This window comes from Mixophyes fleayi, chromosome 2, assembly GCF_038048845.1.
Source record: "Mixophyes fleayi isolate aMixFle1 chromosome 2, aMixFle1.hap1, whole genome shotgun sequence".
NCBI classification, from domain to species: Eukaryota; Metazoa; Chordata; class Amphibia; order Anura; family Limnodynastidae; genus Mixophyes; species Mixophyes fleayi.
In genome coordinates this window covers 366,373,836-366,434,783 of record NC_134403.1, presented here as the reverse complement: position 1 = coordinate 366,434,783, position 60,948 = coordinate 366,373,836, and the positions used below count along the sequence as shown (strand labels likewise).

Genomic DNA, 60,948 nt, shown 5'->3' with positions numbered 1-60,948 from the left:
TCTACAGAACAATAAGCCCTATATCATAACTGGCCTAGGCTTCTATCATATTGAAATGAAAACAGAATCCACCTCATACTTCCTTACATGGACCTACCTAGATCCAAACCCAGATCACTGAATTACTGTAGGACAAACTTACTGGCTCACTCAGCAACTTTAAGCAGGATTACGTTGCCATTGAACCAACACTGGTTGGACAGGTGGATTAACCACCAGTTACACTTAATGTGCTGCCAACAACTGATATTTATTCATCCTCTTGGCATTAATAACTTGGCTTACCCATGACCTGTTCATCAGATTCCATGATTCTGACTTTGCTTACCTGCAGTGGCTATTAGGAACATTTTAAAGGATAAAGAATGCCGCCTTTACCGGTTCTGATCCCGTGCTGCCTGCCCTGATCCTTTATTATTTGACATAGTCTCTGTCTCAATCCTACTTCTGCGACCATCTTTTATTCTTACATTAGCACCCAACACTCGGCCTCTCTCTTCCGGGGGTGCTGCTGTTACTGTGCAGTAGAACCTCCCTTTAGTGTGCAAAACACAGTTAGATGAACCCATTTCCATCTGGTAACTTGGGTAATGTGAGTGAAAGATTCCTAGTGGATCCCATGTGATCCTAAGAAAACAGGATCACATGGGATCCCTGGCCTGAGCTGCTGTCAGCAAGTGACAAATTACATTTATTTCCACATCAACATCATTAGTATCCAGATTGACGTTTACCCATCAGAGAGTCCTAAAGACAAATCAAAGGTAAGATCATTATTGTTTATTTATAAGGCTCCACAAAACCCCTTTTGGTGCCGTCAGTCAGTATAACAAATCATACAAAAATAAAGCATACATAGAAACAAGACAAAGGCATACGAGGTTGACAGAGATGGTGCAGACATGAGACGGAGACTACAGAGGGCATTTCTCATGAGAGCTTACAATCTAGAGGGAAACGGCGAGAGAATGGATTTGTTAACAGTGTGGGAGACCAGAGGGGGGTGGCGAAGGGTAATGACACTGGGGAAAGGGAAGATAATGAGCACAGTTTTGGACATGACAGAGAGGTAGACTGACAATAGAGAGAATAAGAAAAAAAAAAAAGGGTCAGGGGAAGAAGATTTGGGTACCATCTGCACAGGGGGGGGTAGGGTTTTTTTGGAAGCCGATGGACCTTCAGTAGACACAGATGTTATCTTGAAAGTTACTGAATTATAATGATAAGCAAAGCCTGGATGTATTACATTAGGATCCAGCAATTTTGTAGCATGCAACATTACATGCAAGTCTGTGCAACCACAAAACAATTAAATACCATTATATGTCCCCCCAGAATTGATTAAACCCACCTGTACCTCCAGGAAAATGACAGCACACCTACCTGTAATATGGTGCCCCCACAAATGGCATCACACCAATCTGTGCCTTCAGAAACATGAAGAGAACTAGCCTGTGCATTATATTAAATCTATGTGCCCCCAATAAAATGTATTACAGAATTACACAAAATGTACATATAGAACTTTGTTTTAATTACATATAAATAAAACAATCCTGTTACCAAATGGAGTATTAGATTGTATCATCTTTGAAAATCAGACCTTTTAAAATGTGGGCACATTTAACACATGAGACTCGCTCTCCACGAAATATCATTTCAGTCACAGTAACTGGAGAGCGCTGTGATACTGTGTTTAAACTGACATTCCGTCCTACCTCTATTTAATGAGCAGCTTTAAAATTAATTCCATCCAAGTGTTCCACTTAATTTGGATCACGAAAAATAAAGCTCTTTATGCCACTTAACAACTGAACAAAACATAAAAGAATTCTCTTTTTTTTTTTATGACAGCAATTATGGCAAGTCACTTCTACTGAAGCCACTTCCATAATACTAATAGCACCTTGTCTGGAGATAGTGACATTTTAGTGCAGTTTGTAAGTGAACTGGTCTAACTGGTTTCAAAGGCAAAGCCTGACTTTACTGTTCTGGATGTCACAGACGACTGAAATTCAGTATTTTTCAAATAGTATTGGCATTACCTTAAAAAGAAGAGATTAGAATATGTTTAAAAATATTAAATTAATTGTCTTGCATACTAACAGCTTGCTATAGTGACATGTTTAAAACGAGAGGTTACATGCACGTCTTTAGATGCACCTTATGTTTATAAATGTAAGGCATACCCCCAATAAAAGCACCCCCTCTCCACAGCTGTAACTCATTAAAATACTCTCATCCCACAAAACAAAATGTTTTTGCATTTAGATGTCCTAATCCATCTTGACCCACAAGTTCATGCGCTTACCCGTAAACCTGGAGGAACTGCGCAAACAGCGGGCACTTAACGTCAGCAGTAAATCCAGATTTAGGCCTATTCCTGATTCAAAAACATTATGTTATCTACGCAATATACATATCTGTCAATGGGAGAGGATAGTAAACTAATCTGCAAATTACGAATACAAGTAAAAGAAACAACTGTGCAATTGTGCAGAACAATAGAATAATCAGCAATTAAATAAACTACAAAGAAGTAGGGGGAATGCTCTGCAGAGGAGAAACTGTAACTAGTATGTGCTGTACTTTTTCTGAAAAATAAATCAATGCAGCGTGTGCTCAGTTAATAAAGTGTGGTTTAGTCACACAGAACAGGATAGCACTTGCTGAATTACTATTCAATAGCAGATCAGTGCTTTGTCTTGCTGGAGGATAGAAAAGAAACTAGGAAGGGGGATGGTGAAGAAACTGTGCATTGTTTAGGGACAGAAGCCATGGTGTCTGCAGGGAGAAGAGGGGAAGCAGATGTCCTGTAGAAATAGTAGTTGTTACCTGGAGAGGGAGCCAAGCAGCATTGTCAGTGAATTGCAATGTTATGAATAAGGCTGCAATCCTACAACTATGTCAATAGTGTAAGAAGAACAGGTTGGAGGAGTAGAGAGGGAGGGAGGTGGCTGAGCTGCAGGGAGGGGCACAGTGTTACCCCTGCCAGCCACTGGGGGAAGGGGAACAGGTTTTCTGGATGGGACTGAAGTTTCACTCAGGTTGTTTGGGTGTCTCAGGACCTCTGATAAGGGGGGTTCTCAGGCTGCTCTGCACCAGCCAGGGTAGGGGTGTCCCTGGACTGTTAGATACTGAGAGGAGGGAGCTGAGTACATTGGACTCTCGGGTGGAACTAGAGGTGACAGGAGGACACCGGGATCTGCTGTGAGAGCTGCCCCTGCTCGGTGCAAGCTGCTGCCTTGCACTTACACCGCCATGATTCTGCTGCTGCTGTCTACCTGCCTGTGCACAGGTGAGTGTGTGCACCCCTCTCTGCCTGCTGGGGGCGCTGGTGGGTCCTTTGTTTGTCAATGCAAAATGTCACTCCTCCCCCCCCACCTACCTCTTGAAGGGTGGTCGTTTCATAGGTGGGGGCGACAGAGGCAGTGCGCATGCGCAGGACACCTGGCACAGGTGTAACACGGTCAGGTGCTTCCTGTCATACTCACCTGAGACACCTTCAGCCTGATCACCTGTGTAGTCACACACACCCCCCTAGGGAGAGATAAGTTACATGTTACCTGTCCTTAACATCTGATATTCCAGAGTATATTATGAGATTACCCATTTACTTCAAGTTTTTAATTAATATTATTAATATTCTATTATTATCATGGATTTATGTAATGTATTTTTATTTCAGCCTCAAACTATGTGAGGTAAAATAATACTATTACCATTGTTGTGGCTTGTCCCTAAAGGTATATTATGTTTCTGGTACTCAGTATACAAAGACCATCCTTGTGGGAGTATTTTTATGTCTTTTGTAGCTTATATTTTCTTTTCTAATACAAAAGAATTCCTTCTGCCGCTGGGTTTTGATGCAGAGGTGCAGGTTTGAGAAGTTGTTTCAGGTTTATTCTATGTTTTGTTTTTTTTGTTTTTTTAACTTCAATAGTATTTTTATTATTAATTTTTTCAAAGATTATGGGGTACAGAAAGTAGAAAGGGATGGGGGGTAAGGAAAAGACACAAAAATAAAAGGGGGAAGGGTTGAAAGGGGTACATAGGGGGGGGGGGGGACACCTTAAATAATTCTGTTGTTAAACCATATTGAACCCAGTAGGTTGGTTCCCTTGCAATTCGTGAAAGTTACGCTGGTCGAATGGTCTATTTTATGTTTTTTTGAGCAGTGAGTTGTTTGTGGGCAAATTGTTTTCAGATTTCATTGAATTAGGTGGCATAAAAATCAGGAAATATTTAAAGAAACAACCTGGGGGAGTACCAACTGTTGTGGTAATAAAAGGCCAAGTATATATAGCTGGCAGGACATGCTGGAAGTTGTAGTTCCACAACAGATGGACGGTCACCGGTTGCTCAAGCCTACAGTAAAGTCACAGGAAAACTCTGAACATTTTTTTTTTTAAAGTATTTTTGGAGGTCACACAGTCCTCTTTCAGACAGGAAAAAGTTGTATTTTTGTTGTACTACTCCCTTTCCACCCCATGAAAGGAGCTTTCATTAACCGTGTCCTGTTACATCATCATAAGAAATACCTGTCTGAAAACAGCAGTGTTCGTTATGTTTACTATTCTGGAACGTACTATGTGTATAATACTGTAAGCTTGTTAGCTGGGCCCTGCCTGTTAATATCTAATAATGTCTTGTTTTGTTTGTTCCATATTGTAAAGCGCTATGCAATATGTTAGCGCTATATAAATCAATGTTCTTACATTTTGTATTCCAAAGCAGTAGGTAACAAATATCATTCATGAACTTGGGAAGGAAGAAATGTTGTTTACTGGTGTGAGGCGGCCATTAAATTGGACCTATAACCTTCACACAGAGGAGTTGTCCGATTTGTGGGCTGAACCAGTGTGCAAACTGTTTCCTAGCAGATTGATAGTGATATCACTGCGACCTATATTCATGAGGTGCTGGTTCCTTGTTAAATTCCTGGCTGAATTAATAGGCCACAATCTCATGAACATTAACTGAGACAACTTTAAAGTGAGAAAAGGGAAGTCAGATGCTTGGTTGCATAGGGAGAGGAATCGGTAGCAGAAAGAAGTAATAATACCACTGTATAGGTCATTGGTACGGCCTCATCTAGAATACTGTGTTCAGTTCTGGAGGCCATATCTCCAGAAGGATATAAATACATTAGAAACTGTACAAAGAAGGGCAACTAAAATGGTGCATGGCCTACAGCACAAAACTTACGCGGGAAAAGACTAAGGGACATATTTAATAAAGCACGATAGTGCTTTTAACGGGTCATTAAGGTCCCACAGTGTCCTCCGCAAATTTATTAAGGGGGCATATCATGGATATCTGCTGCTTTGCATTCCTTTTCGTTTTTGGGAGCACCCACCGATGGTGACTGCTCCTGTCCGCAATCTAACAAGTCCCGAAAAAACACTTTTTTCGGGAACTTGTCATGTTAATGTACACCAGCTGAAGCTGGCGTACATCATCCTAATTGAAGAAATCTAATGCTGTCAGCTCTGCTCCGAAGAGCAGAGCTGGACAGCGCATGTGTGGAGGGATCACATGATCCCTCCCTGTCACTCAGCGCTCTCTCTCTGCAACTATCGTTGCAGAGACAGAGAGGGGATCTGTGTGCGCATGTCCAGTTCTTGGAACTGGACATGCGCAATTGAAGAGTGAAGAGAAGACCCGAAGACAGCGCTACCGAAGAGGGGGGTAAGTATGATTTTTTTTTATCACTGAAACAGCAGTTTTTCGGAACTGCTGTTTCTGTGCAGGACTGTACATAAATGTGAGAAGTAGTTCAATCCTTATCATTGCGATAAGGATTGAAAACTACTTTTCACTTTATGTGAATATTGATAAATGTGCCCCCAAAAGATCTTAATATGTATAGCTTGGAGCAGAGAAGGGAAAGGGGGGACATGATAGAGACTTTCAAATATATCAAGGGTTTTAATAAGGTACAGGAGGGAAACATTCTTCTAAGCAAAAGAAGTACGAAAACACGAGGACATGCACTGACGCTGGAGGAAAGGTGAGGAAAATCTACTTCACAGAAAGGGTAGTGGATAAGTGGAATAGCCTCCCATCAGAGGTGGTAGAGGCTAATACAGTAGAGCAATTTAAACATGCTTAGGATAGACATAAGGATATCCTTACAAAGATTAATGGACCAAATAGGGTTTGAGAGTAATAAAAAATGGGCATGGGCCAAGCGGTTCTTATCAGCCGTCAAATTCTATGTTTCTAAATATTTCCTTTATGAGCCGCAAGCTGATTGGGTTGAAAGAAATCGGGACACAATAAGCCCCGCCCACAGTTGTGCTAATTAGCGTAAAACCTCACCCACTTTTGGTTAAGTCCCACCTCTTTCACAGCCCAGAAATCGGGATGTCCTGCCAAAAATCGGTATAGTTGAGAGGAATGATCAGAGAGTTATGGTGGTGAATATGAAATATTCAGAGTCCCCTTGGCTCTGTGCACCACACTCTGATTGTAGGTGAAATGTGGATCTTTTCCTTCCCAGTCCCTTTATAACTAGAGAGAGAATGTTTACAGTATAGCACTACATCTGTATTACTGCAATGGTATCTAACAGCGCACTGGCAGCCACAAAGCACACACGGCACCGTGGCAATGCAGCCGTGAGTCATGGGGCTTCTGGTTTTCGGGAGCAGCGTTACTGTAATAGCCGTAGGCCCCTGACATAACATGGCCCCCTGACATGTGTACACCCTGTCCAAACCTATGGGCGCCCTTGGTTGGAATCTATAAAGATAGATATATATATATATATATATATATATATATATATATATACACCGATCAGTTACAACTTTTAAAACCACTGTTAAGTGAAGCAAATAACATTGATTATCTCATTGCACCTGTCAATGGGTGCCATATATTAGGCAGCAAGTGAACTGTCAGTTCTTGGAAGCAGGAAGAATGGATAAGCGTAAGGATCTGAGCAACTTGGACTGGAGCCATATTTTGTTGCCTACACGACTGATTTAGAGCATCCTCAAAATAGCAGGTCTTGTGGGATGTTCCTGGTATGCAGTGGTTAGTACCTTCCAAAAGGGGTCCAAGGAAGGACAACCGGTGAACCAGTGACAGGGTCATCGGTGGCCAAAGCTCATTGATGCTTGCGGGGAGCCAAGGCTTGCTTGTTTGGTCCAATCCCACAGAAGAGCTACTGTACCATAAATTGCTGAAAAAGTTAATGCTGGCTATAAAACAAAGGTGTCAGAAAACACAGTGAATCGCAGCTTGCTGCGTATGGGGCTGAATAGCTAAAGACCGGTCAGAGTGCCCATGCTGACCTCTGTCCACCAAAAGCGCCTACAATGGGCACGTGAGCGCCAGGACTGGACAATGGAGCATTGGAAGAAGATGGGCTGGTCTGATGAATCACATTTTCTTTTACATCATGTGGTCGGCTGGGGTGTGTGTGCGCGTCATTTACCTGGAGACGAGATGACGACAGGACGCACTCTGGGAAGAAGGTAAGCTGGTGATGGCAGTGTGATGTTCTGGGCAATGTACTGCTGGGAAGCCTTGGGTCCTGGCAGTCATGCGGATATTACTTTGAGACCTATCACCTACCTAAACATTGTTGCAGACCAAGTACACCCATTCATGGAAACAGTATTCCATAGCAGAGGCTTCTTTCAACAGGATAATGTACCCTTCCACACTGCAAAAATTGTTCAGGAATGGTTTGAGGAACATGACAAACAGTTCAAGATGTTGACTTGGCCCCCGAAATTCCCAAGATCTTAATCCGATCGAGCATCTGTGGTATGTGCTGTAAAAACAACTCCCGAGTCATGGAGGCCCCACTTCGCAACTTACAGGACTTGCAAGGATCTGCTGCTTATGTCTGTGGTGCCAGATACCACAGGACACCTTCAGAGATTTTGTGGAGTCCATGCCTTGACGGGTCAGAGCTGTTTTGCTGACACATAGGAGTCCCAATATTAGGCAGTTGATTTTAATGCTGTGGCTGATCGGTGGGTGTATATATGTAAATAATAACTTTCCCTCTTTTTACCTCCTAAGTGATTATGAGGGGTGGACAGTGGACATTTATAAAATCTGTAGTAGGTTAGTCCATGATTATATGGTGATGTCTTCCCATCAGCTGGACCAGCCAGCCACCGCTTAATCGACTGGACTTCATGAGCAGTTTCTGCTGCAACTTTGCTCTTATAATGTGACCTGGTGCAAAGGAAATGTGCAACCACTTTGTGAAGCCCCTGAAATATATTAGAGTGCCCTGTATTGCTTTACAGTAAAATTTATAGTGACATACTTTTTTAATGACCTGTAATTTTAACGATGGGATCAACACTAATCTACATGCGTGCGTCACTTTATGCCTGAAGGAATTCACTGACTGGCCAGGTTTATAGAAGCGGTGTGTGTGTGTGTGTGTGTGTGTTGTTCAAATACACAGTTATAATGAGTGTCAATCATTTCAGATAGGCAGTGACTTTATTTAATTACATAGTTCTTTAAGTAAACATAAGTTAACCAGGTTCATCTTCTTTTATCGCCTGTTTACTAGCAATTTGGATGTGTGGATGTTTCATATTGAAATACATTACACCTATAATTATGAACCTAAGTTGTTCTGAAAAATTCCATTAGGGTGGCCCATTTTGGTTATACACAGGGGAGCTAATTTTTGCGCATCCTCTATGGCAATAATTCGGTGGGGTGTGTTCTGGCGAGGATCTCTGCCGCTACACTTAAAGATAAACAAAGACATAGAATATTACATGCTTTTCAAGCAGAGCAGCGTGAAATGTAACAGTTGAAACAAAGTCCTGACAGCGTGGGAGAGTCCTGAAAAATCAGGACTTTTCTACCAGAATAGGAACGTGTGCAGACTGTGCTGATCTCTCCTATCTGTTCTTGCAGCTTTGATCACCTGGTGCTGTTGCTGGAGTTTTTAAGCTGCTTGTTCTGATACTGGAATTTTGGGTTCTGCTTTGGAAAGGGTTAGGTTCACTTCACTTCCTGGGAAGGCGAGCAACGAGCGAACACTCTAGAGGGTAAATGTATGAAGCTCCGATTTCTGCAAGTCGCCGGGAGAAATTTTAAGCGGCGATGGTTTGTAAAATAAATGGGGACTCTAAAATATTGTAGCAAGATTTTATCCATGGTGCATATATGATACAACCCACACATATTTATCAACAAACCTATTTGTTGATAGTAAAGCCAATATTATTACTTAAAATTAACTTAATTGCTCCTAGCAATAAAGGTGAAATTCTAGCATCGCTAAGCTGCATTCTGAAAAACCAACCTAATTTAAGTAGAAACTGCTGATAATTATTTGCAACTGACTATCTCAGTCACCCCCCATGTATAACCATTTTCCTATCATCTGACATCTCCCAGTATTGATTTAAATATCTCTCTGGCAGAGTCTTCTCTATAGTAGACCCAATCTTCTGTTGTTTCTAGGGTGGGACTCAAATTGTCCTTTTATTATGGAGTGGCAAGTTGTGAGCTAATAGAATGACCTCTATGTGCCGATGTATTCACAATAATCTTCCTGGCCGTTGTACAACGTATCATTTGATGCAATCTTAGGTGCTCGAATCAACTGACTTTTAGGCAAGTTATGAAACAAACTCTCTGGATAATTACTTTTAGCACGGAAGAAATTGTTTCAGTCCGTGAGTTTTCTGTCATAACACCATCATTATTTATGACAGATACATACTATTAATCCAGGCTACAGGAATCGTATTCTGCTGGGAATTTAATCATAAATTGAAATGCACTAAAAAAAAAGAAAGCGTTTATCAAGGATTCAGTATCACCTCCATCCATAAAAGATATTATCCTTCTTCACAGAAAGCTGCAATATGTGTGCTATAATGCTCATTTTGAGCCTCCTTTAGTATTTGTCGATCCACTTAAAGGGTGCAAGCTTGCTCTTGCCAAAACATGTTGTGATACAAAGGGAGCAAAGGCAATTTTGTTGCATGCAGTGAAAATACTACCTGCTTTTGTTTGTAGTGCACACACATTTGGCAGCTTTGATTCAACACTTCAGTTTAGAGTTCAGTTCGGATACGCCCCCCCCTCCCATCTCTAAATGTGTACTTCAATTTGAGCTCCTTGCCCAGCAACACAGGTGCCATTTCTATGTGTTTTTTTTTATCTCTAAATGACTTCCTATGAGACAACAAGCTCTCATCAATGGGCAATTTATATAGCTTGGCAAATGTTGGAGCAAAGATTGCTCCCATTATCGTTCCCTTTGTTTTGCAGATGATATTTTTCACTGAAGTCGAAAAATTTCTTAAACTCATGCAAAAATCTGAAGAAATTAATAACTGCGATATCATATGTAGCCTGTGGCGGACCTACCTACACTGCATGGGGGGGTGGGGGGTGCTACAGGGCAGAGCGGGATCCTCCTTCTTGCATGCTCTGGTACCCGCATGCTCTTCCTCATGACGGATACTAATATATAAACATCAACTGTGACCAACCATTTTCATATCCCTTATATTCAAACAAGTTAGACAACTAGTGTAATGTAAACCACTAGATGCTTGTTTCACTATCCACTGTAAGACAGAATCCATGTATATTCCTATTGGTTTCAGTAAGGAATTAACTGCGGGGATGATTGGTCTCCCAGCTGGAGAATTAATATTTTTTTGTAATGTATCTAATTAGAACCTTCCCAACAGAAATCTTTTTGAGATTTTGAATGTTGGTATTTAATTCAGTGTTAACTATTGAACAAATCCAACGTTGATTGGCTTAAATTCAACATTTATCATTCAATTGCTTATTTTCAGCAATTTGTTTATGTAAATATTGAATGTGGAGTAACCTATACAGACTTTTTGGATAAAAGTTTGCACACATTTGTTGGTAAAGGAGGGATACAAAATGCCCTTGGGATTCTGTTGACCTTAATGTATAGAAATGTGAAGCAACAATTTCCTTTTAAGATGATGACTAATGTATATTTGATATCTCATATCGGCAACAGGGTAGGCCGTGAAAAATGCATAAAAACACAGCCACCTAATTCCAGTGTCTTCAAAACATCATCTGTAAATCTGTAATATTTGTTGCTTTGCATAGCTTTAGCTAGTGTTCTTTATTTTAAAGATACATATTTTGTCTCTGTTGATGTCATCATCATTTATTTATATAGCGCCACTAGTTCCGCAGCGCTGAGAACTCACTCACATCAGTCCCTGCCCCATTGGAGCTTACAGTCTAATTGTCCTAACATACACACACAGACATATGTCCAGAGTTTATATACTAGTGTCCCACACGAGTAAGTTCTGTACACCATATATTAAAATATATTGGTAAATATAATACTGCTGTTACTTATTTCACATTTTTGCTTGAGTTTTGTTTGTGCAAGAATTACTTTCGTTTCGGTGAATATTTTTGCAGTATACCTCACCCTCCTTCATCATCCATCTCTCCCACTTTTGCTTTTTGCCCTCAGTCCTCTTACATTGGCTCACCCCCATGTGACAACCGTTTGTCTGCTCCTTTCTCTTTAGATTGTAAGCTCTAGTGAGCAGGGCCCTCTTCCCTCCTGTTCTCATTACCTATAAGTTTTGCTCACCAGCTACACTGCACGCCTCCTCGTTGGGCTCTCTGCCCTTTGTCTCCACTCCTCCGTTGTCTTTGTACCTCTTTCAGTGGCTCTAAACCTGTTCGTTGAGCCTCATGCTTATCGGCACAGGTTTCAGCCTGTGCTGAATATACCCCTTGCACCCCCTTACCCTTCCAGGTTATCAGTAGTTGTGTGGAGAGTTGTACTGTTATTTGTTTACTGTATTGTACTGTCTTGTTATTATCCCTGGGCGTTGCCGTGTAGCCACGTTCAAGTCATTACGCTGGTTTTCTGCCGTACCTCTTGCATCAGCTAGAGGTCTAGTCTAAGTCCTGAGTCCTAGTGATGTCAGTCTCACATGCATGCTATTACATGTGTTTACAATCAGAAGCAACTGTAAAAATGTCTGTTGTGTACAGAAGACATTAAGAACACTCTAATAAATGTTTTTCAAGGAAAAGCCAAAATAAAACATTTATTTTAAAATTTCCATGTATAATCATAAATGACTATAATATTGACGTGTAACATTACTGGAATATATATAAATATATAATTTTTTTTTATTTTTTTCTGTGCGCTGAGATTTTATATTCCACAGAGGTGTTGTACGTATCCTGCAGTGTCTGGTCTAGTACAGCAGAGTGAACCTACATCCGTAGTCATCGCCACACGTATCTTTAGATCCGTTCCTTGCTGACTTCGGGAGTACGCGGAGCCAGTTTACGTGCGGTTTAGCGCTCAGCATGCTGCCTTAATGACTCGGGACCAGAGAGTCTTCTTTAGTCCTTGTACCCATTGGCGTCAAAACACATCCGTTTACCAGTTTTCTAAAAGCTAGCACAAGTAGGTAAACTGGGGTGACGTTGAAACCCATTATTTACAATGTCACCATACCCACTTGTGTTTGTATTTGTGGTCGGGAGCGTGGAATTTGCTTTGTGGTGCGGTTTTGGATGCTGCCTTCTGCCATTTTCCTATGTACTAAGTTCAGCGGATTGTTTTCCTCTGACCTCCCTTTATGTTCAAACATCAGAGCATTAGTGTTCCATTTGTTTGCGGGTTATCAGATGACAACATGCTCTATTTATTGCGTTAACTGTGGGTAAACCGATTGGGGAAGCCTTTAGTGCGTTCCTACGCGTTTATGTTTGACGGGTATTTCAACACAAAAAGGAAACGTAAATCAATATGATATTGCTATTGGAGACAGAGTTATACCTTTATACTTTTTTTTTGTTTATGTTGAAAGTCAGCTTTTTGTGCATTACTGTATGTGGCTTTCTGTATTATTATATTACCTGAAGCCGTGTATTTTGGGCACACGTTGGCCTCACTGCACTATTGGTACATATATCATCCGCAGATTAAATCCTCTCTCTTCTGTAATCTGCCTGCATGATGGATGAGTCTTGTGTGAATTGCACTCATTAGTATTGCAGATTCACGCCTGGGCGCTGAAACCCCCCACTGATGTCTAATGTTATATCATTGGACATCCATTTCCCATTCTTTGTGTACAACGCATACATCCAAATAGACCGCAAGCCTAATCAAGGAAACTGAATAACCTATATTTGAAACTTCAACACATAATGATCAGCAAAGAGTTACATTTCTGGACATATTGAGGATGAGATTCATATGGCTGGAAAATTAACAAAAATTGCTAAAAAATGAAAGGTCTGACAAATCCCATACAACTGTATATAGAGTTTCCAATCACTTTGGTCACACAGATTGTTGCCTGTGATTGTTGAACATCACAATTGAGGGTTTTGTGTTAAATTGCACTGAGAATGCCCAGAAACTAATTATACGCCAGCAAACGCAAGTGTATGCAATTAATTTTCGAGCGCAAAGGACAATTGGGACAGGGTATGATTTCATGGGCGGAACAGGGTCGGGAATGGACGTATGCACCTAGACATTGTACAGAAGGGTGTGCCAAGCTCGAGTGCACGCTGCAGTGTCCGATTCAAGCTCTGAGCTTTACGGGTTTCTCAGAGATACTTGCCTCAGTTACAGGTCAGGTGTAAGTGGCGAGTGATAGTGATGACGGCTGTGTATGCAGCTAGAACATGTGTTTGTAATCAGGAGCAACTGTAAAAATGCATTTTAAGTACATTAATAACATCCTGATTAATGTGTTTTATGGGGGAGGAAAAAAACACCCTTTTTTTAATGTTTGGTTTGGTTTTATCATTAACAGGTGACAATAATTAAAAAAATTTTTTTTTTTAGACGTGTTCTCATGTGACTTTATATTCCCCAAATGTATTAGACGTATCCTGCAGTTTATTGTCTGATAGAGCAGAGCGCACCTAGAACCGTATTCATCATCAGACGCTTCTTCAGATCCTCTTCAGATCCGCTCCTTGTTTAATACGGACGTACGTGTGCCCATTTTATGTACGTAAAAAAAAAAAAAAAATCCCTGCACATTATGTTTGCTTGGTGTTCGGAAATGAATCAGGCACCGATTGTTTAACCAGATAAACGCCATCCAATAGACCATTTACAATCTGAAGTTGTTGTAGTTGACTTTGCTACATTATTTCCCTCCCCCCCCCCCCCCCCCCAAGACCCCACAGTAAAAACAATAACTCCCAGGGGTGTTTTAAAACAATTTGTCCCCAAAATATTGTATACTGAGCTCATATGCTTAGTCTGATACGTCTCAAGATACGTCCAGATCTGCATTTATAGCATACGCGCCAAGTTTGCAGCAGGCGTATTTACACACCCGTACGCGGAACTGGCTTGTAAGCGTGATAAGCCTTTGCAAATATTTGTTTTAAGGAAAACACATTTGCTGTTGGGCTTGTTTATAAATACAGCAAATATAACCTTCCTTCTAGCATATGCATGAAAGTAACAAATCCACACAATCCTATAGTATGAGCATGATCAATGAAGAAAGCCCCCCCCCTCCTGCAGCTTCGGTGGTGAAACCTCAATCAGCCAATCAGAAGTGGCTAGTGCTGGCGATCGTCGTTATCCTCCTCAGCCCCTAGTCTGGTGCAAATAATAGGGCTGTAAAAGGCGTGTCTGCATTCAGGTTGGCGTCAACTCGCAATTCCCCGAACGGTCCCTTACTGCACTCGGCCTGTGTTAGAGTGGCCGCCAACCTCCTCCTGTCACGCCTACTTCATGTGTGGATGCTCTGCACAGGTGTAGCTACTTGTGGGAATTATTGTGGGCACATGCAGAGCGAAATGCGCAATGTACACTATGCATACGGGCGTACGTTCAACTTTGCATCAGGCCTATAGGGAGGTGGGCTAAAAGGAGCCCTAGAGCCCTTCTGCTTAAACCCTCTTATAATAGAAGGTATTCACATGCCCACAAATTAGTTTATTATAGGCATTAACCCATGGAATTGTAGGTATTATAATATTATTATTATTATTATTGTTGTTGTTTATTTATATAGTGCCAATCATATTCTCTCATTGTTTGCCCTTGTTTGCCTCTATGCATCTAAAATTACTTTTTACAAGCATGAATATAGTAAAAGATGAAAAGCCATAAATACAAATTTCAGACATGTTTCAGCTTTCTAAGATCTCATCATTGCAAGGTGTGGATGGTTTTGCATCACTGGCTGTATGTATACCACTGAAGCAGCAGTTTTAATAGGGGCAAGTAAGGAGCAATTGGCAAGTCTCTAGATGCAATTCCTCTGCCATTTAGTACCTCATTCTATGGTTCTTTAGGATAATGCTGGTTACAAACTAACTCTGAGCATGTGAATACCTTCTATTGTAAAAGGGCTTAGTAGGTCTAGCTCACATGTACAGATTTGGCCACTGCAATGCACACTGGCTGAACTGTACCGCATATTTCCACATAGAGATTAATGATCCTTATCTTACTTGCTTTCCATTGTATTAACCCCCCTCGTGGGCTCCTCTAATAATAAGAGACTTGAGCCGGACTTCCTGGGGGTAAAAAGAAACAGCAACTTCAAAAAGAAGCCCTATCTGTGCACCTCAGCAAAAAAAAATAATAATCCTGGTTTATAATAAGAATTTCTTCTCCTTTATTATCCCTGGTTGTTGCAGATGAATGACATACCTGTTACTCTCAATAATCCAAGGCCGACCTCACACCGCTGCTTACGTGTTGACTTTGAGACTCAGAGGCACGTGTATTTTTGTTCCTGTCCTTTCCTGTTACTCAGATACGCTGAGTAACAAATAGCCTATTGCTTTACCTGCTATACATGTTGATTAAGTCAGAAGTGTTCTGTGAACCGCGTGTAGACACGTTGACCTTGAGCTGTACAAGGGTACAGACTATTAAAGACGTCATTCTGAAGTATTGTACTGTTCTGTGAGGTGCGTATAAAATTAGTGAATAGAGTGGATGCATTGAGCTCCGAACACCAGTACAAACACTTGTGACTGGTCACTGCACTTGGCATGCATCTTTCTCCTTGGCTTCGGGCAGGTTATAATGAGCCGATTTAGTCGTGCTTCAAAGGAGGCACAGATAAACCTACACCCCAGGAGATGGAGACCGGTTATAGGGAGATGGAGACCGGTTTTTGACCAACTTGGTAGCAGGAAAGCAATTTCAGCCTTGTGGCATCCATACAACATCTCGGCAGTGCAATCAGAGCCTATCCAATAGGCTGAATAGGCTGTAGTCTAGGGATTTTGGGGGGTGCAAAAGTGTGGCAGTAAGAGGTATAAATGGAAATTCGTTTTAAAAAATAAAATAGTTGTTCTTCCAAGTAAAAAGAGTAAGCGAAACAAGGATTGGCGACAGGCGTAGGTGTGACAGCCCCCCCCCCCCTCCATCTTCACTCTGGGTAGCGCTGGTTTATGCCTCCATTCCGCAATTCAGTTCTGATTTTAATGAAAACTATATGACTGACAATGATTGCCGTGAACATTTTAAAAAGCCAATTGGAGCTGAGTTTTGAAAACAAGGGAATATAAACATTGGTGGTGGGATGAAGGAGGCTGAGTTTTAAATTAAGCGCAATTAATTTTACCTACCATGTTTTTGCCTGGCGTGGGCGGCAATAAGAGAGTATTAGTCTAGGGTTGTCTGAACCCTTAATCGGAACCTAAGTATAATACCTCTACCTTTTTATTTTAAGATATTTCTTGTGACTGTGGATATCTTTAGCCGCAGACATTAAATGCTTTATGAGCTGTATCTGACCAAAATGGGAAATGAGTGCATTTCGTCCTTGAGAAAACAATCGCATGCTGTATAATAGAGCTTTTATCTCACATGCGGCCCTTTCACATGTCCATAAACATGAATTTGAACACAGTATAATTAATGTAAATATGAAGTGTGCGGTAATGTGCTGATTTTTCATCCTGCATCCTGGAAAAGTAGAATTTTGACACTTGCATCTCCAGCAGTAGAAAAAAGAAGCACGTAACGCTTTAAATTTGCACACCCGGAATTCGGGCTAAATCTGCGTGATTGATGGACGTGTGAAAGGGCTCTCGGGGGGTTTATTGCACATACTCTTACACCGCTACAATTCACAACAAGCTAGTAGCGCTGGTGCCTGTGTGGTTGGCTATTGTTTCTGCAACAGCTGACGGGTGTTTGATATTCCCTACCACAGGAGCTTGTAATTGTGCCACGCAGGCTGCACCAGCTAGATGGCTGTGGGGATTACAGGCAGCGGCCAACTCTCTGAGGCCTGTTACGTTTGGCTTCATCCTGAACGGCTACGGTCTTCTTAGCAGACAAATCTGATGCTAGGCTTATGCTACAAATCTACCAACATTACGGCTTCTCTGCATTTAAAGCCATGTTTTATTGTGCTGTTTTAGGTAAAAATAGTATTCAGATCAGGGGATGGTGAAAGCAGATTTCTAATTGGTTGGTATGGATTATAACGTCTTTGCACCATGCTGTTACACTCTATCAGTATAAGCATTGCAGCATTGGTTAGGGGATTCCCACATGCAGATCTCTTTCCAGCATATCACCGTAATACGATTTAATTGGCAGCATTTAATATCTACCAGAAAGGAAAGTCTGTCTCAGGCAGATGTTATGTATAATGTTTCAAGAACAGAGTCTCAGAGGTTCTTCTAGAGCAGCAAGTTTAGAAAATGGTATATTAAATTTTTGTGGTACTTTTAATTTTAATTTCATCATGAAATGAAATAAACTTATATATATATATCCTAGATTCAGATCTAACTTTGTGGACTGTAAACCTAGTGCAATTATAATCTGATCAGTCTGATCATTCTGCTATTAAAAGCGGGTAATTTAAAGTCAGGATAATGATGGTTATGAAGATATATCTAATATATAAATGTCTATTGGCGTGTGTTTGTCTGTCTGTGTGTGTGTGGAAAAAATACAACCGAGCTGCAGCGCCACCTGCTGGGCAGAGTTATGCACTGACCTACTAAATTCTTAGGGGCATATTCAATTCCGATCCGCGGAAAATGCGCAGTACTGCCGGTAATACGGTACCGCAATAACGCGGATTTTCGTACGCAGCCCTTTGGGCTGCGAATGAAAATCCACGTTATTGCGGTACCGCGGATTAGGTTCCGGCGCGATCCCGCGGATCGGGATCGGAATTGAATATGCCCCTTAGTGTGTGTGTGTAAAAAAAAATTCAGAAAGAGCTGAAATTTGGTATACTAAGATGTTTTTAATTTGTTAATTTAATTTGTTCATTGTTAAAAGTGTTTATAAAGATTTTAAAAAAAATATATATATATTTCTTGAAGGAGAAGTGACAGTTGGGAGTGGTTGGTGGTTGCCGGGGGTGACAGTGGGGAGTGGTTGGTGGTTGCCGGGGGTGACAGTGGGGAGTGGTTGGTGGTTGAGGCCTGGGCTATGGCCCAAATGCATGACAAGAATCTTTTTAACACCTTAAGTAGCTTGATTTGACTAGAATGCATGAGTATCATGCACGGGTTAACTTGTGTGTGTATATATATATATATATATATATATATATATATATATATATATATATATATATATATATATATATATATATATATATATACATATATATATTATATTGTGGCACTGGAAGTGGCTTGCCACGGGCCTCTCAGAGTGGAATTGAGGCTGACTGCAGACCATGTTATTTACCGGTGTAGCATTACACTTAGGTTTTGTTATGTATAGGTCTGATAAAATAAAGGTTAATTATAATTTTACTTACATGCTTCAAAAGTGTCTACCACAGCAACAGCAGAATGACGGAGGGTGTCTGACTAGGAGTTACAGAGCATCTGAGGAGACTTCCTTTTAAAGGCAAAGTGGGAGTGTCTCCTGTCCATCAAGCCAAGGCTGTGGGAGGAGTCTCGACTATAAAAACCTATAACTTGTGCATTGCAACCAATGCCAGTTAGTGGCCGGCTAGTAGTTGGGGAACTGCTGTACAGCCAGACGGAGGTTGCCTGGTGTTTTCCTGACGTTTGATGTTTTATTGTAATGTAACAATAAACCACATTTTGATTTACAACAAGAAGCTGTCTGTGTTGCTGATATCTGCAGGGTGCTCTTGCAACAGGTGGTGTTAGAAGTTCAGTTTTTGTGAAGTTGATGGAGTTAATATCTAAGCAATCTAACCTTGGATATGCCCTTCGTTGGGTCCGCCAAGATCCATAATGCCTGAAATGACCCCAACGCTTTACTTCTCCCTAAGCCTATCACTTTGCTTTTTTTTAAAACGCCCAAGTGGTGTTGATGTCCTGTCCTCATGCATTTCTTATTCACGCAAATGGTATTTTGCATGAATTTGAGGAGCCTTGCGGATCTGGCAAATGGTCCATCCATAGTTAGTTTGCTTTCTTGGAGTGGATTTATCCTTTAAAATCCCTTTCATTATTTAATTCAGTAAAAGTTTTGGCAATAGAAATATAAGTAGTCCGATTGGGATTAGCAGCTGAATGTTCCCGTGAATAGACTGTGTTTGTACTTTCTGTTATCAGGGAGTCTTATCATTGTTGGATAAAGCAAAATTATTTAATGTTTGCCTGTGATTAGTATGAATGGCATTATTTACTTTTTCTATCAGTCTGTTGAACCCTGTGAACTTGCATATAAAGAGAACCTACCATTGATATTCAAGCCGTCTCTTACAGTTATTTTAATAATGCGTAGATTAAATACGTTTATGATAGAAACTCGGAGAAATATGGAGAAAATCAGCACTTAAAAACTAGGAAAATCCTCTTATCTCTTTATAGGCCTTAAAGGGACTGAAACATTAAAACTGGAATGTGGAATGTATATGCTAGACATCGTTTTGTTAACCCTCTCTGCAGCCTATGAGCACATAAATGTACTTTTCAGTTACCTTCGTCAAATCTTTGTTCCTTTCTAGATCTTGCCACGCCCACAATGACATCACACCCGTCACCACTAGGCCACGCCTCCAAGCTGTTGTATTGTGTAAGGATTACCTCACCTCCCGTAAGATTGACAGGGGAACTCTGGGTGGGGAATAAATGGGATTATAGGGAAGAAAAGACGATTAAAGGAAGCTGTACTGTATGGCGATCTCTGCAAGATGACTGTTCATCTCCTATTATCTACATTAGAAAGAGACAAAGGGAAATTAAAAATAGATGGGGGTTAGAGTTTCTCACAATCCAGCTACCTGTTCATTAGCAGCTGAGTGCATTATGTTAATATATATATAAGCTGACAGCTGGTTATGAAATAAAAGTGGACCTGTTGTATTGTTATCAGAACCTCGGGCCAATTCCATCTGGTGTACTGTATATAATACTATATACTTGTACCTTTGAAGTGCAGATTCAGACATGGATAAGATTGATCATGATTTGGAGATGTTTAATATATTCTCGTGTGGAGAGACAATTGTATAGGTATAATATGGTCACCCTTAATCAGTGATAGGGCACGTGTGGCCCTCCGAGCCTTCACCTGTGGCCCCTAGCTCATTCCTGATTTATTTTGTTACAGCACATGTTCTACTTCCAGCATATTATTATATAAGCGTTTACATGTCATCACTGGTCCTGATGTTGCGTTATGACATATCCTGATACCTATTATCCCGCTTTGTATTTCAGGATGCCTGGCTCTGCAAGTCACCGTGCAGGACACGGAGCGTTACACCATGTTATTCTCCACTATCATTCTCAAGTGTGATTACAGCACCTCAGCGCAGATCCAGGATATATCCCTCACCTGGCGTTTCAAGTCCTTCTGCAAAGACCCCATCTTCGATTACTACTCCTCCAGTAAGTTCTGTTCTAAAGAAAAATCTGTCTACTAATCTAAACATTGCAACTTACACATGGGGGAAAAATGCAGGTTGTCTATTATTGTGGTCATGGAAGTCACTGCAATCCGTGATTGCTGCAAGTGTATAAGGGTTATCTATGGAAGAGCAAGCTAGAAGCGCAAATGGTGGTTGGTACACTCACATAACACTTTTTGGAAGACCGCATGCATTATTATTTTTTTTTACATCTGACGGGACGGGCTCCTTCCTGAATGCGGGCTAGGTGCAGGAGAGTGCCCGATCTGCGCCAACGTAGTTCAAACAACACACAGTGGCCACAGGGGGCCTCATGCAGAGCTGGATGGAAAAAAATGTGCTTTTCCGTACTGAGCGTGCGCAGTAAAAGTGACTACGTCTGAGTCTGTATATGCAGAGTGTCTACTGCACCGTTCCACGTTTAGAGAAGCAGAACGGGGGAGAGAAGTGCATAGTTAGAGTAATCCGAGTGCAGTAAGGGATTACACACACTTTACATACTATGTAGCAGGTACTCCTCTTAGGAATCATATCTTTTGAGCCCAAAGGCAAAATATGCACCGATGATGATGGCGTCAATATCAGCATCCCGACGTTGAAGCCTGTAGCGACGCTGTGTACTTGTTCACCGCTGATTCAGGGCACAATATTGACAACTGCCACAATATGCAGTGATCATTTTTTTCTTTAGCAGACTGCCAACCTCGCGAATGTTGTTCACTCGGACAGCGTGGGTAACAAATTCTACAAATCCACCAGGATTGACAGTTTCTATACCTATCATCATCATCATCATCATCATCATTTATTTATATAGTGCCAACATATTCTGTAGTGCTTTACAATTGGGGACAAACATAGTAAACTATTAAACAAACTGGATAAAACAGACAGAGGTGAGAAGGCCCTGCTCGAAAGCTTACAATCTATGGGACAATGGGAGTTTGATGCATGTCTACATTTTGCAATTTGGTCCAGCTAGACTGCAAAGGTAAAAGTGACTCATAAGCTAAATGATCCCGTCATGGGGTAGTTGTCTTGTGTGAAATTGTGTAATGGATGGTAATAGGGTAATGTAGTGAGGTTAAGAGGTGGTTGAGGAATATTTAAAGCTTGTCTGACGAGGTGGCTTTTCAGAGAACGCTTGAAAGTTTGTAGACCAGAGGAGAGTCTTATTGTGTGAGAGAGATAATTCCATAGAGTGGGTGCAGCCCGAAAAAAGTCCTGTAACCGGGAATGGGAGGATGTAATGAGGGTGGATGAGAGACGCAGATCTTGTGCAGAACGGAGTTGCCGAGTTGGGAGATATTTTGAGACAAGAGAGGAGATGTATGTTGGTGCAGCTTTGTTGATGCCTTGTGTACCTAATAAGACTAGCAATACACCCGGTCACGTACTCACGATCTGAATAACATCAGAGTGTAAGATAATTCTCATGCTGGGACTGAAAAGAATCTTAATATTTCAGTGTCGGTAAAAGTGGAACAGTGAATATACATGTGCAGGTAATCACCGATGCATGGATGTACGCTTACCCAGTACTGAGGCCTGATTATCCAACAGGTTGAGTAGGCTGTAGCCTAGGGCAAGAGGCTTTTGGGGGGAGGTGCAACATTTTGGGGGGGGGGGGGGGTGCAAAATTGTGACAGGGAGAGGTATAAACTGAAATTAATTTTAAAATATGAGAGAATAGTTGCAAAAATTAAACACAGATGGCGACTGACGCAAGCTTAACAGCCCCTTCCACATCTTCCCTTTCAGTTGCGCTCGCTCAGGCCTCAGTTCTGCTATACAGTTATGTGAATCACATTCAGGGATGGCAGCTAATGAATATTCTATCACAGTTCTATGTCATATCATAAGTGCCAGTACAAAGACTGAATAGCATAGATCTGGGGATATATACAGGCCGTATACAGCGGTGTCCCTAATACAGCAAGATAAAATTTATAGTATTTGCATGAGACAGGAAATCACTGAGATAACGAGTGGTAATAATTACAATAAAATGTATCGAGCTCCTACTTGACCCAGGCGCTCTCAAGTGTACCAATATAATATGGTCATAAATAAACTCCCTTAGCTTCCAGAAGGAGATGTATTTTTACTGAACAAAATAATGATTGTTTTTTTATATTTCAATATGAAGTAAATAAAGGGGGTATAAGGACTCTGGGTGGAGGACCCTGCTAGTTATATCAACTTTTGTATCACTTTTCCTTCATGTTTGGATTAACACATTCTAATATTTTGCTAAAAAAAACTTTTGTTTTGAGTATTTTACTTGATACACACTCTTTATTTGTTCAAGTGTTGTTTTTTTTTTACATTTTTGTATTTTTCTGTGTGCATTTGACACTCTGAACTCTTAAGACTTTTACTCTTCCATCCGTAACAATCCTATAATACTTTTGTCTTTTTTGACACAAAAGTATTCAACATCACACTATATGAAACATTGACAAATTATATTTAAAGAGTTTATTTTATACAAAAAAAAAAATACAGATGGAAAAATCACAAAGTAACCACAAACTCTCCCACCATCACTTCATTCATTTCTACAGCGTATCAGGCGGCCTTGACTATGAAACAAGACCCGTCCAATGACTGCAATGACAACCAGCGGGATGTGCGTATCGTCATCCAGAAACGGGGACAGAACGAGCCTGTCCTGGGCACGGAGTACAGGCAGCGCAAAATCACCATTCAGAACAGTAAGTGGTGCCCTGGCACACCGAGGGCTACTCAGTATAGCCGGGCAGTCCGCACGCCTCGTGTCTGGCAAGACAGTGTATATCAATGGGATGAGATTAGGGCTCAAATATTTTTGAAGTGTGTCACAAAGTTTGTTCATTTGATGATTTCTAGATGTGCTCGAAACGGCCGCATATCGTTTCTCGAACCGGCTGGTGGAATTGCAACAATAAATAGAAAATTTGCTAGAATTTCTCAATTTTTGTTTTTTTATTGAACAATTAAAATAAATGCAACAATTTTTAGCTAAATTTGAAAAGTGGAACAGGTTTGACCTTGTTCAGTCCAACAGCAACACGATCAAACTTAAATAGATCCATGTCAACCTTTTTTTTTTTTTATTGCAAACCTCGAACGTTGGCATCAAACACAGTAGTGTTCATAGTTCAATTTAAAAAGCAAATTAAAATACTTTTTTACTATTTAAACATATTATTTATATACACAAATTTTAACATGATCCTCAAATGCGATATGCTGAGGTTGGCTGCAAATTTCGAACCACGAATTCAAATCTAGGTTAATTGGTGATTGTACTGCGAACATATTCATGACCATCGAACAAGTAAAATTTGATAAAATTTTGAGCGGTTCAGAATTTTTGAGCTTCTCAGTTGATGATGCAGTTATAAATACATGTTCACATTCTGCAGCCCATAATATAAGTTGCTTGTGATTTTGAGGTGTGTTATTTTCTGTGTTGACCATTATTCATTTCCACCACGTAACGTTCTCACGGTGCTTCCACAAATGGGCGTGGTCCATGTCTTTTGTGATTTTATTGGATACGTTTTCCATTGGTGAAGAAGACTCTTAAATGATGCCATACAGTAAACTGTAAGTAGGATTTAGGGAAGTTTGTTGGCTCAAAGAATCTTTTGACATTTTTGTAGAATGTTTAGAATCTTATCAAAACTATTATTACTGACTAGGAATATTGTCTCATTCAGATCTATAGGCAGCAACAAAACATCTCATGTGACTGTTGTTGTATAACTTGTATAATGATGGTTTCCGGTGAGTGGACGGGCACACCTTTTCAGCAGAGAACTTTCCAGGACCTATTTTGACCTGTTATGGAGCCGGGTAGAAAATAGGGGACTGAAAACCAGAGGCTCACCAGTGCCCCTTAGCCCAGTCATACCTTCGTGACAATATTGCCCCCAGAACATAACCAGATATAATACACATAGCACAATAGACTTTCTGTCTAGTCTGAATACTATTCATCGTCTGCACCTTCAGTTTGTCAGTTGATGTAAGTCAGAAGAGGCAGCGCAAATCTACTTGAAAAAGCAGCACATTAAGGTCTGTGTAGTTGTCCGACATCTACGGTCACTGTACCAGACTTGTAAAAATAGAATCTGTGTTGGTTGTTGCGTTGGGATATGAAAGGTTTGTTTGTTGTAGGAACATGTGTAATGATGCCAGTGGGTCGGAGGCAGCACCTCCAGTCCAGACTCTGAGAACCCGGAGAGCGGCAGTGCAAGAGGTCCTCTCAGCAGTGCCAGAGGTGCTCTCAGCAGTGCCAGAGGTGCTCTCAGCAGTGCCAGAGGTGCTCTCAGCAGTGCCAGAGGTGCTCTCAGCAGTGCCAGAGGTGCTCTCAGCAGTGCCAGAGGTGCTCTCAGCAGTGCCAGAGGTCCTCTCAGCAGTGCCAGAGGTCCTCTCAGTAGCTCCAGATGGGTTTTAATGAATCTGGAAGGAGCTCTGATGCCTCGGAGAGGAGATCAATGAACTTTATCATTCAACTCTGCTGGGCTGCGTCTCCTAGATTTGGAGCTGAATTTGGTTCAGTGGTAGCACTAGACCTCCGCTGACAACAAAGCCCTGGTAGTAAGTTGGGGCAGGAGATGTAAAATTAGATCTCCCAGCCCAGACTAATAGGTGCCAATGCTGACAGGGACCCGCCACTATTCATGTAAAATATTCAGGCTGACCATTGTGGATAGTTAATGAGTCCGTCTGTATTGGACAAGAGGGCTGACGGCTGTTCTTCCCACTCACAGACCTGTGTGTAAGTACTTTTATAAATGGAGAGCTAGTATCCCAGCTGGTATAAGTATATGCACTTGGAACAGCTCTTATAAGAGCTAATTGAGGCAATAAGCACAATTACTATTAGGTACAGTTTGTTACTGTGACAACGGCTGGGACCAATAAACTAACGCTGACACTTAAATCCATCCCCCGGCTGCTCTACGCTGAACTGTTCCGGAGTCCGCGCTCTGCCAGCTGCCAGTCATGATCCACACTGAGTGCTCGGACAGGATTCCATCCATGCTACCAGCTGCATACTTCCCAAGTAACATGACTGGTTTCAGTGAAGGAGCCTGGTGGTGGCAGCAATTTATACTACCCTATAGCTGGGGGCACAACCATGGTGTTCAATAGATGCTCACAGTGGATCAGTAGCCGGCCAGGCCAAGCTGCGCCAGTAGGAGAAGTCAGCGACAGCTAGTTGTTAAAAAACAACAAAACATCAAAAAAAGTATGGTGGTATAGTCCATCCTGTCACAAATCTATGTAGTAAAAATTGCATTATTATGTATAAATATATACAAGGTCAATACAAAGATTTGTTGAATTAAATTTTTGTTCAAAGAACCATAGAGAGGGCAAGTGGACATCGGTTACGAATGGAAGAAAGATGGTTCCCCGCCTGTTTGGGAAGGGTTCTTTACTGTAAGTGTGGTAAAGATCTTTAATTCTTTACCACCTGAAGTGAAAATGACAGTCACATATAAAATGTAAAAAAATTGGTTTCAGGAAGGAGGATTTGGCAACTTTAATGCTGGCGGTCTGTTTTGCTTTCCACTGGAATAACACAATTAGAATTTATGAAAGGTTGAACATGATGGTTGTGTGTCTCTTTTTGCAACATTGATAACCATGTAACGTTTAAAATACCTGTATTGCTTAGATATCAGCATATGATGTAGTGTAGTGTTAATTTGTCTTCAGAAGCCAGTCGCACAATCCTGCAGAGCTGTATTCCTGAGCAAATCTCCTCTTTCTTCTCACTGGAAATTGATGAGACGGGTTCAGAAATCCCTGTCACAGCACAATGCATATTGCACTGTGAGATATTAGCAGGCGGATGGAATTTAACAGGATTTCTTTGCTTAGGGTGTCACGGGCTGGTTAACTTCAGCAAAACGTGATCACGTCTCATAAATCAGGATGTGTCATATGTTGGTGAGTTAGTGCCCCGTTCTCGACTACAACTGTACAGCGCAATCCCTGATCAACGTAACTTAGTCCGACCGCGTGCGAGCCACAAATTGTATCTCTACATGAGGGTAAACCATTTAACTTATTGTTACATATTCAAAAGGCTCACACTCATATCAGCTGTACAGTGTACATATGTATATAACATATTTATATATAATAATGTTCTGAGTAGGGTCATCATCATTATTATCACCATTTATAGGTCATTACATGCAGTGTGTATTATTATTATTTTATTTTCTTTTACAAACAGTGGGAATTTGGTCTACGCTAATCCCCATTGGCTTTATGTTCCAAGTTAAAGTGCGAGACGGCATAAACTGCGCACAGGTTCAATTTACAAACAATTGCAGCTTGGTTAACTGTGCCCAATATACATTATGAAAAAATGTGCTTTAAAATGAAATAAAATAACCCTCATTTTTATCCCTGTTACTGCCGGCATCTACATGAAATTTAATTCTGCGTAAATATCATGTATTATGTGTATAAGTAGTGGGTGATTTTGTAGACGTTTCACCACCTAGCTCCCACATTAATGCTTTCAATCCCTAGTAATGCTTTTTTTTATTTCCATATGCTTAGCTTTGTGTATTATTAGTCTTGTAGTGGCAGAATAATTAGCAGTTTTACATATAAAGCCACTTTCCTGTCTCAGATGTCAAAAGGCCCCTTGTATCAATGGCGCAGGTACTTATAACAAATCTTGTATACCACCCTCTAATCCTAGAGTTATTAACACTCTCACGAACAGGTGTGTTTGACCTCGCAGTCTTCCTGTATTAGTGTGACAGGAGCCTCAGATCACTGATCTGTGCTGCTGGGGGACCCTGCTCCTTCCACCATATAACTATCAGTCTGTGGCTTCCTGCTGCCTCCATTCCCCTCCTCACATCATGTCACTGTCCCTGTCACATGCAGCCCTGTCCCCACTAACACATCACTCATCTCCTGATATACTCTGTGCTGCTGGGGACCCTGCTCCTTCCACTATATAACTCTCAGTCTGTGGCTTCCTGCTACCTCCATTCCCCTCCTCACATCATGTCACTGCCCCTATCACATGCAGCCCTGTTCTCACTAACACATCACTTATCTCCTGATATACTCTGTGCTGCTAGGGGGCCCTGCTCCTTCCACTATATAACTCTGTCTGTGGCTTCCTGCTTTACTCCATTGCCCTCCTCACATCATGTCACTGCTCCTTCCACTATACAGTTCTGTCCTCACTACATTTTAACATAAGTGGACAGGACCCTGAGTCCCACAAGTTCAGCACATTCCCTGAAGTACTAGTATTTACTCAAATATACTTGAAATGTGCTGCTGTGAGCACACAAAGCTCTACGGGAAACGCAGCTGCTAAAGGTGAAGACCTGGGACCTGATTCATTAAAGATCTTAACTTGAGAAACTTCTTATTTAAGTCTCCTGGACAAAACCAAGTTACAATGCAAGGGGTGCAAATTAGTGTTCTGTTTTGCACATAAGCTACATAAAAAAGCAGCAAGTGTTTAGCTTATGTGCAAAACAGAACACTAATTTGCACCCCTTGCATTGTAACTTGGTTTTGTCCAGGAGACTTAAATAAGAAGTTTCTTAAGTTAAGGTCCTTAATGAATCAGGCCCCAGGTCTTCACTTTTAGCAGCTGCGTTTCCCGTAGAGCTTTGTGTGCTCACAGGTACTCAGATGCCCCCAGGTCTTAAGCTCAGTGTAGTAAAAGCTCATCTATGATGGCCGTAGCACAGATGGAACCAGAGGCGGTAGCTCAGACTGGAGCGGGTGGTCAGTGGCAGGCCGAGGTCAGGGGTCCGTAGCAGAAAGGCACATCGGTATCCAAGCAGAGGTCAGGGTCACAAGAGAAACAGCGGAGTCCAGTATTCAAGCGAAAGGTAAAGAAAGAAACCGGAAGTGACGTTCTGGCTCTTGCCATGACAGTCAGGACGCCGATGGAGGAGGCGAGCAGGAGATTGCCGTGGCTTGTAACAAGTTGTTCTTTCCACATCCATGTCAAAGCAGGGTGCACACGGACGATGAGGAGATGAAGACGGTCTCTAGACAATTATACCTTTAATAAACCCTAGGACTAAAATAGACAACATACCCCTGACATAGCTCTATAATGGTATTATGTGATGGAGTCTAGTACAGTCCTGGAGCTTGTGAGTGTCTTTTATGTGTGGGACGTACTTCAGTTTGTTTAGCGTATCTTGCTCTGTCTACGTGGGGAAATGCGCTAGTTTTTTATTCTTTAAAAAAAAAAAAAAAAAGTTACTCCCATTTTGCAACCAACTAAACTTTTTAAATAAACAGCAATAGCCAGCTGAAGTCTGTAAGAGGGTCTTGTTTAGTTGTGAATCTCCTGCTCTTGTAGAACCACAAAGACTGTCAGGGCATGCTAGGACTTGTAGTTCTGCAATAGCTGGAGAGGTTGCCTACGTCTGCCCTGTGGCCTGCAACTGCTGAAGCACACATTTGTGACCAGGATTGGGCTTTAAGAATTACATTTTAAATGTTTGGGACATAGTAATAGTAAATAGACACTACCAATCAGAGCATCATAGTAATATATAAAATCAACACAAAGTAGTAATTCTGCAATGACAATAATCATACTGGGAGTTATGAATGTGACGTTAGTCCAGTCTCCCCGGACCCAGCATTTAACAGGAAGAATTCTGAATGTAAATCTTCCCCTGAGCTTTTCCCAATCCAGCACACTGGTAATAACATAACCTGACCTTTTCAGGTATCACGCACAGTCCTCTCACAGAGCCCCCGTTATCCCAGAATCCTTCTGACCTTTTCACTGTGATCATAATTAGCAAAAAGCGCTTCAGATCTCCTGCTGCAGAACCTCTTGGCTGAGGAAGCTGTCAGTCGGGCTGTTCCGTGAAAGGTTATGCAGAATGAAGTAAATAGAAATTTTAAAAAAAACATTACAATATATATTAGCCATAGAGGAGCAATAGAATTATAGCAGCGTTAATATCTGTGTGCCACCCTGTGGACAAATATAGAACTGCAGCCCCTGTAACATCCAAGCGATTAAACTTGAGGACCTGTTTAGTTTTTTTTATGAGTGCACCATTTAAAAATGACCCTTTAAAGTTACAAGGGGGATTTAAACTTGGGTGAATAATTGACTGCAGCTACGGTGAATAGCTGTACAAGTTGCTTTATATAATGTTGCTAAAAGTAATATTGAGCAATGAATATGTAGAGGTTTCAGGACATTATTCAGAGATATCGGACATAAAGTTGATCGTGAGGGAAGATATTTTGCCATGCACAGCAGTCTTCCTGTCAGTAATCCCGTTGAAGGATATTGCAGCGAGGCCCTTCCAGCTAGAAAATAGCTTATAACACATTAGTAATCGATGGATTCAGCATTCTGCATACTAGGGCAGTGATGCATTTGTGTTAAATGATCCCACTGGGCTAAGATATGTACATACCTATCAACTTGAGGTATGTGGTGAAAGAGGACAGCACGGTGGCTCAGTGGTTAGCACTTCTGCCTCACAGCACTGGGGTCATGAGTTCGATTCCCGACCATGGCCTAATCTGTGTGGAGTTTGTAGGTTTTCTCCATGTTTCCTCCTGGTGCTCCAGTTTCCTCCCACACTCCAGAAACATACTAGTAGGTTAATTGGCTGCTGTTAAATTGACCTTAGTTTGTGTGTTAGGGAATTTAGACTGTAAGCCCCAATGGGACAGGGACTGATGTGAGCGAGTTCTCTGTACAGCGCTGAGGAATTAGTGCCGCTATATAAATAAATGATGATGATAAGAGGACGTGGCGTTGTCTCAATGGCCGTGTGCCAGTAGAATTGCCTAACACTTCTGAAGTCCTGAGCTAACGCTTACCCCCTACCCTACAATTCAAACCCCAAGCATTGCCATGAGCTCCAGTGACAAGTGTCCGTGACCTACCTCCCAACTTTCGGAGTGGTGGGATAAAGCTGCCCGTTGTTGGGACAGAGCGCTCAGATTGCGTCTGTCCTGCCTAAAAGGATAGTTAAATGTTAGCGCCTGGAACAATAATAAAAGCTGCTGCCCCCAAACCCTCAATTTTTACCAGATTAACCTAAAATATTCCTAATTCTGGGCCTTCCTTCAGCTTTGCACCCTGGGCAGTTGCCCCTCTCGCACAGCCCCAGTTATGACCCTGGTTTGGAGGTATGTGTATATAAGATACGTACATTTCCTGATATAGGAATGAGTTTTGCAGGGTAATGTTGCAACAAATTCTGCTCTGTGATAGAATCAGCAAAGGAACGGCGTGGTCTACCAGTATGTATGAACATCTCTCAAATTCAGATTTGTAAATGTTATGTGCAGCTCTCTTATTCAAACCAAATTGTATTACTGATTTTCTTGTTTAATACTGCCATAGAGCCAAACTAAGCACAAAGGTCAGCCCAGCTTGTGGCTCTCCGTGTGTTGTGAAACTACAAGTCCCAGCAGCTATCAGTTGGCCAAGCATGAGTATGTTGCTTAAATATTTTAACACAATAAAATTTCAGTTTGGTTTCCTGTGCCCTCTACTGGTCAGAAAGTAATATTGCAATCTGAACCCTGTGCTATAGGAGTCATTGTTAATGCTATAAAAATAATGGCATTCAAATCAACACTTATTTTCTAGCAATTCATTCTTTTGTTACTGATTGTTCAGGGGTTATTTTGTAAATATGATCAGTCCAGAAATAAAATGTTTACAGACCTGCAAATGACCATAATGTGGCATTTAAATATTGTTAATAAGTGTCCGTTAAAAAAACCAAACAAAACTACATAATTTCTGTCAATAAACATCTATAGTAAGAACCAAACCATTATAAACTGGGTTTTGTGAATTTTGTGTTGTTGCATTTAAAAATAAGTGGGGAAAATTAGTGCGGTCTAGTTGATTTTTGCACTGTAATAACGTCCAAATTCAGCATCACATGAGTATTGTACTTTTGAGCGATAGTCTTAAGAAAACCTGTATTTTTGGAAAGTAAGTGATTAATTCGTATTGCAGGACTGAATGACTCTTTCCCGGTATCGGGACAAATGTTTTGGCTGCTAGACTGTCTGTTGCTCCTGCCTCACCACATATGAAACCAGGGAAACGGATTGTTTCCTTACATTAAACAATTATTGGTGAGAAATATCTGTAAGTTCACAGATCTATAGATAACAAGCTGGATCTAGGAACTCTGTTTAATAGAGGTATATTCCAGTATGACAAGAGCCTCACATCACCATTCTATGCTGTTAATATTTAGGTGCTCTGATTAATTCCATGTTGGCCTCGCCCCTTCCGTCCTAAGGTTGACACGCAGGAGTTGGTTATTCAGAAATACTCTGTGCTGCTGTTTTTCATTCTAATGCTCAAGATTAGCCATCGGTTGGGCCGGCTCCATCCGTGTCCTCTTATTCTCATCCGTGTCTGCAGTTTTGAGGACTAGTTTGACCCTAGCCAAAACCACCTAAGTCATGCAGAAACAATGTGTGATAATTGACAATGGATGATAGTTGATGAACAGCAATTTACAGGCTAGACAGAAGCAATCAACTATTGATCTTGACAGGGTCACTAACAGTTAGGATGGCACACAATGCAATAGTAGTAGTAAAAAGTGAACAACAAATTATAACCTATTGTAAATCAAAGATTAATAGTGAGCTGTATGCACGAGAAGCCGTAGCAGGATGCCTTATTAATGTGGCATGCTACTTTCCCCAAAGAACTGATAGCCCTGTTTTGTTATAACGATAGACCACCAAAGGCATGCTGGAACTTGTAGTTTACCGAAGCCAGTGGCCTAAGCTCATTTTAACCGCACAACTTCCCTTTTCACTAACACTTGTTTTTTTGTTTTTTTCTAACAAGGACTTGTTTATAGTCCATTAATCACAATCTAAGAAGACTACATTCATTAGCTTTGCCGTTAGTTTAACCCTGTCTGGGGAGAGATAGGCAATTAAGTTGTTGATACCCTTTAAGATAATCTAGGTCAATAAGTAATTTAATAAATTAAAGCCAATATGTCTCTATCTTACACGTTGAAGCCATGGTAACACGGCTGATTAGTAATTAAATTACCAGCTTTAACTAGGTCTCAGCAGTTGCTAAAAGCCTGCTGTTAATAGACAATATTTCATGCCTTACAGATTAGTAGTGGATAATGAATGCTATGTCTGTTGGCCCTTTCAGGCGTTTATCAGTGACGTGTGTTCACCCCGAATTCCGGTTTTATAAATATGTCCGATATTAATACACATATCCAAAGGGATATGCACATTTTTTTAATTCTGGAACGGCGTGTTCCGAAATCCGACTTTTACAAGGACCCGTGTTGGAAAACATTGTGAGATGCACGTGGGAATGTTTACCTGTTTACAGTTAATGCATATTAATAAAATTAAAAAAAATAGAATGTCCAATCCAGTTGCTTAAGGGGAAAATTAATACATTTATTAATACAAAATTAGCTTAAAATTAAATTTCACAGCATAGCCAGCGTGACTGAAATCTCACTTACAGATTCACAGATTGGAGTTTTTATACTATTTAAACGATGGGATCAGTTTACAAATATCCATTAATTATTACAATACAGCAATTCCAAATAGAAGTTCATTATAATATGCAGTAAGTTGTGCCTCTCTGGGCGGATGAAATGGCCTCTTTGTTTTGGTCCGTCAGGCAATGTTGACGACATCTGGCTGTTTGGTCAAGTTAATAACAGGTAAATGTTAATTAGAAATATTATAATTAGTGAAGTCATATTTAGTTTTAAATTAATAAGGATTTAACAACAGATATCAAAGTAACATTTTCCAGGACTCTAAACCTTTTACTTAATACTTATCTAATCATTAAGATATTGAACATAAATTCCAGACGATCTCAGTATGTTAATGAAGGATTGCTTCTCATATGAAATTACATTACACATCTAGGTGTTTACATATGACTATATTTATGCTAAGTATGTATATACCTAGTTTTTACATATATATTAGGTTGTACAAGTAAAACTTAGGACTCAAATTAATATTCAAAGCAGATAGTGACTGAAATATAGGATTCTTAATGTCTTTTATTAATTATTAAGGACAAATATATTAAGCATCCTAGTAAAATACAATGAAAAGACGATGATAGATACAATACTTATCGATTCATTAAAAATCTCACTTTAATAGTATCGTTCCTCTCCCATGTTGCCACTAAAACTGTCATCCATTCTCTGATCATTTCTCTCCTTGATTATTGCAACCTTCTTTTCACTTCCCTTTCCCTTGCCCATCTTGCTCCTCTACAATCTGTACTCAACGCTGCAGCCGGACTTGAGTTTCCTCTCTGGCCGCTTCTCGTCTCCCTCTCCTCTCTACCAAGCCTTACATTGGCTCCATTTTCCTTACACGATCCTCTTCAAACTCATTGCCCTCTCCCAACTCCACATCTCCAACCCCATCTCCATCTGTACTCCCTCCCACCCTCTCCGGTCAGCCAATGATCACTGCCTCACCACCTCTCTGGTGACCACGTCCGACTTCCGTATCCAAGATTTCTATTGTGCTTGGCCCCCTTCTCAGGGTATCTCCCTCATTCTATCTCCTTGCCTACAAAGCTACAAGAACTCCTTATCGTACCATTGCACCGATTAACCACTCTCCTGGCTTCTTTATCTCCCCTCTTTGTCTGCCTGTTCACAAACCCAACGCATTTCTCACCCTCTTTCATCCTCTCCTCGTTGTCCGCTTTAGATTTTAAGCTCCTGCGAGCAGCTCCCACTTCCCTCCTGTCCATCTCCTTTCACTACCTTTGCCTTCTGCACCCCAGCCACCATGTGTGCCCCTTCTCCCTTCTCTCTGCCCTTGGTCTGCGCATCTCCCTGGTCTTCGCACCTCATTCACTGGCTGTGATCCTGCTATATGCACCCACACTCCTGGGCACAGGTTCAGCTTACTCAGATTCATTCCCCCACATCCTTCCGGTTTCTAATTATAGTGGTTTTGGGACATCACCTTGCACCTTATTGCCCTGTATGGCTGCGTGAAAGAGCCCAGCTTCTCCTACTGATCTAGTAATCATAATGTCCACACTTATGAATAATGTGAAGAATTTCAACATGATACATTAAACTCTAATCTTCTTTCCTTCTTTGCACTTTTTTTTATTTTTCTGCCAAGGTTATTTAGATAGTGTTTAAAAGATATTTTAAACCGCCAATGTAAAAACCATGCCATGAATCTATAGGGCAATTGGCAACCCTCCAATGCCAGCCGTAAAATTCAAACCACAAATCCGGATTGGCGTCAGTTGTATATCGCAAACATTTTCATGGCCATTGACCCTCTTTAGTTAAGTTTAGTGATTTGTCGCGTCTCGTTTGTTGGATAGTGTGACCATATGGAAAGTCTGTAGAAGAAGCTCTTAAAAGGCCGCTAAAGCGTGTTGATTTATATAAAACGTATGCTAATTATTGTCACCAACCTGTTCCTTCAGCATTTAAGGGCCAATGTAATAGTTGACGGGTATTTGCCCCGTTAATGATCATCTGCCAACGCAGCGATGACGGATAACTTTTCGGCTCAATTTACTATAGAAGTCAGCGCTTCCGATAGGAGGTTGTCCACAGCGATGACCATCTGGGTTCTGGTTCGGAATCTTTACTGCCATCGCACATGTGCTGTTGCCGTTTGCGGTGAAGAGAGCCTGCTCTCTGCGACGCTCTTCTCATGAATGGCTAACGCCATCTTCAGATATAAAAGTGAAGCTTTTCGAAGCTTGATAAAATTGCCCATTGTGTATTATGGGAACTGCGGTTTAATGCAGCAATTTGCCTTATGCAGGAGATATCGCAGATATTTCCTCTGTTATGCTTTTATTAAATTAACATTTTATTTAACCGTGTGGAAAAAGCAGTTTTCGCATGGTTTAGGGCTTCCTAAAAAGGTTTCGCACCTTTACTTTCCCGTTGTTGTTATCCTAGATTTGTAAGGTGCCACAGTGCTCCGCAGCGCCGTACAGTAGGGAACACAGGACATATATAAAACAGGAACATACAAGGTAGACAAAATAAAAGCAGACTTGAAAATTAATGGTATGGAGGACCCTACTCATTAGAGAGCTTACATTCTAAGTGGAAGAGGGCACATCTGAAACAAGAGGAGCGAGTGTGGCTCAGAGTGGAGTTTGGGACAGTTGTGAAGGTACATAAATGTGATTAGTGTTATCAGGGATAAGGTCACCTCTAAAAAAGAGATGGGCTTTCAACGAGCGTCTAAATATTTGAAGGCTGTGGGAAAGTCTGATTGTGCGTGGTAGGGAATTCCATAAGTGGGGAGCAGCACGGGAGAAGTCTTGTAGACGGGAGTGAGAGGTGGTTATCAGAGACGAGACAAGGCGCAGGTCAGAGGTAGATCTAAGAGGGTGGAAGGGAGAGTATTTTGATATGAGATTTGAGATTTATGCAGGGGTGTTGAAGACATTCCTATGACTGTAGCTGTGACGTCTGGATATTTTCAGATGTGGATGTTCGACTCTTCGCCAGAATATAAACCTGCTTCTTGCACTAATAAAGACTTCATAATGAGATGAATAAATGGACCATCGCTGTCCTGTGGTCTGACCCCCGTTCCTCTTTTGTATCTTCAGAAGCCGACTTGGTCATTAGTGAAGTCATGTGGTGGGATCACGGCGTCTATTACTGCACATTGGAAGCCCAGGGGGACACGTCTGGGGACCCTGATAAGGAAGTCAAGTTGATTGTGCTGCGTAAGTAAAATACTCAATGTCTTTCCCTAGCTTGTTACTGCCGGGACCTTTAATTAACCTTAACGAGCCATCTTAAAAATTATTCCCCATTTGATCTCCTGGCATAAAAGATGCTTTGCGCTGTAGTTTAACTGTATCGTCATACTCAGCAGTTAAAGTGATTGTACCATCCCTAAAAAATACAGCCGGCATTCTGGGTCGAAGAGGGTGGCATGTAATTACATAGGAGACACATTTTCAGTCTTTCCAGTGAGTCACAGCCAATCCTTTTTAATTCAGCGATTAGTTGTTTAGTGCAGGGAGTGGTCCAACCTCTTTTCGAACCAGCTAAACGAAAATGTTGATCTTCAGGAAGAGCAAACAAAGTACAATTAAAGGGTAACTACATTCACAATTGAAACTGTAGCTTTTGGTTGGAATTAATTAAATTATGCAGAATTCTACCTACCTGGGGTTCAGCATTCCCCCCGATTCCACGGCCCAGTTTGGCTGTATACAGGTGATGAGGGGTCTGTGGCCCCTGGGTTTAATCGATGTCTTTGTTCCACAGATTGGCTTACGGTGTTACTCATCATTCTGGGGGCATTGCTGCTGTTGCTCCTCATTGGGGTATGTTGCTGCCAGTGCTGCCCGCAATGCTGCTGCTGCTATGCCCGCTGTCCTTGTTGCCCCACCAAATGTTGCTGCCCGGAGGAAGGTAAGAGTGTGCCACCCGGGCCCCTGTTTAACCCCCTGTGTGCTGGGGCGCTTCAATCCCTCTCCGAAGCTGATCCGATTTGCAAAATTTGTGGATGAGGTCATTTGGCAGCTACAGTCCAGTTAGAGGAGGGGATGGGGAGGGGGGGGGGGGTGATCATTATAAATATATAAAAGCTGTAGATTTACAGGACACAAATACAATTTAAAAAATTCCCTTCTTTTATTTTGAGGGTGGTTTGTACTTAATGGAAAGATGTCTTCATATAATATCTCCGTAAGAGACAATATATTTTTAGGCTGTTTAGTGGGCAGGTGGGCACCCCTTGAATCCATAAAGTCGCAGGATCTGTCCTGGTGTGAGTAAGTGTGATTTGAATGCAGGATTTTGGAGTCTGCATCACCAACACAGTGCGACCTCTAGTGGTGGCAATACAGTAATTCTGCTTATTCACTGGAAATCTATATTCATCATCATCATCATCATCACCATTTATTTATATAGCGCCACTAATTCCGCAGCGCTGTACAGAGAACTCACATCAGTCCCTGCCCCATTGGAGCTTACAGTCTAAATTTACTAACATACACGCACACACACACACAGACAGACAGACACACAGACTAGGGTTAATTTGTTAGCAGCCAATTAACCTACCAGTATGTTTTTGGAGTGTGGGAGGAAACCGGAGCACCCGGAGGAAACCCACACAAACACAGGGAGAATTTACAAACTCCACACAGATAAGGCCATGGTCGGGAATTGAACTCATGACCCCAGTGCTGTAAGGCAGAAGTGCTAACCACTGAGCCACCGTGCTGCAGATTTAATTCCAGTGTGCACTTTTTTTTTTATCAGATTTGGCAAATGATATCACATTCATCATCTAATACTTTTCTGCTGTGTGGATCAGGGGGAACATATACTAAAGAACCTATGTGCGCAATTATTTATTTTAACGATTAATGATTGCATGCTATTAGTGCCATTTGCAGTGGTGTTCACTAGGTGTATTACTGAGGTTGTTATAAATTAAAGAAGCAAATGTACCTTAAGCTTAAACAAAGTACCATCAAATTTAAATGTACCTATAATAGAGCAATAGAATCTCAGTCTGCCATCTTTGTTCTGACATTTATGCATGTTGTAGGTGGATACATAGGCGTGTGCTAAGCAGGCGTGCTCTCATGCATATAGTTAAACATGTTATTCTGCATTGCATTGTTGACCAATCATATGCCTCCCTACAACTTTGATGTGTCACATTAATCTTGCAGCGATTGCCCGCCATCGATACATGAAACAGGCACAAGGTCTTGTTCCCTGGATGATGGAGAAACCTTTCTATGCTGGAGCCGACCGAAATTCTCAGCACTCTTCTTATCAGCTCAACCCCTTACTTCAGAGAGGTGGGAACCTAATCTGCTTACTTTATACTTAAGAGATACATATGGTACATTCCACTACTGTGTTGTTCATGTCATTTTATAGGATTCTGCAGTACCTGTCACATTTGCACATTCACTATATTTTAACAGAATATGCACTGGTCCAGCAGTAATGTGAATAGTATATTGTCCAAGTAACCATAGTTTTCACTGGACTTATATTACTATTAGTACAAATAGCGTTCAATTTCAGCACTCCGCCGATTTTGTGACCACACACATAAATAGGAAAGAAAAAAAAGTCCACTTTAGTACAATCTCCTTTAATCAAAGAAAGAGTGTTTTTTTTTCTCCTAAAGTACAGCTTGTTTTAGTCTTTTATATATGGCTTAAATAATTGTGAGACTGAGGGGACACATTGCATGTATCACATGTCACAATTTTATGTGTGAAGTTTTTTTCTTACATTGCTTGGAGCGCTCCAGGAAATGCGTTTCTCCACTAAAAGATGTCGAAGACAGAGTCTCGTCCTATACTTTTAATGGGACCTGTTTGATGGCTAACTGCTTTTTCAGGCATAATAGCACTAAAACACACTTAAAAACCCTAAGTAAATTGACACACCCACATACTACCGCCAAGAATGCAAAATTTATTATAGGCGGGAGTCCCAGAGACTCCATTTCACTGGCCAGCCAATCACAAGAGGCCAATGTGGTAACACACCTGCGATTGTCTACAAATGATTTCCAGTATATATAACGGAGTACCGGATTACACAGTACAGAGCACTATAAGGCCACTGGCGTTTCACGCAAAAAGTGTAACAAAACACATGTAAAAGCCCTAAAAGACATTATCATCCAAATTCCACTCAGTTGACTTTAACTGTGTTGCAGCTGTAAACAGAACCTGATCATCTATTAAGAACATAGTCTCCTGTCTTGGGCCCTGTAGACACAAGAGGCCCAGACTACTTTAACCTGTTTTTATTTGTTGTTTTTTTTTTACAAATTGGGAGGGAGAAGGGGGCCCACACCAGTATCTTACCTAGGGCCCCACCTGATTTTGATCAAGCTCTGGGTGTTAGACCGTACAAAACACCCGCTTAACCCATTTACAAATATGACTGGATTCCTCTAATATCTAATTTTTTAAATAACCTTTGTTATGTTTTTGAGTTTATTTCTTCTTGAAGGCTGTTCGTCTACAAATGTTTTGCAGAAGTCCATTCATTTTACATTCCATAGATTGTAAGCTTGCTAGCAGGGCCTGCTCAACTCTTTGTCTGTTTTACCCAGTTTGTTTATTAGTTTTCTGTGTCTGTTCCCAAGTGTAAAGCGCTAGGGAATATGTTGGCGCTATATAAATAAATGATGATGATGATGATTATCTCTTCCTTTTGTTTTGTAGACTTTTCAATGCAGAAGAGCCTTCCGATGGAAAGGCAGCCCAGCTATCCACCACCAAACAGAGTGCTTGATTTGCTGGAGGCTGAGATTAAAAACCTAAACACAGCACAACCGTTAACACAGGGCGCTCATCACAGCGGAGCCAGCCATCACCCCAGCATGTTGTCGTCACTGGGCGAGGGTGGGGTACGACAGGTGGAACGTAGAGTGATCCAGCTTCCTCCCATTGTAGAGCATATTGTCAACTCCCAGAGGGCCAGCAACTCCTCCCAACAGCGAAGACAGAACTCGTGGGATCCACTGGAGAGTGATAGAGACAGGAGGAGGAACAGATCGCTAGAAGACTCGTACTCAAATGACAGTGACTGGAGAGACAGGCCAAGAGGCGACCGGTCTCGTGGATACAGGAGAGATCCGCCAAGTGACGGTCGTTCCAGAAGAGATCTCTCTCCACCCCGCAGATATGAACGAGGCAGCCCTAGAGATGATTTCGCTTACGATGATCATCGCAATCGTGTGAACTACAGTTCTGAGAGAAGGAGGTCACCTGAGAGAGACCAAAGGTCAAGAAGAAGAGGAAGTCCTGATCGCTACTCGCGGAGGAGGAGTCATTCTCCACCATATGAACGCAACTCTTGGAGTTCAGACGAGGACAGCCAACACACCAGGGGCAGAAGGGAGCGGCGCCCACGGTCTTATGAGTGGCCAGAGGATCGACCTCCCAGCTACAAGTCTATTGACCTCACTGTAGGAAAGGGCAGAAACCGGCAAGCGGACAGTGGGAGACCATCGGTGAGTTTACAGGAAAACTGTGATATACAGTTGTTTTGATGACTTATGGAAGTATTACATCTTAGTGATTGTCTCAGTCTTGATTCAGTGATGCAGGTCAAGTGTCCACCTTCAGATGGCTTCAATTTACAGGCTTGACAAGTTCATCAGCAGGTTTTACTAAATACATTGCTGGAGTGGTTTTTCTAGTTTCTTCCTGTGATTTCAGGTCATCAAAAGTATACAGCTCTATTTGAATCTATAGTATGTATAAATGCTTTTACTGTATAAATTCACCTGAAGTTGCATAACCCCTTTAAGAACTGAAGATGCTCAGGAAGTACGGGATCACAATAAATCCAGATTCGGAGCTGTCCTGAGTTTCTGTGAATAAGGACAATAGTTGGTAGACGTCTAGAGAGGTTGGCGCCCTTATGACAAGTGGGCGTTTATCGTAATCCGCTAAAGATTGCACCAGTTCTTGGGTAAACTGGAATACACATTTTTAGATGAATCTTACAACATAGGATTTAAAGATCAATACCCCTGCCCTCCCCATCAATATTTATTATAATCCTGTGTATTATGGAGCTACAGGTGGAGTATAATTTAGAACACATTGTCGGGTGCAACGAAATGCAAATGTCACAGCTACAACCCATCTATTTCTATGGAAAATATTTCATTAATCTCTCTAATTTGTGCTAACTAACAAGTACTGAAAGTTACATCAGTCACTAAAGACCGATATATATCTGTACGTGTTATACTTGACCAAGTTGAAGTGTTTATACATCATTAAATATGCCTAGAAGGTACATTATCACCCTCCTTGTCTCAGTAAAAGCCGGTGGGATCTTGTTCCTTTGTTCTGTTGATCCATTATGCCATCTTGCCCTCTGTACTTTCTGCTTTATTGCGCTAATTTGGGCAGTTACAGCCGGAGCTCCCAACGCAGTAACTATTACTAAGCAATCGGCTAAAGCTAACTCACAAATCTGGTCCGCATAGTTGAGACCGTATTTAATCAGGAACGACAACAGCACAGCGGAACGGGACCCCAAGGCAGTGGGACCCCTACAATCTAGGTGCTTCTAGAAATTATTTTTCCAAGTGTTTAATTAACCTTCAAGAAATGTCTTCTTACTTGTATGCGTATTATACAAATGATCTACTTGTGATTTTTTTTTTATCTTCTGTCTTGCTTAATAACAGAAACGTTCATTATTTTGTATGTATGAAGATTCATCGAAACCTAATTCTTGTTCTGCAGGACCGGGCCAGTTCCAGAAGCGGAAGAAGCATAGTCATTTAGCAGCGGAATCTATGTTCTTAAAAAAATAAATAAAATGGAAAACTGGGTAAACACTATTTAACTATGATTAGATTCTGCACGATGAAGGAGTTTGTCAGTGGAACACCGGGAAACCAGACCTACAAGGAAAGGACAAGTGCAGCATCAAACAGCGCCACCACCGAGCCAGCGTTATAAGTGAACGGGTCTAGTTCAGAGAATTAGTTGAGTCACTCAAGAGTAAGTATAATTAGAGGACTCTTAAAAAGTTGCTTCTCATTCCAGACGGAAAAAAATCCCAAATTATTATGCAGTTGTACTTATTGCTAGAACCAGGACATTTATTATAAATGGGACCCTTTCAAGCTTGGGGCCACAAGCAAATACTATATTTGCCTTGCCTGGACCGACAAGGATAACATTACTGTTGCTTTAAGTGGACATGGCGCCGTTAATCAAAGGCGGGCCCGTCAAATACACAATTAAATCTTTTTACAGCAGACTGATGATTGAGATGTTCTTAGCTCAGTGACTATGCCACAGTGGAAGTTCAATAGCCGGTGGCTTTTCATGCAAATGAAAGGGAGGAGTCAGGGAGAGCAGCTAGTAATGTAGTAGTGTAAAAAGACAAGATGGTTTGTTATGATGTAGCCATATAGGTGACAATGTAAGTACTATAACTTTATTTTTTTTTTTAAATATCATCACCTAAACAGTTAAGTGCTTTTTATGGAAAAACTGCAGGGTATACAAACTAGAAGTTATGTCATATGCTCTATAGAACACAGTGATGTCTGGTACTACTAATAGCCAGCAAGACTCTGTTAGTAACATTGCATTTAGCTGCTAAAATTGCACTGAAGCACGGCAACCAATCAGGAATCATTGTCTCGTTTGAGTTAGACAATCAGAGCAAGTACCTGATTGGCTGCTGTGTACATATTGGTCACCTGCATGCAATGATGATAAATGAGTTTTACTGTGTATAAGGTCTTAAATGTACCGAGTTTATATTTTGTTATTATTTATTTCTTGAAAACACTCCTAGCCCTCACAGAAGGAGTTTCTAGACTGACATTTACTTTCTAAACCTTTTTTTTTTTTTTTTTAAATTACATTGGCCATAGTTAAACTTTGTAAATATTGAGTGTAGTGATGCCTTTTATGAACAAGTTTCTTACTTTGTGATGTCAAATTATGTACAGTGTAAATGATGTAAATAAATCAGGTGACTTTACAGATGGCAGTTTTTTGTTTGATTTGTTTTTGTTTTAGTTTTTATATAAAAGCATCATGAAATTGAGTTCTTCTGTTTTATTTTTGCTTTGGGACCGTGTATAGGCAAATGTACAGATTATACATTTAAATTACGCAAAGAATATTGGAATTACAATTATAATAAATCTGGTGCATTGATAATATTTATACTCCACTTATTTTGCTGAAATTTTCTGCACTTAAAACTCAATTAGTGTTATATATGTACATGTGTAGTCAGCTGTTCTCTCAGGAAGCCAAAGTTGACTGCTTGGCTTAGAAGAGAACTTTAGAGTTTAACTAACTGATGTCCTTCCTAATAATGACTTTACACCACTCACCCCAACACTTCATCAGCATAAATATCAAGACTGGAGTTTTCTATCCAGTGCACTTTTGGAAATTTTTTCTAGTGATAAAAGCAAATATTAGTTATATGGAAGTGATAATTCGCATGATTGTGCGGAGAAAGAGCAGAAAGGCTCTGGGTCACGGTGGATTCCGTCCTTGAGCCATATGTTGTCACCCTTCAATATGATGAGGGCGTTGATCATTATACCAGAGTGGAGGATCAATGGCCGTACCTCCCAGGAGTCTGTGGGCAGTGTTCCAGATCTCGACTATTTGGCTGATATTTGGGGTGGTCCTTTTAGGGTTTTTTTTTTTATTGCCTTACAGAAGAATCCAGTGGATCAGTGGGGATTCTGCAGTGGATTCAGTGGGGATTCTGCAAAGTGTATTGAATGTAATTCTAGCTCTGTTTTCACCCTGTACTATTTCTCTCTGGACGAGAAGGTCTTGTAGCTGCCTCCCATGTCCGTCTGGGATCGCTGAACATACTTAGTAAAAATATATGCTTAGATATGTCAAATTTCTGTATGTGTAGCCAATTGATTCTGTCCTCCTGGGTGCGTGTGAACGAGGAGACCTTCTGACATTTTTTTATCTTCCTCTTATTAAATTTCTCGATTTCCACTACCCTATTCATAAAAGTGCCTCTAAATCGGGTTTTAAAAGCATCCCACAAATTGCCCAGATTAAGCATATATGTGTGGTCATCAAAGTGTCCCTCCCTCATGTTAACTAGTTTAGATCCCTTCCCCCCGATGTGAATGAGTTCTCTGTACAGCGCTGCGGAATCAGTGGCGATATATAAATAAATGGTGATGATGAAAGTGAGTAAAAAGGGATTAAGCTTTGAAAATCTGATTCCTTTGTTGACGGCAAGGTCAACTGTCTGTGTAAATTGGTGAATGGTCTAAAATGACTCTGTGTATATCACGTTGGAGACCAAGGGGGCCAGTCTACGAGAGGTAAAGGTCATGTCAGTTCATGAAGAGTTGTTATAGGTAATAGAATGACATGAGAATTGTTTAGTGTCAGGAAGTCCGAGTCTCCAAATAGCGACTAATTCCATTTCGATAGTCTGGCGAATGCCGAAGATCTGTCTGTATGAGGAGTTGTCAGTTCCTTCCATCTGTCTAGGGTCGGGGCTATTGTGTCGCACATACATATCTCAGGGATGCAAAAATCTTGACAAACTTCTTTTTTTTTGCAGAGGTTTATATGTATTTATTTGTATAAGTTAGTGAGGTTGCTTTTCTTTTTTAAATATATTTAATTGAGTTTTTTTCCCCAAAATTAACAAAATTATTGTTTGGAGGGGATAAAGGATACAGAAAAAAGAAAAGGTCAGGTTTGTGGTTGGGGATGTGGGGTGGGGGGGGGGGGTTGGTGGTGTAATGGTGGGGATAAGCTTTTCATAGCATATATAAGCTACAATTCGGTCTAAACCTTTATTGAGTGATAAGCATAACAAGCAAATGAGAAATGTGTGGTGCAGAAGGAGGGGGGGATAGGGGGGAATATTAGTAAGGGGATATATAGGGGGGATCCAGATCGACTCTTTGACAGAACATGTTGAAACTGTTCAAGATAGAATAGGAACGACGGGTCAATGAGAATATGAGGTTTGATCATGGGCCTCAAAGTATCTAATCCAATGGGACCATGTAGATTAAAATTTGATAGGGCAATGCTAAGCCAGTTATGTTCCATATAAGTCATTGATATCCACCAGTAGCTCAAAATTTTTGGGCAGCTCCACCAAATATGGATGAAGGTTCCTTCCTGACCACAGAATCTCCAGCAAGCTTCTGATAAGTTAGGGTAGATTGCGTGAATCCAGGAGGGGACTATATACTGCAAACACAGATAGAGCTCTTGGTGAACCATTTCTTTATTTTGGTCCACTCCTCTGTTCCTAAGGTCTCCCCATGTCCTCCTTCCATCTTATTTTTTAAATATATTTTTAAGGTTGGTGGATGGTAGAATGTTGGTGTCGAACAACTTGGATTTGACTTGCGCTTGCAAAACACTTGCAAGGCGGTTGGTTACCTGAAGGAGTGTTCTGAGTGGTGGAATCTGGTTATATAGGTGTCTAATCTGAAAAAAACCTGGAAGAATCAGTCATGGAGGAATTGGAAGCTTTGTGTTGAATGTATGAAAATTCTGGGAAGAAGGGTGATATCAGTCAAATGTTGTATATTGTGATGGGTTCATGCTTTAAAAGATTTGTGGTTTCATCCAGGGAGGAAGGCTGGGTGATCCCATAATGGGGTAATTATGGGGAGATTAGGTGTGAGCTGGTATGCTCTCATAATGTAGTCTCATATGCTTAGTGAAATGCGTGTCGTGCTGGGAGATGAGTAGGAGGTGGTCGCTCTGTGACCGGAATCCACAGAAGATTGTAGGGTGACACATGCCCAATAAGCTAGTTTCAATGCCTATCCATAACCTGGTCTAGCTACTAGAGTGGAATAGGACTGTTTGAGTTCACTGAGTAGCCATATAATATACTGTATGTTAGGGAGACCCAGCCTCTCCCACCTCTGAGGTGTGTGTATACAGAGTACAGGCTCATACTCTGTGCCTCCTCCCCGACCAGACAAATCTAACTGTTTGTCTCTGTAATGCTTTCAGTACTTTCGATGGGATTTTGATGGGAAAAGTTTTATAAGTGTAACACCCTTTTTCCCTGGTGTGTGCACAGATGTGTGTGTCTTTTCCGTATATGAACTTTTACCTGGTCTCCTTTGTTGCGCAGTGCTTCCACCTTAGTCAGGTTTCAGTAGGACCTTCGTAGGGTAATGTGGTAATAAAACAACACCAGAGGGAGACTAAGAAACCCTCCACCCCCTACTTAAGACCACAGACACATACAACTGAAATACTAAACTGCAGGTTTGAAAAAGTGGAGATGTTGCCTATAGCAACCAAGCGGATTCTAGTTCTCATTTATTTAGTACATTCTGCAAAATGACAGCTAGAATCTGATTGGTTGCTGTAGGCAACATCTCCACTTTTTCAAACCTGCAGTTTAGTAAATATAACTTTAGTCTTTAGAAGCCACACCGGCAAAAATATATACCTTTTATATCAATATACCAATATTTTTGAGGTAGGATAAGAATAACACTTTAGACATTAACAAACACTAAACACAATTAGCACATTTACCACCTGCAGAACTATGTTGTATTAAGAGGTACCTCTGACCCACTTAACTTTGTAAGTACAGGCCCATCAAAACCCCTCTAGTACATAGATGCTTCCTATAACACTGTAATATTATTGCATGCAAACTTGTCTCAAATAACTAGCATATGTTGTACAATGGCATTTGCACAATAAATTAATTTATTTTGTTCCAAAAAATAGCACAGATGTGGGTTTACACTCTTTGTCCACACGGCTGATATACATGAATATATAACAGAATGCATAACACAGTGCCCTGTATCTCGTAACTTGACTTGGCACACACGATTCCAAGTAATAACACTAATAAATCCTTTATCCTCAACAAAACAAGTAATCTCTCCTTAAGACTTTTCACAATATGCTCCTTTTCTTGTTTAGACTCAAATCCAATATGGCACATGTTATACATACTATTTTCTTCTCTGATGAAAGAACTATCTGCTCCTTTTACAATCACTGGTGTCACAACTCACATTTATAATGCTTTTTACTCAGCAAAGGCTTATTTCCCAGAGTTTTCTTTGCACACTTCTTTTCTGGTTTACTCTTTCCCTACACTATACCCTTGTCACTATGACACAGTCCTGCAAAAGGGTTTTACAAATTATCTTCATATCTTCCTACCTGTTCCCGTGTGTGTGTTACTTATCAATATGTTCTCCAGTTTCCATTTGCAGCATGGCTGCTTCCACTCCTCCACTGTAAAGTCTTCTACTCTTTCAGGGTGTCTTTCTCCTTTATCCCTCTGTCTCTCAGACATCTCATACTCCTATTACTCTCTCTCTGACAGGCTGCAGGGGACTCCGTCCGAGGATATATCTAAGCACATGTATGGCCCACTTGATTGTCGGCACTACATATGATTTTAGGAAAAATGTTAATTTTTACTGCTGCATATTACCTATCCACAATATGAATTGCCTGTTCCAGTTAGTGACATTTTTCTTTAGCATGTCTAACAAGGCTGGGATATTTGCCTCATATAGCTGATCAAAATGTCTTGTCTGGTTTATCCCCTCTCTCATAAAATCTTTGCTGTAGCCAATAGAGATTCTTGGCTGCTTTAGATGTAATTATCATAAGGCTGGGGGTCCCCAGATTTTTTCTAAGGCTTATTGTGTCCTTTCAGTTCGTCAGGGTGTGTTCTGACATTGTACCAGTAGATGGCGGTGTTTCAACACATTTAGATTTATAATAGGTTTCAATGTTAAGTCAGATGTTGTCAAGTACAGCAGAAGCTGGATAATGTTGCACAGCAACCACTAGATGGCAGCAAAGACAATGGAAAGATATGGCTACATTGAATAAGATGTTAGAGAGTACAGTTATGGCCAAAAGTTTTGAGAATGACACAAATACTGGTTTTCACAAAGTTTGCTGCTTCAGTGTTTTTAGACCTTTTTGTTAGATGTTGCTATGGTATACTGAAGAAAAATTACAAGCATTTCATAAGTGTCAAAGGCTTTTATTGCTAATTTTATGCAGAGTGTCAATATTTGCAGTGTGGACCCTTCTTTTTGAAGACCTCTGCAACTCGCCCTGGCATGCTGTCAATCAACTTCTGGGCCACATACTGACTGATGGCCGCCCATTCTTGCCTAATCAATGCTCGGAGCTTGTCAGAATTTGTGGGTTGTTGTTTGTCCACCCACCTCTTGAGGATTGACCTCAAGTTCTCAATGGGATTAAGGTCTGGGGACTTTCCTGGCCATGGACCCAAAATTTCAATGTTTTGATCCCTGAGCCACTTAGTCATCACTTTTGCCTTAGGGCAAGGTGTCCATCATGCTGGAAAAGGCAATGTTCTTTACAAGCTGTTCTTGGATGGTTGGGAGTAGTTGCTCTTGGAGGATGTTTTGGTACCGTTTTTTATTCATGGCTTTGTTCTTAGGCAAAATTGTGAGTGAGCCCACTCCCTTGGCTGAGAAGCAGCCCCACACATGAATGGTCTCAGGATGCTTTACTGTTGGCATGACACAGGACTGATGGTAGCGCTCAACTTTCCTTCTCTGGACAAGCGTTTTTTCCAGATGCCCCAGATGTTTTTATATAATAAATGAATTGTTCTGATCGTTTACAGAATTGGCTACTGATATTTTTCCTCCACAAAGGCCTGTACAATTGTCAAGCGACAATGCACTTGAGATCCAGAATCTCAGTGTGGAATAGCACTGTTTAAGGAACCACTTTCTCAATTCCACATTGAGAGCCTGGTTCTCTGTAGCATCATCTTTATAACAGTTGTACAGGACTTGAATACTGTACTAAGGATTTGCTAGTGAAGACATAAAAACAGACAGTATTTTGTTCCATCTTTCTGGAGAAGCGTTCTGCTCGGACAGAGGCAGTTCTCATAGTTCGTTCAATCAGGGGCTTTAGAACAGACAATTTTGTGGCCCCAAGATACACATACAACTATGGCCACACAAAATCGCTTATGTGTTTTATAATTAGCTCATTTGTTAACATATATTCATCTCAAATTCTAGCAGTATTTATGTCAGACATAAAAAATGCACCTGGCTTTTATTTACAGAAACTTTGAAATATAGCGCAGAAATGCAGCTAGTATAATGTTATGTCAGATATGGTTGAATGACAGTGCTGCATATCTTTGCACGGTATTTACAGTGGACTGTAAACTGCAGTTTTCACTGAAGATCTCTCACTGTAATTACACTATTCTCTCTTGTGTATCTAACACTACATAGCATTATGGTAACATTGTGCATGACTTGTGTAATGCTCACATGTGTTACACTAATCTGTACAGGGCATCTGTTGCAGTCCATGGTGTGCCGCCGGTAATGGTTAAAGTGGTTTTGTGTACGACACAAATATGCCCAGAAATGTGACTGTTCCTCGCAGCCTATACTCCATGGTGCATCCAACACTGACTGGGATCACTCGCAGCTTGCACTCTGTTCTATGTAGATGATTATCCCATGTTTTGAGAGGTCTTTATAAGAAATCCTACGCTCCTGTAAAGACTGAGTGATATTGTACTGATAAGAGATGTATAAAGGGACAACATAACCTTGAAAAGACTGATCTGATCAAAGACTGTGCCTTGCACCCACTACTGAAGCTTGACCTTGTCCTGTGTAACGTTCGATCACTGGGCCAGCTGTCAGTCTACAAGAGTCCTCAGCTCTCTTAGAAGTTGAAAGAAGTAACAACTGCGTAACACGGAGTGTAGAAAGGTTGCTCACTGATTCTGGTAAGGGTCCTTCGCAGTACCTTGGAGGTACCCCTGTTGAGGGGCGCCTGAGGTCGGAGGATAGGTCTGTCTACTGTCTGTCTATTGTCTATTGTCTTAAGAAAAATTAAATGACACCATCAAAAGAAATAACTGAGTATATTGGTGGAATTATTGTAATAGTAATAATTGTATTAGTTTTAATATATTGTTTCATAAGAACATCAAGGGGAGTGGAGGGAATCGGATATATGCTGTGGGGAGTATAAATGTCAGAAAGTAATCATAGTTGTCCAGACTGTAAATGTATTGTTATAATTCAAAAGATACTGACAATACAAACTAGTAAATTGATAGTGGTGATAGGAACGGACATTGATTGTTCAGTAACATATGGTAAACATAAGGAGCGAATTTTTAATCCAACGATATATACAGCAATAGTTGGAAGTCACGGTTGTCCAGATTATCTGAAACCTCAAATAGGATTGGGATGGTGGCAAATATGTTATTTTTTACCAGAAAACATTAGAAGGATAGGGCCACTTACATGTCCATTAATTAATAAAATATCAGTAAAGTATGTACCCAAGTTGATCAAGCAATCCATACAAGCAGGATTTAATTGTAAAGGTGTATAAAATTAGAATAACACTCACTTCTCAGGCACACTATGGACCGGTATTCCCATAACTGCAGTAATGGGGGCCCAGCAGGGCCGGATTTCCCGCTAGGCACTCTAGGCGACTGCCTAGGGCCCAGCGGTACCTAGAGGGCCTTGTCAGAGCCGACGGTGAGCGGGGCAGGCAAGGCAGAGGGGCGCTCCCCTCCGCCTGCCATCCCCCTCTGTCCGCCGGCATAATGCCGAAAAGAAAGAAGTGGAAAAAAAAAAAAAAGAAGTCAGCTGACCGCTCGTTGGCAGTCTCCTCTCCTCTCTTACTGAAAATGACGTCGGGTGTGATGACGTCACTCCCGACGTGATTTTCAGTAAGAAGTGGCGAGGAGCACTGACTGAGCAGAGAGGAGGAGCAGAGGACGCGCCATCGAACGGAGAAGTAAACAAGCAGAATAGAAGGTAAGTTAACTAAAGGAGGGGCAATGTCAGAGGTATTAAGGGAGTATATGAGGGGCATGATGGCAATAATATGTATATGGGGGCATGATGGCAATAATATGTATATGGGGGCATGATGGCAATGATATGTATATGGGGGGCATGATGGCAATAATATGTATATGAGGGGCATGATGGCAATAATATGTATATGAGGGGCATGATGGCAATAATATGTATATGAGGGGCATGATGGCAATGATATGTATATGGGGGGCATGATGGCAATAATATGTATATGGGGGGCATGATGGCAATAATATGTATATGAGGGGCATGATGGCAATGATATGTATATGGGGGGCATGATGGCAATAATATGTATATGAGGGGCATGATGGCAATAATATGTATATGAGGGGCATGATGGCAATGATATGTATATGAGGGGCATGATGGCAATAATATGTATATGGGGGCATGATGGCAATAATATGTATATGGGGGCATGATGGCAATAATATGTATGTGGGGGGCATGATGGCAATAATATGTATGTGGGGGGCATGATGTCAATAATATGTATATGGGGGGCATGATGGCAATAATATGTATATGGGGGCATGATGGCAATAATATGTATGTGGGGGGCATGATGGCAATGATATGTATATGGGGGGCATGATGGCAATGATATGTATATGGGGGGCATGATGGCAATGATATGTATATGAGGGCATGATGTCAATAATCTGTATATGGGGGCATGATGTCAATGATATGTATATGAGGGGCATGATGTCAATAATATGTATATGGGGGGCATGATGTCAATAATCTGTATATGGGGGGCATGATGGCAATGATATGTATATGAGGGGCATGATGTCAATAATATGTATATGGGGGCATGATGGCAATAATATGTATGTGGGGGGCATGATGGCAATAATATGTATGTGGGGGGCATGATGGCAATAATATGTATATGGGGGCATGATGTCAATAATATGTATATGGGGAGCATGATGGCAATAATATGTATATGGGGGGCATGATGGCAATAATATGTATATGGGGGGCATGATGGCAATAATAAGTATCAGAAGGGCATGAGGGGGCATGATGGCAATAATAAGTATCAGAGGGGCATGAGGGGGCATGATGGCAATAATAAGTATCAGAGGGGCATGAGGGGGCATGATGGCAATAATAAGTATCAGAGGGGCATGAGGGGGCATGATGGCAAAAATATGTAGCAGAGGGGCATGATGACACAAATGTGGAAATAAACAAGGGGAGCAAAAATATGGAGGGCACAGTGTGATGATGAAGGGAGTACAGTGTACTAAAGGGGAAGTGTGAAGGACGAGCAAAAGTGATCAAAGTGATGAAGTAGGGGACATTTTTTTCTCTTCTGTACTTCAACTTATTTGGCCAAATACATTTTTTGTAGGAGGGAGCTGTGAGAGCTTACACAGGCCCAGTGTGCTTGGACTGGGCGTGCAGGGACTGAAGTGACATCATACAGAGGATCAAGGTACAGTGCGCAGAGTTGGACCAATAATATCAACTGTCTGGGACTGAAATAACCTTTCTTTTCATCAGCAAACGTGAGTAATGAAAAGTAATCATTTTAACAGATTATTGAAAAAACTCCTATTATTTAAATGTAATTAATTAAAGCTATGTATAACATTATTTGTGCTCTGTTTTATGTAAGGATTCAATTACAAGTTAATATTTATTGGTATATCATTGTCTGCACTATCTTCTCTAGTAGGTATTAACAGTTAATATAATCTATGCTTTAAAAAAAAATAAAAAAATGCATTCCTATGGATTGTTTCACTGGGGGGGGGCAAACCAGTATCTTGCCTAGGGCCCTATGAGGTCTAAATCTGGCTCTGGGGCCCAGGGCAGTAAAGGTATGATGGTACAGACATCATACACTCCTGTGGATCTAGTTAAGGAAAGTGAAGGTAATGAGGCTGTTAGAGGAATCCATATCATCTTCAGGAAGGCAGGAATGCCAGATATAGGGTCATTGGATCCTAGAAGATGGAAGACTTTTCAGAAAGAACATAGTATATGGATTACTAGGAATAAGAAAGAACACCAAGTATCAGCATGGGTAAGGGCATGTAGACAAATGGGAAAGGAGGAGATGTTAGAAGACATCCAGGGACATACAACTGTAAACCTGCCTCCTACTCAGCCACCCCTAAGTGCACCATCAGACCCACATAATCACCCATTAGAAGGGACGTCAGGACAATTGCCCCCCGTAAAAGAAATTATGTTCTTTTTAATTAGACAATATATAGCTTTCATAGAAATAGTTAATGTAGAAGCCAATTAGTTAAAATGATTAACTACAGACCTTCATAGCTAAAGAAATTCCAATTAGATTAACTGTTTTAAGTATGAGCGGTTATGCTGACTCACTTTCAGTAAAAATAAGCATAAAGCTGCTCCTCTCTGCCGGGTCCTGTCCCTCACTGACACTGTGATCCATAGCCCCTCCCCATGGATCTATCTGAAGCTGTGCGGTGGCCGTGGAAGGTATGCTCAGCGGTCGCCGCACAGTATTAAAATACAATAGTAAATGCATTTACTTCTGTGGCGCCCACCAGAGCCCGGCGCCCTAGGCAACTGCCTAACATTTAGATCCAAAGCAAAGCACGCTGAGTGACGTCAGACCTGGAAGTGGGCAGGGCCGATCGCGGCATTCTGCCGCTCGAGCAAACAAATTGACTGATAGTGAGAGTCTTTCTACTAATGTATACTAGCCCTTAATACCTATTATCTAACTTCAATATCTTATTAGTAGACTATATGGAGCCATATTCCAAGTGGCTTAGTGTTATCTAAAGAGATTAGTGTTACTTAAAGAGATTAATCATTATACACAAGAGTTCCTGTAACACCTAACACTATGAAAGCCATGCAAATTACCAGTGCATTTGAATAACAACTAGGGCAGCACAGTGGCCTGGTGGTTAGCACTTCTGCCTCACAGCACTGGGGTCATGAGTTCGATTCCCAACCATGGCCTAATCTGTGTGGAGTTTGTGTGTTCTCCCCGTGTTTGCGTGGGTTTCCTCCGGGTGCTCCGGTTTCCTCCCACACTCCAAAAACATACTTGTAGGTTAATTCTCCCTCGCTGTCTGTCTGTCTCCCTCTCTGTCTGTCTTTGTGTGAGTGTGTGTTAGGGAATTTAGACTGTAATGAGTTCTCTGTACAGCGCTGCGGAATTAGTGGCGCTATATAAATAAATGGTGATGATGATGATAACAATGAAATACAACTTGAGAGTTAAAAATTGTAGATATCTTTATCTGACACAAATATGCACCATGGTAGGATATCTCGAGTTATAACTCACTAGTGCAAGGCATATATGTGAGAATAAGATATAATTATATGCTTGGCATATTCTAAATACATTATATAAGATTTTTGGTCCAGGAGTGCTCCAATACACACAGCCACATGTTTGTCTCTGCTGTATATCAAGATACACGTTATTATGTAAGAAGACTCTCCAGTGGAGGAACTGATTAGGCACTACTGCCATCTAGAGTTCAGATCAATTTAATACAAATATTCAGTCCTATTAAAAGTGACATATTGTCACAATAGAGATACTGTACAATTTTTATTAGTATCATATGTGCTAAATATGGACTAATTAACAGTTAAAATGAACTTGAACTATTGAATTTGTGCATATACCCACAAGAGATTCCCTATCAGTAGACTTCCCTTTGGAAGTGTTATATATGTAAAGATCGGCTCCACCACAGGGTCAACTAATTTTTAATCTCTATTTTTTCAACACTATCTTTTTAATATTTCGCTTATTTTATTTGGTGGTAAACATCTACAAATTCATTTTAATGCATAGCAATAAAAATTCAATGTATTAAATTTGTTATTTACAAGTACCTGGAGTGCTATTTAGGTCATCACTTTGCTTTTTCTTTGGATTTATACGTTTACGTATGTGACCTTTGCACCCCCTCACATAATCCAATTAATTTAATTTATAAGTGAGGTAGGGTATTATCTTGTGCGGAGCAGTCTTCCCTTTGTTCCTTTTCCTATTTTTCCTTTTGATACAACTGCTTAACGTTGCCTAATGGGAGCGCCGGGCCTGTATGTGTGTGTGTGTCTCAGATCAATTCTCCAGTGCGCACTGTATACCTGAATTAGAAGGGATTTTACTGGGGGCAAAATGTCTATTGCCTTTAACATACTTGGAGGGTCCCATGGAAATCTTCCTGAAAACTGCGAAAGAGTGGAGGAGAAACAGAACTAGGAACGACAAAACCACGGTGGATCGTTGTTATTTCTGTGTCTTCTAAGATTCATCAGTTTGATGTGAAGATTCAAGAATATTCACTCTTCTGGTTCTGGTAAGATTCATTGTTTGATTTGTTATATTTTGTCATATTGCTTTAAATGTCTGTTGTTGAAGAAAAGTACAAATATATTTAAACTAACTACTGAATTTAGAGTTAACAGTATTTGTGCTGGTAGAAATTTGAGAAAACCTTTTAAATTCAGAGGGTCATTCTTTTTGGCTATTGGTTGTACAAAATTAATTGGAAAAAAAAAAAATGACACATTGTGAGTGAGAGAATGGAAGGTCTCCCCACCCTATTCTGTGTAAAAGACTATGGGCTAGAGGGAAGAAAAAAATAAATAAATTACTCATTGTGCATATTTTTTTTTAGTTTCCAGGCTGCAGATTCTCTCCCCAGTTTGTTCAGTGTGAAAGAGAAGGACTTATTTGACAATATATGTGTAGTTGAAAGAAAAGAGTTTTTTTGCGTGTGCTTCAGTAATTCAGGAGTAAGTTCTTCAGCTATTACAACATAATCCTGGAGATCTAACTGATTATTTAATACACCTTACAAAGATAATGACTAATGTGCACTCTTAAGTTTTCCCCTCCATTCCAGATCCAAATAAGGATACAGGAACCCATGCACCATGAATCCTTGTGATAATGAGCATAGCATTAGTAACAGGAAATGACTAACAATGAACTGGTATATAGAAATATGTTTAGTGTAGTTACGCATTTATAGATCCAAATCATACTTACCTACTTTCTTCAGCTCTCTTCCGGGAGCCAGCCAGTGGAGGTGGGCGTGAGGGGGCGGGGTGGCCAAAATCGCGTAATTTTGGCCTCGCTCCCTGTGACGTCATGACGCAAATTGCGTCATTTGACAGCGGGGGATGGGGCCAAACGCCGCGATTCTCTGGGAATAGCGGCGTTTGGGATCTAATTCTGCCCACTTCACTAGGAAGTGGGGCACTTCCTAGTGAAATGGGCAGAATTCAGGAGATTGCCACGCTCACCCGGGAGACTCTCGCAAAATGCGGAAGTCTCCCGGAATGTTCCGGGAGAGTTGGCAAGTATGATCCAAACCAATGGAATGGGTGTGAAGTGTACAGAAAACTGGTGCACAGGAAGTTTTCAGACATATAGTATACTGAGGACCGAGATAATGTGTAAATTCCTCATATTACCTGTCCCCAGGGCCGCCGAGAGGGGGGGAGGGGGGGGCGGGTACATTTTACCCGGGCCCGGCCATGCCTTTTCTTGTGTTTTTTTATATTTATTTTTTTTCTTTTTAGATTTATTCCCGGGGGGGGGGGGGGGGGGTTATGGTGGATGGAGTCCATTGGTGGGGGAAGCTGTAGGAAATAAAAAAATATAAAAGAAATCAATATTCTTGGGCTGTTGACCAATACGCTGATGAGCTCGCTGTAGAACGGCCAGTTACAAATTCTGCAAAGAATAATGAGATTGTCGAGGAGTCACATAGGGTTTGGTTGCACCACGCTTGGTTGCCTTGCCGCAGTGCAGTGGGCTCTCGTTCAGTGTCCGCTCGTCTCTTAGCAACGGGGGAGGAGGGCGGAGAATCTCGCAGCATTATTCTGGAGCAGGACACAACCAGGTCCCCACCAAGGCCAGTATATGAGAGGTGCTATGGGGGTCGTCAGACTTAGGACTGGAAGATGTTTGTACCTGTAGATGCTCCCATGTAGCATAGAGGTAGATATTCTGTTGCACTACTGCTCTCATGGATCTGCCTGCTTAAGTTTTCGTTTGGAAAAGCATGTTTGTACTTTTAGTTCCACAAGAGGTAGCGAACTACAGGCTGCCTAAGGATGCTCGATGTCTTGCTAAGTGGTAACATATACATAGCTGCCAGGACTTAAAAATAATTTCCAGAAAACTCTACCATTGGACAGATGCATGTGAATACTGTTATTTTAATGTTGGGGATGGAGGCAGGCCTAATTATTAATCGTGGGTGCTATTGATTTAATGCTGGGTCTGGCTGTAATTTTCTAAATGTAGCCATTTTTTTTTCACAATAGGTCCTCCAACATTCCAGGATCCAGACAAGCTGCATCTAAAGAAACCAGCAGCCACAGGTGGTGAAAGTGAGAAGAACAGGTAGGAGAGAGCAGCAGATTGTGTTAAATGTTGTGATTCTAGTAGGGACAATGTAAATTTTTGGTGAGTGTTGTGCTCAATGTAAGGTGCAGGCCAAGACTGAACTCTTTGTGTACACACTGCATTCTTTCTTTACTACAGTGTTGTGCTAGATGTCCTGAAACTCAGGAGTGCTGGGACATATGTCACGCTCTGGTGAATTCAGGACCTAGTGATTTTGATGTGCTTGCCATGCCCCAACGGCGCATTGACACGCCCCCAAATGTATGACCGCACCCCTCAATTTTTTTTTAGCTTACTCAACTATGAGGGGGGGCCCCATAAATTTGTTGTACCGGGGCCCTGAATTCCTCTTGGCAGCCCTGCCTGTCCCACTTTATGTCCAGATCGGTGGAACACAATTATGGACCCCACAGATAAAAGGGGAGTATATAGATGATAAAAACGACACACATAACTTAGGATTGTGTTCAAATACAGACAATGGAATAGTGTGCTCTCAGAACACTCAAGTATATGAACCTTGTGTCACGGGCACTAGGAGTCTTTACCCAGGGATCACCAGGTGATAGACTTACCAGAGCAGTATAGGTGGTAATATGGTACTCTGGTAGCAGGGTGATCACGGAACAGGGAATAGCAGATGATGAGATGCTCAGGAAAGTCTATGACTAGCAGCACTGGCAATATGGAGGTAGTAATACACGAGGAACTGTATGGACAAAGGACACGTGAAGGTAGTCAGTGGTCTGCGGTAGCAAGTTGTACCACTGCTATAGTGAGGAGGAATGTCCAACAGAAACGAGGAGGTGATGAGAGTCAGCGGTCTGCGGATAGCAAGTTGTACCGCTGTCTGAGTGAAGGAATGGAATCCAAGTGGAGGTATCCGGGGAGTCAGTGGTCTGCGTTAGCAAGTTGTACCACTGCTATGTGAGAGGATACTGGAACAGGTGAAACTGTAAACAGGAGTCAGTGGTCTGCCACTAGCAAGTTGTACCACTGAATATATATGTGAGGAGGTGCACGGGGAGAGACTGCAACACAATATATACACGGGCACCTTGACTTTGATCCACAGTAATATGCACAATATATACACGGGCACCTTGACTTTGATCCACAGTAATATGCACAATATAAATGTATAAATGACTGAACAACACTGCCAATATAGAAAGTCTCTTGAAGTAATCCAGCATGAGATAACACAGTCAATGATGGCAATAGAGTCAGCAGGTAGTACACTCCAGAGGAGAACCAACACAGTCAATGATGGCAATAGACTCAGCGGATAGTACACTCCAGAGGAGAACCAACACAGTCCAGCAAGGTATGCAATACACAGCACAGTCAATGGGAAGTATGCATACCGTGGTTCAGGAGAAGGCAGTCAGACAGGAGTGCAGAGATACCTGAAGGGCAGGAGGCCGGCAGGATCCAAAGTCCCTGGATGGGTGAAGCGGTGGTCTAGCAGGTGCAGCGCACAGGTAGGTAGACCAGCAGGGAACACAGGAAGGCGTGGAGAGCGGATCAGCAGTAGATGGATGAGTAGCGCTGAGAAGTAACAGCAGCGGGTCTCTGCGGGAACACGGAGGTAGCCAATAGCAACCAGCAGGTGCAGTAACGATGGGACACCGGAGCAGAGTTGAACTGGAACAGTTGATCACGGAGAGTAGCGGGTAGCAATAGTGGCAGCAGACTCAAGGAAACACGGAAGAGTTGACAAGGGCTGAAGACTGAAGCGCACAGAGGCAGCGGATAGGAATCAGCTAAACAGTCACAATGAAACACAGACGGGTTGCAGGTTGAAGACTGTAGTGCACGGAGGCAGCGGATAGGAATCAGCTAGCAGTCACGATGATGAAACACAGACGAGTTGCAGGTTGAAGACTGTAGTGCACGGAGGCAGCGGATAGGAATCAGCTAGCAGTCACGATGATGAAACACAGACGAGTTGCAGGTTGAAGCCTGTAGTGCACGGAGGCAGCGGATAGGAATCAGCTGGCAGTCACAATCATGAACAGATGAGTGGATGTGAATGAAAGACTGTAGTGCACGGAGGCAGCGGATATGCATCAGCTAACAGTCCCAATGATACATGGTAGAGTTGAAGTGATTAGAAGACTGTAGTGCACGGAGGCAGCGGATAGGAATCAGCTCACAGTCACGATGATACAGTAGATGGTAGAAGTGGTATGGGAACCACAGTAGTAGAAGTGGTTTGGAAACCACAGAGGTAGAAGTGGTTTGGAAACCACAGGAATCAGCTGGGCTGAATAAACGAGGAAACACAGGAACACCTTCAGAGACTCATGGGGAATGAGACTCCAAGATCAGGCAACGTGGTGTTGACCACAGGTGCTTAATATAGGGAGGTTGCCTGATCTGCCAATTTAGTTAAAGGAACATACACTGGAGGTATGGAAAGGGCTGCGCATGCGCAGTCCCTCAGGATGGAGGACGGCCACGGTTCCTAAATGTCCGGGAAGAAGCACTCACAGTCCGGTGAGTGACACCTTGTAAGTTAGAACATCCAAGTAGTGTCTGTAATTGGGTGCTCCATGACAGGAGAAATGATTTGTTTATAGAAGTAGCACCATAAATAGTGTGCTTAGTAACCCATGATAAACAAACTACAGAAATGTATAATTTGACTAATCAATTCTCAGGATGCATCCAAAATGTTACTCATCTAATATGGAGAAATGAGAACTATATATTCTACAAGGATAGGAAAGACAATATATATCAGCAATTTATCCCAATTAAACTACCCTCCCATAACTTGACTATTAATCTTCAGGGGATAATCAATGCTATAAACAACACCCAGCGCCTGGCAGAACATTTGGCACAGGTAAATTATTCAGCTAATCATGCACAAATGCAGGCAATAATAGAAGCACAGAAATTAAAATATGTAGCTCATCAATTAAAAGATAACCTGCAACACCATTGGTGGGATGCGCTCACAGGTCGCCCCCACTGCTCTCTTCTGCTCTCTTCTGTCATGTCAGAAGCGGGTCTTCTTAACTCGATCGAGCTCCAAAGACCATTAAGAACATGCTGTGTAAAATCACCCACATAATAATATAGCAATAAACTAGCTGAATTACCCAATTGCTCAGGTTTAAATCTTCAGGTTATTAAGTTAACAGTGAGTTGGATGGAACTGTCAACCTTTTAAAAATAATTAGCAGCTTAGCAGCTCTTCCAACACACCCATGAGGT

The 60,948-nt window shown here is 41.3% G+C and overlaps 1 protein-coding gene across 1 annotated transcript; it reads left to right on the top strand.

The window, feature by feature from the left end:
- The first annotated feature begins 2,994 nt into the window (after positions 1-2,994).
- On the top strand, positions 2,995-43,424 carry ILDR1 (immunoglobulin like domain containing receptor 1). Its single transcript, XM_075197342.1, has 8 exons — positions 2,995-3,298; positions 20,662-20,832; positions 23,420-23,569; positions 36,502-36,621; positions 37,172-37,318; positions 38,596-38,727; positions 40,120-40,910; positions 42,163-43,424. The coding sequence occupies exons 1-8, from the start codon at positions 3,262-3,264 to the stop codon at positions 42,202-42,204; spliced, it is 1,590 nt and encodes a 529-aa protein (XP_075053443.1). The 5' UTR covers positions 2,995-3,261; the 3' UTR covers positions 42,205-43,424.
- Positions 43,425-60,948: the final 17,524 nt, after the last annotated feature.

Excerpts from the sequence above, each read along its gene's own strand:
- ILDR1 (XM_075197342.1), top strand. The coding sequence starts at position 3,262 with ATGATTCTGCTGCTGCTGTCTACCTGCCTGTGCACAG. Across the intron at positions 23,570-36,501 it reads CAAAATCACCATTCAGAACA|AAGCCGACTTGGTCATTAGT; the intron begins GTAAGTGGTGCC and ends TTGTATCTTCAG. Across the intron at positions 36,622-37,171 it reads AGTCAAGTTGATTGTGCTGC|ATTGGCTTACGGTGTTACTC; the intron begins GTAAGTAAAATA and ends TTTGTTCCACAG.